The 69539-nt window shown below is 39.4% G+C and overlaps 3 protein-coding genes across 15 annotated transcripts in view; 1 reads left to right on the top strand and 2 right to left on the bottom strand.

Annotated features, from left to right (window-relative positions):
- Positions 1 to 5361, top strand: part of golga1 (golgin A1) — a 51871-nt gene extending 46510 nt beyond the window's left edge. For 2 of the 3 annotated variants that reach the window (XM_005169081.6, XM_005169080.6), the window contains 2 exons: positions 1810 to 1896; positions 3968 to 5361. In XM_005169081.6, coding sequence (XP_005169138.1) covers positions 1810 to 1896; positions 3968 to 4045 — 165 coding nt within the window. In that variant the 3' untranslated portion in view covers positions 4046 to 5361. 3 annotated transcript variants of the gene reach the window in all.
- A 5186-nt stretch (positions 5362 to 10547) lies between these two features.
- Positions 10548 to 19575, bottom strand: arpc5la (actin related protein 2/3 complex, subunit 5-like, a). The gene is given in 4 exon segments (NM_200578.2): positions 10548 to 11337; positions 11430 to 11606; positions 15758 to 15830; positions 19250 to 19575. Coding segments are annotated over 4 exon segments (453 nt in total). The 5' UTR covers positions 19390 to 19575; the 3' UTR covers positions 10548 to 11274.
- Positions 19576 to 30607: 11032 nt separating this feature from the next.
- LOC101884065 (uncharacterized) lies at positions 30608 to 59888 on the bottom strand. 11 transcript variants are annotated; one of them, XM_005169086.6, is made up of 6 exons: positions 59793 to 59888; positions 59235 to 59379; positions 48297 to 48648; positions 45136 to 45423; positions 42835 to 43000; positions 31027 to 32699 (listed from the first exon to the last, which is right to left on the bottom strand). In XM_005169086.6, exons 3-6 carry the CDS (start codon positions 48610 to 48612, stop codon positions 31910 to 31912), a joined length of 1560 nt encoding a protein of 519 aa, XP_005169143.1. In that variant the 5' UTR covers positions 48613 to 48648; positions 59235 to 59379; positions 59793 to 59888; the 3' UTR covers positions 31027 to 31909. The 11 variants fall into 11 exon arrangements, with proteins under 11 accessions (XP_073767106.1, XP_005169143.1, XP_073767105.1 ...); XM_073911004.1 differs by lacking the exons at positions 59235 to 59379; positions 59793 to 59888 and adding exons at positions 56043 to 56254; positions 56783 to 57870; XM_073911011.1 differs by adding an exon at positions 37173 to 37276 and having other exon boundaries at positions 31033 to 32699; positions 59235 to 59888.
- Between the last annotated feature and the right edge of the window lie 9651 nt (positions 59889 to 69539).

The raw sequence follows: 69539 nt of genomic DNA, 5'->3' as shown, positions 1-69539 counted from the left end.
AAGACTAAAAAATGTTCATCCAATAAAAGATTATCTTGCTGATAATTCCCCTAATTCTGATAAGTAGCTCAACAAATGTTGATTTGTACATCTGTGCACCCGTTCACTAGGCATAGGCCAGTATAAGATACTGAAGGTATGATAACCTTGGATAAAAATATCAGAGTACTGTGCTCTAAAATATATTCTTTTTCAGTGTCTGGGTAAAAAACTAAAGTTCTTTTCCTTTTGAAAATAATATATTTTATATTTTGAAGCTATCATATGTTTTGGAGCAGTAAACATGTCAGGCTAAATAATTCAAATGAATTATTGACTAGTTATTGACTAAAAACACAGATTTCTTCACAATTTAAAACGGCATCTTTGGATATCTTATCTGCTGAAGATAGTGTTGTCCTAAATGACTTAAAACAAATTTTAAATAAAAAATCTTACACATACCTTAGGAACGGTATAGGGGAAAATGTTTGCAGATTTAAAACCTTAACTTTTCCCAGGTTCACATGCACACCAGAGAGAGACAGCAGTAAAAACAAACGCTGAATCAATACTTTTTAAAATCCTGAATCAATATTGGAGTTACTTTTGTAGATTGGAGGAAGGATGACACTATGGCTGAAGTATTTCTTTTAGACAGTTAATGTTATGTTTTAAAACTATTTTAGTCACGCAAACCTTATGTAGATTGTGTTGTGTTATGAATAGGTTATATGCACAGAGGTGTTGTTCAGCCACAGAAATCTTCTAGTGAAAGATTGATGTGCCTATTTTCAGTTTCATTAGGTAAATTTTACAGCACCAATAATATAGGTTTTTATTTAGTTTAACAACAAAACCTAAGTAAATATTGCTATTCCTGCTTTACTGGGGTGAACAATGACAAACTGTGACGCTCTCTCTATATTGTTTACCATGCTACTCTGAATGTATGGTTTGAAATGGCACGTAAGTATAGTTTAGCCCTGCACTCAGCCAGCCAAGCAACACAGGGACTGTGTTTTCAAAGCTATTATGCTAACGCATAGCATTTTGACCAATCACTTTCTGCAACTTTAAATAACCACCGTAAACTAATTGCAAACAACTAATTTACGAATATTTGTTTAAAAAAAATTTCTCACTTGAGTAATGAAATATTTTGCATGTGTAAACAATTCGATTGTGTGTGTGTGTACATTTATGTTTTATAGCCAATATAAGGAACGTCACATACATTTATCATAGAATAGTTCACAGGTAACATCAGTTTCACTTTCTCCTCAATACAACATCAAGTTTCTTGCTGAATATAAGATCGATTTGTCAACCATTTATGACCATCAGTTTCTCAATAATAATGGGATAAATTCAGAAACATTATGGAAGAAAAGATTGATTGGAGTAGCCTGATTTCTCTCAGAAAGCATAAAGCGAGTGTGGACATCTTTATTGGTAAAGGTATTTAAAGTTCTCAAATGTTGTTTCATTTTTACCCTGAGGAAGGCAAGTTTTGCTGAAATGAATAGGTGCTGTTTTTAAATAATAGCCATGTTAATAAATGCTTTTTATTTTTTTTTTACTTATTTTTCAACTTATAATTTCATTGTTTAAATCTTGTTTCAATGATCTATGGTAAGCTAAGCTAAATGTGCTCCGGCTAGACCCAGAGACCAGCTTAATGGATTAAAAAATGGTAAAACTCGTCTAGTTAACTCTAGGGGAGTTGTAAAATTTGCCTATTTCTTTAACAAGCACATAGCAGTGATTTGATTGCTACTTGAATGAATGCTCCCATGAGTGCTCGCCTCTTTCTGCTTCTCTCTTCAGGCTTTCCAGCTCATCAGAGCCGTTTCTGTGCTCCTGCATTTCTCAAAAGAAGAGGAGGACATGCTCAAACAGACACTGGAGTACAAGGTGTGTAACAGAGAGTCTGTAAGTATGATGGAGGATCAACATTTAGAAAGGTGTTCTTCTCTAGCCTCATCTCCTCCGCACCCTAACTAGGCCATACTGCCGAGGCAGAGAACAATGTGGGTCAGGATATGTGGCTCAACGCTCTGAATCAAACCATTAGCACTCAGTGTCATGGTCAGGAAAAGCATCTGCCAGGTATTTATAGATCAGGCCGGCAGCAGTGCTGGAAAGCAAGGAAATCGCTGCACATCACTGTGCTACATTACAACACCGCTCCAGTCCCTGCTGCTATCAGCAGGCTTAAGTGGAAGATTTGTGGTGGAGTTATTATTATGTTATGTTATGTTTTATCTTAAATTTCGATTGGAGATGTACCAAGTGTAATATTATTTTTTAAAAGCACACACACATCATAAATCTGTTTATATAAAATAGCTAAAAAAAAAATAATTAGTTGATTAGATATCAGGTTAAAACAATGAAACCTGTTCAGCAATTCACCACTGGGCTGCAGTCTGAATAAAGCTGCATTTTTCATGTGAATGTTAGAGATTGCTGCCAAATGATTTATATTTTCAAAAGGGTGAAAGAAAAATTTTAAATTACTTAAATTTATAGATTTTTATTTTTGTATAGTAGTGTTTGTTATAAACAATGTATGTGTACTTCGCTACTTTGTAAAAATTTTAAACAAATACCATAACGAAGCAATTTTTCTTCACTACTGGTCACATGGAATGCCTTTAGGGCGGGGCTAAGGGGCTATGCCTTTAGGACTTGTCTCGTTTCTGCTCTCTCTTTCATCTGTTCGTCAATGAAAGATTATTTTGTTAGCAACACCCATCTTCCAATAATCCAATCGGTTCCCGAAGGACAAACTCATGTGCCACCCTACTTTTTTTTCTCATTTCAGGACAGTTTTAAGTTGATTTATGTCATGATAGAGAAAAAAAGGACAATTTTAACTTCTGTTTCATTCATTCATTCATTTTCTTTTTGGCTTAGTCCCTTTATTAATCCGGGGTCGCCACAGCGGAATGAACAGCCAACTTCACACACTCATTTACAATCATACACTACGGACATTTTAACTAATCCCAATTCACCTTTACCGCATGTCTTTGGACTGTGGGGGAAACCAGAGCACCCTGAGGAAACTCACGTGAATGCAGGGAGAACATGCAAACTCCACACAGAAACGGCAACTGACCCAGCCAAGGAGCGAACCAGCGACCTTTTTGCTGAGACGACAGCACTACTTACTGCGCCGCCCACTTCTGTTTCATGACTAGTTTAAATTATTGAGACATTTTAAAAATGTTTTGGCATGAAAAAAAGCCTCGTTTACTGAAATCACATCACCTTGCTAATTTGGTATGAACTCCGAAACCACCCTACTTTTTTCACATTTTAGGACAGTTTCAAGTTGATGTACTCTACATCACGATAGTGTGAAAAAAGGACTATATTAACTTTTCGTTTTATGGCTAGTTTAAATTTGAGATATTTTGCAACTGTTATGTGATTATATAAAGCCTTGTTTACTGAAATCACATTACCTTGCTAATTTGGTATGAACTCTGAAACCGCCCTACTTTTTTCTCATTTTAGGACAGTTGCAAGTTGATTTATGTCATGATAGAGGTTAAAAAAGGACAATCTTAACTTCCTTTTAACAATTAGTTAAAATTTTCGAGACTTTTTATTCACACTCAGAGACGTCACAAAGCACGCCCAGGTACAGACAGCCAGTCTACACACTGGAATCCACACAAGGATCTAATCTGCGTGACGCAGCTTCAAAAAATTTGTTTCAAACCGGAAGAACAAATTTGCTCGAAATAACACAAAAACAACCAATTTTCACTTTTTTTTTTTTGGTGAAATTTATGTCCTAATAGTGTTTTAGCAGTGTGGGACACATTTTAAGACTGTCAACAGTTCAAAATATATGTGTTTTTGTGTTTAGTGACCCTTTAAGTTTTCACTTAAAGGAGAACACACACGGAGAAAATGAGGTGTCTTACGTTTTGAAGCACTGGTCGAGACTGATGTTTTGTATGCTTTTCAGATGTCGTGGTTTGGTTCCAAGCCCTCACCCAAAGGTATCATACGACCTTCCATCTCAGGAACATCAAGCTGGAGCTGAGAAACCCAAAACGGCACATCTCTGAGACCAGGTGAAAGAGGGAACAGTAAATGATCTCAGTAGAAAAGGGAACAATTGCTGACTCGGCAGTTTCAGTCTCTGCCTCAACAGTTGCTATGTAGCTCACGCCCTTTAAAAGAACGGGACACACAAACAACTCTGCGTTTTTTCGCTAAAATATTGCAGGGACTTGAAAACCAAGGCTTTATGAACATCGTCTTTTTGTGACTTGGGGAGTTTCGTCGTCTAATGAAATGAACTCAAGTTTCATCTGCTTAAAAAAACAAAACAAAAACAAAAAACAATCATCGCTTTTTCCAACATCCTGTATTGACTCGATTATTTTAACTCTGTGAAATCAAGGCTGGGCCAATCATGAAGAGAATGATCCTCCAAAACGTCAGTGAAAATCAGGAATGGGTGTCATGAAACATTACTTTAAATCTCGTTTTTATGTGTAAATTACAAATCCATACATTCCATACAAGTATTTATATTTGGGAATACTGTATATAAGTGATGATGAGAGGGATTATAAATCGGTGGAGACCTAAAATACGTTTTTGTCATCCTACACAGTCATTACTCTCAAATCTGTGTGTGTATGTGTGTGAGATTCTTCACTGTGGGCTTGAAACTGTAATATAGAGGCATATATGCACAGATTGAGGAAACGAGCATGCATGCCTTATACTGAATGCTTTGATTGTACTTTGGTTTTGAGTGTATACTGAAGCATTTGAGTACACTTGAAGCCTTAAAATACTGTCAGCTGCATTTATTTCTCCGAGAATAAGTCGATAAAATCCTGCGGAAGGGAAAAAGTCAGTGTTTTGCTGTCAGGACTGTGTCATTTTGTGTGTTTTAACACTTCAGCAGCACTAAGGTTTAAACATCGAATGAAAACTTCTGGTGAAAATAGCTGAATTGAGCCTCTACGGGACAAAAACCATGTTTCCTGTTTTTAGAAAAAAAAAGAAACCCAAAGAATTTCTGTTTTATGTATGGACTGATGAAATTCCGAAGCTAACCGTGCTGTAAATGAAGGTTCTCTGGAGTCCTATTGGAGAATGCTGATAAACGCCCTGTGTATGAACATTGTAGGAATAATATTTTTATTTAAACATCCAAAAAATGCACTTTTTTTATTTACAACTGTATTCATATTTCGTTTGTTATGATACTGTAGCCATCATCACAGTATCCCATTGCCTCTGTTTTCAGCAAAATACCACTACAATCCTTACTTTGGTTTCAGTTCATGGTTTGTCAGGAGCATCAAAACTTGATTAAAAAATTAAAATCTTTCTTAGTGACTTTGTCTGGTGAAGCATTTGTGCTTTCGGTGTGTTTAGCAGTGCTGACTGTGGTGTTTTGGGTTTTAATAGTGGATCTGAAAGTGATGGGAGACATTTTTTAATCATTTTAAAACAGAATTAACATTATATCAATAATTGCCAATGGATTTCAATATTGTTTACAAGGTAGCAGAGGTGTAAAGAGTACCTGAAAACCATACTTGAGTACCTTACAGTAAAAATTACTCCAATACAAGTTACAAGTCGCCAATTCCAATAAGACTTAAGTAAAAGTATCCGATTTTAAAAGAACTTAAGTATTTTACTCATACTGAATGTAGGCTCAAAGAACACTAAGAAAGGTTTTATTTCCTGATATTGAAATTAAATTGAACACCTCAATGTTTCAAAATGGCAGAACAAAATAGATTTAAAAAAATAGAACAAAAAGTCTCAACCTCAAATGTTCAAAATGGCACAAACAATAAATAAAAAAGTAGTAAAAAAACGTAGTAAAAAAAATCTGAGCTGACTTTCATGTGATTCATAGTCATGTCGTGTTGCAGTGGTTTTTACCATATCAGTAACTGTATTAAATGCACTTAATTCACATTAAATTAACATTAAATACTCTTACTTCAATGTATTTTCTCAAATTTTACGATAAATTCTTAAAAGCACTTATTTTCGTGGTTTGTGGCAAATGAAGTAGACACTGCATCCTGTAAGAGCCATTCTGCACATCGGCAAATGAAAACATTTCTTTCAGATAAGGCCATGGATCATCAGTGCTGGTACTGCTTGATGTGCCGACTTCGCTAATTAAACACCTGGCAAGCTGCTAATTCACGTGATTTAGCTCATAAATAGCATACAGTACCTTCAGCAGCCTGCAGATGGCGATATTGCCTCATCCGCCCAAGAAATTAGCTGTGGTAGATAGAAATGCTAACTTGTCGCTTACAATCACAATGTAACGAGTAACTATAAGCGTCTGTTCAAATGTAGTGGAGTAAAGAGTACATGTATTCAATCAAAAAATGTAGTCAAGTAAAGAGTAAAGGTTGCTTATATTTTTATTACTCAGTACAAGTACAAAGTAGCCAAAAAAAATACTCAAGTAAGGTAACGAAGTCCATTTACTTAAGTACTTTACACCACTGCTAGGTAGTGACCATATTCTTGGAGATAAACCATTTATTATACACTGATGAGCAGGAGCACATGGAATCTGTAGAAATCACAGAAATTCTCAGACATATTTGTTGAGATTTTTGTAAATGGGATTTTTGATTTATTTTTAGATGTTAAAACATTTTTACATGTTTAGTTTTTTTTTTTTTTTTAATACTCTTCATTACTAAGGCCCAATCGCAATTCTATTTTTGTACCCCTTCCCCTTGGCCCTTGAAACCGAGTGTGAAGTGGAAGGGCTTCAAAATGTACCCCTAAGAAATGGGACATAACTACAGCACCTGCACATGTCATCACGATCTCTGCTTCATATGAGATCTATGATGATGACTGCTGTAGTTATTACAGTTGCTTTATTTTGTGGGATTTATCTTCAGGAAATCACTGAAGGCATGTATTATGTTATCATGATGATATAATGCGGCAATAAGATCGTAACTGTACTGTGCTTTTACACAGTGGCCATATTCATTCATGTAAACACACAAAAACAACATTAACATTATAGCAGACACTTTAAAAAGCTCATTCCCAGCCACTAGACTTTTCTGACAGGGTGTTTCAGTGTCATCGAGTGTCAGAATGTTGTGGGACTGCTATACACAAGTAATTATAAAAAATACGTTTTTTTTATGATGGATAGTAACAGTCCATCATGCTTTGCCATGTTTGGGGATTTGTACTGTAGCTGCAGATCAGAGTGCCAGGTGACCTGTGGGTGGGTGGGTGGTGGTGGTGGGGGGGGGGGGGGGGGGGGGGGGGATTGGAGGGTGGTGGGGGGGGGGGGTGGGGGGGATTGGAGGGTGGTGGTGGTTGGGGGGGGATTGGAGGGTGCTGCAGATCTGCAGAGTGGATGCGCGTGTACTGAAGAGCGGTGTTATTGCGCGCGTACTGATCAGCTGTGTTGTCGTGCGCGTACTCAAGAGCGGTGTTGTCGCGCGCCTACTGAAGGGCGGGACCAAAGGTGTGCCGCGTCGCGGGGGCACTTTTGATCATTTTGGAAGGGCACTTTTTATCCAAGACTAAAAAGGGCATGTGCACTACACAGGTTGAGCCCTATGTGTGCACGTGCCTGCTATCAGTAAAAGACCATCCGCTTGTTAAGTGGTGACGTGTTGGTGACGTATGTAATACTGTTTCCGGGTCCAAGCTGCCATTCATTTGAATTTTATTCCTATGACAAATTTAATTTTATATAAAATCATAGTGTCCCGAGGGCTCGTGTTTTTAGCCTAATGTTAACTTTTTAGTTCTTGCGTTTGCATTTAAATCCAAAAGTACTCAAAGTTGTATTTTCATGTGAGGATTATCCGGCTAGACAAAACGTGTAAGTGTAATGAACAATGTTTTAACACAGAGCTTATTATTTGCAATTTTCAAAAAGCCTATGGGAAAATCCTATAGACCAATTACCATGTTTGTAATCATTCAGGATGCGCGCGCAGGGAGGTGGCAGAAAGCAACCAGGAGCCCTAGCATTTACAGCGAGGGAATGACATCAGATGAGGTGCAGAGTTTGTTGTTGTCTTAGAAATAAGATATATTACTTGCATATTATTTACATAATGCTTACAGCATATTATAACAGCTCGTCACCCAGTGACAAGCACAGTGATTCAGCTAAATTAATGTTAAAGTGAGCGGCGTTTATCTGACAGCTCCATTTGCGATAGCACTCTCCCAATGAATATTGGATAAGACGAAGTGACCAAGCATCCAGCCCGAAATATACAATCTCATTGCGGCTCCGGGTGATTTTACAAGAGAAGTTAAAGGTCTACAAGTCTTTAGATGCCAACAATTTTGTTCTTTGTGGTCATGTGCAAGAAATAATGCTCCATGATGGCCAGATTCAAGAGCTAAACACCGAGATTCCGCCTAGCCAAAGACAAGGAAACAAGACGGAGCTAACGTTATACAAGGCCTGGGTAATTAATCACCAACACGCAAAACAACTGCATTCTGACAGTGAACTTCACCTGTACAGCTGGGTATGTGAATCTACACATAAAGGTAAAGTTGGTTTTATATTTGCACATTCAGACTTTATCCTTAATAATATAATTTCATAAGAATATTATTTGCAAACTCTAAATAGCGAAATAATATTAGCAGCAGCCAATGACTATCAAAGTACAACATTGTTCACAGTCATATAAACAGTGCTATTGTTTTCAAGTCACACTTGCAGGTTATTTCAGGCCAAATATTCATAGTGTCGTGGTAAACAATATAGGGAATGTGTCACAAGTTGTTACTGAATCAATGTGTGAATATAAAACCAAGTTTACCTTAATCAACGTAACTTTCACGTTTCATTTTTAGCATTCAGTGTCCGCAGTTTAATTCACCATATGTAACTGTTTTTGCTGAAATCATTTCTGTAATCAAAAACGAGTGATGTGTATGATTCAGCATAGCGTGAACTGACCTGATATGACATGAGAACTGCAGAGCATTTCTAATTAGCTCCTCACTTCATTCAGCTCCCATTGAGCCGAAGACGTCTGCAGTTGGTATTAAAGCAGTGTGTGGTGTATGGTAAAAGTTAAGTTTTCCATTTTTGGACTCGGAATTCGGCATCCTACCGCAAAACACGACATCTTTCCCATTGCAGCATGTCTGTTTTTTGCAACCAGGGACCCGTGTGACGTAGGTTGGTAATTGGTCTATAGGGATTTTATCAAGGAAACCAGTTTTATGCTAGCAGCCGATTAGCCTACAACAGGGGTGTCAAACTAAGTTCCAAAAGGGCCGAAGCCCTGCACAGTTTAGTTCCAACACACTTTCCTGTAGGTTTCAAACAAGCCTGAAGGACTCAATTAGTTTGATCAGGTGTGTTTAATTAGGGTTGGAACTAAACTGTGCAGAGCTGCGGCCCTTTTGGAACTGAGTTTGACACCTGTGGCCTACAAGATTGTTCCTTCACTCTATTGACATACAATAGCATGTGCTTTTAGGAACTGGATCCAGGAGCAATAAAAGATGGATGGCTGGTCTGGCGACTCCTGTCTTATTTCACATCACATGAACATCTGTGTAAAAGTGTGTAATTTACATGGAGTGTTCTGCAGGGATACACTGGGTTCAATTATAAGCTATGTTTCCTTGCACCTGGTTTTATGGGCATTTTGGATTATTGCATAAAAATTGCTTAATAGAAACACCAAGATGTGCATAAAGATTGCAAATGTGCATTACCTATGAAGGAAACACATTTACCAAATAAATTCCATGATATGTGTGACGGAGACCAGCTACTAAGTGCTGTGCAGGTAAACGACAAATACTGGAGGCCATGGTCTTTAGCCTCCTTGGTAGAGCAACCGACTCCCATGTGGAAGGTCGCTGGTTCGATACCAGCTCGGAGCGGGTTGGGTGGCGTAGGACCAGCAGGGTTACATTGGTGCCGTGACCCGGATGGGAGTGAGGCTTAGGGGGGTGAGTGTAGCGGAGGCCAGCTAGTGAGTGCTGTGCAGGTAAACCTCACTCCTCTGACCTCTAAAGGTGCTCTAGTGTCAGATGCTAGAGGCCATGGTCTTTAGCCTCCTTTTTAGAGCAACCGACTCCCATACGGAATGTCGTCGGTTCGATACCATCTCGGATCGAGTTGGGTAGGACCGGCGGGGTTACATATGCATTAATAAAAATAAAAAATTCCATGTTAGCCATTAAGCAACAAAGCTACAGTCACCGGGCAGACAGAAGTACTGCCCATGATGCAAATCAGCATCTATTGCTCAGTGAATTTTGACGCACAAATAAAGCAAACTTAGTGTTCACGCGGCTCTTTACAGAAGAATATCGCAAATCACCACGCGTACCGCGTTTGGTGTGAAAACAGCATAAAAGTTTGTTTTAGCTAGACCTGAAGATCTTTAACTGGCTTTTTTGGTCAGTTTAATTAGGGTGGGAGCTATGCTCTGTAAGACAGTCTTGATGTAAACTGAGGCTGTGTAAACAAAGTGTATCTATGAGTATATGTTGATCTGTAAAAAAACAAAAAAAAATACACTCTTAAATGTCCTTTATTGCACCAGGCACTTCACAATAACCCGACTCAACCCCACACTACGAGTTGAACCAAAATTTCACCACCTAAATCAGGGGTCACCAACCCTGTTCCTGGAGAGCTATCTTCCTGCAGAGTTCAGTCCCAACCCTGATCAAACACACCTGAACCAATTAATAGAACCTAAAGCAGAACTTGATAATTACAAACAGGTGTGTTTGGTCAGGGCTGCAACTGAAATGTGCAGGAAGGTAGCTCTCCATGAACAGGGTTGGTGACCCCTGACCTAAATACTATATATATTAAACATTATCCTCTTTCTGTACAATAAGAAAAAAAATGAGAGTTGGAACTGAAAAAAATGAGAACTACACATCCGAGAGTGCCAACTAAGAACAAGCAAATACAACTTTCATATTAATCACAGTATTTAATGTCCTGAAACTGCAGCTCAAGGCTTATAAAGCCAAGTCTCATCACCGTCCTTCTGTTGCAGTTCACAGACTGTCGCACAATCGTTCACCTTCATAAGTCGAGTAGTGTCTTCCATAATAACATATTGAAGAATCAATAATTTACATTAAATATCATACAGTATTTTTTCGTGAAATAGGCGGTTGGGCATGAGTGGTTTTCCCCCAGATAAGGTTAAATTGTGAGAGAGGAGAAGTTGTCCATGTCTAAGAAATCCCGTGGCTGGTTAACACTCCCATTCGTCCAGCTTCTCAGACAGATTTTCTTGCAGTTAACACTCGTACAATGGACCCCAGGCCCCCCACAGCGAAAGCCTGAGTGAGAATATGAAGACAAAAAGAGAGATAAATGTTTTAAATGAAAAAAAAAAGAAGAAGAAAAGAATCAGACCTCTTCCAAGACTGACCTTTTCATGCCACTGCAGCAGGATGGCACTGCTGTTGTCTGTGGGCTTCTCGAAGCCTCTGTAGATGTACTTCATCAGCAGATCCACTCCGTTCTTGTCCAGAGACTTTACCGCTGGCTCAATATCGCTGCTTTTAAATGCAGTCAGCACTCGTAACACCACCGCCTGTGCCCGCTCCTGAGAGAAGAGGAGGCGCACAACACTAATTAAAAGGGGAATCTATACTAAGCTGTCTTAGGATGTCCACACATTATTTTTCCTCCATTAAACAAAAAAATCTTGTCCACACATCCATTGTTAAATTTTGTCCACATGAAAATGCAAAAACGGGCACATTGTGAAGCACCGTCAAGAGCTAGTCAAAGCAACTTGCGGTGATAAACTCTTAATTGTAAAGTCATGTTGAGAAATCAGAACTTGACCCTTGACCCAACATGACCCATCCGCCATTGCACAGATGCACATCTTGTAAACCAGGGTTTTTCAAAGTCTAAGACAGTGGGCCTCCCTTTTGACACAACTTATCCATTGGCGCCCCCCTCCTCCCAAACACGCACGCACACACATGCACACACACACACACACACACACACACACACACACAAAATTCTGGAGGTTTTCCTGCTACCTCATCATGCTTGGTTTCAAGGTGTCGCCGAAGTTTAGCGGGTCTCATGCTGTCATTAGCCAAAATATCTTGACAAACCACACAAAAAGGTTGTGGTTCATCAGTTGGTCCTGTCCACGTAAATCCTAAACTCAAATACTGATCATCAGACCGTCGTCTTTTGGGTTTAAGCCCTGAACTTGAAGGCTTTGAATCGGGGGGTCTCAGAAACCAATCCATTGTATTAGCAGGCATATACCTGTCTTGGCGGGCTTGCCAAACAGAAGCGAATTCACAGCTATGGCCTTCTGGGTAAAAAAGGTTTTCTTATTTTTGACGTATTTTTTTAGCTTTGTTTAATTAAAACGTTTAATTATAATAAAATATACATATAATAATATATTATTATATATAATATAACTTAATAATTATATTTTTATTATATAATATTTTTTTCCCGCGCCTCCCCTGACATACTCTGGCGCCCCCCAGGGGAGGCGCGCCTCACACTTTGAAAACCCCTGTTGTAAACAATGGAGATTGCGGTGCACTCTGCCACCACACAAAAGAAATGATGGTGCGGATGAGCATAAACATTTTGATAGATACAAGAATACACAGACCACCGTGTTTTTTTTTTTTTAATCTTCATTCTGACAGGAGTTTTCAAAAAGTTTCGATTTCAGAGACCCCATTTTGCAATTGTGTGTGGACGAACAACCAAAACTCATAGAAAAAGCCGCCATTTTAAAATGATCCCTGTTCGTGTGGACGGGGCCTAAAACCATTCACACACAAATTGAACTGATGCTGTAGAGCAGGGGTGACCAAACTTGGTCCTGGAGGGCCGGTGTCCTGCATAGCTGACCTCCAACTTCCTGGAAATTTCTAGTATACCTAGTAAGAGCTTGATTAGCTGGTTCAGGTGTGTTTAATTGTGGTTGGAACTAAAATATGCTCCAGGACCAAGTTTGGACACCCCTGCTGTAAAGAATAAAGTCTATATGTATATATATATTTTTTTTTATTTTTTTTTTTCTTTTTTTTTACACACAAAAGCATATAAGTATTCATGGACTATTTTGCCAACGTTGTTGGTACCTTTCTGACCCAACTCGTCATGACCCTTACTTTCTAATGCCTCATTCACACTAGCAGCGACTTTGTAGCTGCCTGTCGCTCTGGGTGGCAATCTGCTGCAAATGTAGGTCTGTGTAGGTTTGAAGACTACAACTGGCCTCTGAGTGAGTTAAGAGAAGATTACATGAGGTCTACTGGTGCTCCTATTGGCTGTCGCTCAAGAAAGTTGCTCTTCATTTGCATAAATCTGAAGGATTCTCAACTCTGTTGCGTTGCTAGACACGCCCCCCTGCTCAACAAAGGTTGCTGTCGGTCACGTAGGTAACCGGAAGTCGCTCACTCTTCATTAAAATGAACGGTCGCTTGACGATTTGCCACTGTGAGTTGCTCGTAGTGTGAATGAGGCTTGATGTAGGTCAAGCCTATGCATGGGCCGGTATAATATTCCGACAGTATGATAACCTTGGATAAAAATATCACGGTTTCACGATATTGTAATTTCTGCTCTAAAATAAGGTATTTTTGAACTTTTTTTTCCAATTTGAACACAATGTATTTTACTCTGAGAAACTTTTAAAATATTTTGGAGCAGTAAACATGTCAGGCTAAATAGTTCAAGTGAATCATTAGTTTTAGAAACAGATTTATTCACAGTTAAAAAAGCTTCTTTGGATTTATTTTCTATAAACTATAAAAATGGAAATAAAAAATCTTTCATATATCTTAGGATTGGTATAGCAGAAAATTTTGGCGGTTTTAAAACCCTGACTTTTCCAAACCGCAGTATACAAAACGCAGAAAACTGTTATTGTCCCATGCCTAGTCAAGCCTCCTTTCCACTGCACATGACAAATGAGACAAGAAGTCATTCATTTCCAATGGAGAGTAGTCTGGGAGCTGTGTGAAGTTTCGATCATCTCCGTATGCTGACAATTTGGATCCGAATTGAGCTGTGGATCAGTTGAAATACTCCTGCGACTAGACCAGGGATGGGCAAACTTGATACTTGAGGGCCGGTGTCCCTGCAGAGTTTTGTTCCAACACTAGTCAAACACACCTGAACATGCTAATCAGTGTCTTTAAGATCACAAGAAATCTATAAGCAGGTGTGTTTGATTAGGGTTGGAGCTAAACTGTGCAGGACACCGGCCCTCCAGGACCGAGTTTGCCCACCCCTGGACTAGACCGTATGCAACCAGCCGACCGGATGTGATGTATTTCAATGTTGTCCAAGCAGGTCTGTGCGCGCGAGATGAAAACTAGAGGAGTGTTTTTCTGTATTTTTTGAATGAAAAAAAAGTCTTTATTAAAAAACATTTCTATTCATAAATAATCCAGTATTTTTTAGCGGTATATGAGTTTCTAGTATTTAGTCATTCAACCATGTTGAATGCACAGTGAATAGTGGCTCTTGCTTTTGCACTGCTTTATTTCGGACACTGCAAGAACGGCTTCTCTACCATGGTGCATATCAGAACTGAAAATTCTGTGCGACTGCCACATGGGGGCATGTTCCGACAGTCATGTTCAAACGTTGTGTGCAATGGAAAGCCGGCTTCAGAGAATTCTCAGATTTTATCAAAAATTATGAATGACATTCATCATAATTATTTGAATAGCACAACAATGAGTAATCAATACCAATTTTAACTAAGTCAATCTAAGCATACTTAACAATCTTGCTGGAGTTAGTGGGTCATCTAGCTACTTGTCACCTACTATTTTATAAATACTAGAAGTGTAACGATCTTTTTCAATATTCACATGAACTCAATGGGACTGCAACTATTTATGCTGCACTTAAGCCTGGTTTATACTTCTGCGTCAAGTGACCGGCGTAACCCACGGCGCATGCAACGCGCGTAGCTGTGCATTTATACTTCTGCGCGCTGTCTCTGTTGGTCTGCATTAACACTTCCAAAACACTAGTTGGCAGTGAGGTGTAAATGTTCCTCTGTGTCGAGTTTCTTCGCTGCTTTTTTGCTTTTCCTGAGCACTTCCTGGATGTACAAGTGGCTCAAATTCGCTCATTTTGAGGCAGGAACCGGCGGACGTGCAACAACTTTAACTATGAGGTAAACACAAAACAAAACTTTTCATCTGGAGCTCCTTCACGGGACTCAACACTTGTAAACAATCGCTCCATCAGGCTCGCACCATTCGCGCGGCTCTCGGTCCCGCCCAGACTCGTCAGCGCTACCAAGCCGACCAATCACAGAGCTTACGCTATGCGTCGTTGCGACGTGTAGTTACATTTTTTGAGAGGTGCACGTCAGCGACGCCGACGGCAAAGGGCTATGCGTCAGCGCCATAGCATACGCCGGCGTTTGACGCAGAAGTAAAAAACAGCCTTTAATCGACAGACAGACAGACAGTTAGATACTGCCGTCAAATACAATTTTTTTTTAGAGTGTATAGTATAGAATCAGCCATATTTGAACACTGGGATGGGCATGACCTAAAACTCATAAAGCACAGTTTTGTGAGGCTTCCAGGAATCCAGAGACCTAAACTTAACAAATTTCTAGGTAAATAGTGAAATACCTGCTATGATGGTCTATTTTGCAATAAGAGGGCACCAAATATAGTGTTCTTAAACATCGAAGCAATAAATCAAACTGTCTGAGAAACGGGCTCTTACTTTCACTGCTGGATTCTTGGAGTTGATTGGTGGATTCCTCAAGGCGATGTGAAATGCTGTCATCATGTCCCCTGTGCATCACAGTTAGTTAAGAAAAGCTGACCAATCAGACAGTCACTTTTAAAAAAAAGCCAGAAGAGCATTCTGAAATCTAGAGTAAATGTTTCTTGCATAGTTCAAATAGTTTGGAAAGAAATGCTGGAGATCAGTTTGAACATATCTGATCTTGATCTCACTGCTCACTGGGTTTGGCTGTTATTTTCTTGAGGGTTTTGCGTGCCCGTAAACAAACCTAGGGGAAAATGATTTCAAAGAACACATTTTTGTGAAGAAAAAAAGAAGATATTGTCAAAACAATGACATTACAGGACCATATGCAGGACTGAACAACAAGGACTGCCCGGGGCCAGAGTGCAAGATGCCCGGGACAGTAGACAGGATTGTTACTGGCCCGATTGGTGCTGCTTTGTCTCTAAAGTTGAATCTGTCTGCAGCTATTTGTCAATTTTCATAGATTTTCATTGTCTTAGAATCGAAATACAGTTTGTGCTTTTACGCAATTAAATGCTGCTGTCTCTGTGATGTCATAAACACCAATCTTATCTGATTGGATGTTATGAGCAAGTTGTTTTTTTTCGTAACCTGGTAAAAAGCAGTACAACGAAGAGACAGCAACATCAAATTATAAGGATAAAAGAAATGTTTGTTTCTAACATCCTGGAAGCAGACATTTACATGGGTACAACATGACAAAAATAATGAAGTGAAGTTTTGCACAGTTTGCCATCAGTTTGGCAGGTCAGCCACCTTTTGTTATTTGCAATAAAATACCTGCAGATTTTCCATACTGCTCTTTTTGTTTGCAGAACACTTTGAATTTTGTACATTATACATTCATTAGTGTTATAAAAATATTTTAATTCTAGATTCACACAGATTTTTGACACATTTTAAATATATGTGGCTAAGAAATAGCTATTAACTTTTTTTTTTTTTTTTTTTTTTTTTTTTTTTAAAGTGAAAATATTGGCAGGGCAAGTGAAAATTTGAGCCACTGGCCCAATCGGGCCAATAGAAAAAATCCATAGCGGTAAACCCTAATATGTGCGCAGCAACTGATTCTTCACAAAATGACATCGCCCCTTGGTGGCCTGGAATGTAAATTATAGCATTTAGTTGTTCGAAGGTCATTGTAAATGGCAATCGTTTTGACAAAAATTTCTGCAAAACTTTTCAAAACTGCATAAGGAAAAAGTTACCCCAAACGTATGACAACAAAAGTGAAAAGAACTTTTAATGCAGAGTCAACTATAAACAAATCAATTGTGGGTTAAATTCTCGGAAAAGTGCTAACTTTGATTATCTGTAGAAGCATCATTCTTTTTGTGTAAACATCCTGATCATCTGCACAATAATTCAAATGAAAAAGTCACAAATATTAAAAAAAATTGCCAAAACAAACCTTTAAAATGGAGTAGTTCATTTACTGATGACCCAAATAGACAGTTCATATCTTTAATATTAGTGAGGAGGAAGACATCACGCTCAGACCTCTTTAAAGCACCAAAAATGGATCATTCAAGTCACAAACGCTGATGACCTGATTAAATAAATGACATCATATACACAGTTAAAGGGAAAGAGAGTTTCTCTTCAGTTTCTCTTTCTCAGAAACTAAATTGTTTACTTTCTGATTTAGAAACTTTGACATTTTATTTAAAAACATAACAAAACTGAATGACCCTGTCATCTTCAAGGTTATTTAAAAATCTAATGTAAATAGAAAAACGTAACATTTCAAGCCACCAATTTACTGTACTAAATGATGTGCATTCAATACTGAAATCAACTAAATGAGTCTTTGCTAAACATTATGGAAGGACCAAAGACAATAGGTCAATAACTAACTAATAAGAATATATTACCTATAATTATTTATTATTATTATAAATATTTTTTCATCATAATAACAAAGTAATCAGTGGTCAACCAAATAAATGGTAGCTAAAAACTCTACAGAAGAAAACGTAAAAAAATAAATAAATATTGAAACATACAAATATACAACTTAATATTATTTTAACAACTATATATGAGCAATTCCATGCAAATGTAGACCTTGCCATGAAACAAAAAAAAAATTAGGTTTTCATTAAAATACACCAAAAGTTTTTTTTTTTTTTTTTAAGCAAGTATTTTACAATACATTAAAAATACTTAAAACTGTCTCTGTCAGTGTTTTCAAACTATTAGAATTTGATTTACCAAAGTCACACAAGTGGACATTTTACATGTCACTTCCATAGCAGAGAGACATCACATCCATAAAGGCACTTTTTCCTCATAAATGCAAAAATGTAAAAAATAAATAAATAAATAAATAAATTTAAACCAATCATGGTTGCTCTGTAGTGAGCCAACTCTTCTCCTTTTGATTAACATTACTTCTTTTGGGTTGTGCAGTTTAATTCAATAGAATTTCTTCTTCTACAAAGTATGTTGTATACTGTAAACTTGCTGAATTTTTTGGTCACATCCTCAACGCATGTTTATTTTCCTCATTTAAAGTACAAAACATGTTTACAGATTGATATCTTTCTGATCTCATCACTCTGTGGTTAGCTGCTCTGGAAAATATAATAAGATGTTTCAATATAATGTTAACATGTACTTTCTCTTTGAATTTATGTGTTGAGTTTTTACTGCAAATGTCACATCCATAATGCTGGAAATGCTCATAAATTAACATAACAACAAAATAAACAAAATAGAAGCAAACCAAACTGAAACTAGCAAAATATCCTAATAAAAAAATAAAACCTATAAACCATTTTTAAAAATATATATTTAATTTACTACTATAAAGATTCAGTGCATGCAAGAAAAACTTATTGTATGGCAAAATAGGTAAATGCACTTTAAAACTAAATATTTTTATTGTGTGTGTGTATATATATATATATATATATATATATATATATATATATATATATATATATATATATATATATATATATATATAAATATTAAAGCAGCACTTAAGTATAAAACAAATCATGCAACATTATACTTTAGTTTGTTTAATTTAACCATTAATTAATTTATATTACATCTTTGTATTTAAGTAAGAATTGATATATCATTTGGAGTGAACTAAACCGAAAATAAAAACAAACCTAAATATTACTGAAAATATTTAAACAAACAATAATATAAGTATACACTTTATAATATTTAACAGCAAAAAATTGTATTATTCTACTTCTTAATAGGAACAGCACAAAACAAAATAACTAACGATACACCTGTCAAATAAATGTCTATTCCTCAATTTCTCCAAACCTAAAGCGTCAATAATGTACGAGGAACATCTAAATCAGGACAGTGTTGTTTATGGATGACCCAATAAGAGATAACCTCCCCCAGACTAATTTTCTACATATTTTTCCATCAGCATAAGGAGTAAATAAGCACAAATATTCTGAAGGATATTGCCTGATGAGATCGTCCACCTCACACGCGTCCGGTCCCTGCTGCTCGGCCGCCTCGTCTTGGTCGTCCACGAATTTATTCTCGTCGTACTCGTCGATATCGACTCCCCGGAACCGTGAGGACAGGGTGTTTTTCGCCATGAGGAGGAGCCGCTTTAATCAGTCGATCTATCGGTTGGGGGAGTCCGGGAAAGCGCGGTGGCGGGACGGGTGGGGTGCGCGCGTGTGTCCGCTTCCCTCAGGCACGGGCCGCCGCCGGTCGAAGGTTCATCTGTCAGCAGGAAGGTGCGGCTGTTCCTTCTCCACCGGCCCGAGCATCTCCACCACACATTCCTGCAGAGCGGACGAAAATCCCGACTGGGGCGGAAGCGGAATTACACAGCATAGTTACGCTTGGGACACGGAGTTTCCGTTTCCTGTGATGCAGCGATGGGAGTTCGATGGCTTTGCTGAAATATTCCACCCTCCACATACAGTTGAAGTCAGAACTATTAGCCCCCCTAACCTCCCCCCACCTTTGATTTTCTTTTTCTTTTTGAAATAATTCCCAAATGATGTTTAACAGAGCAAGGAAATTTTCACAGAATGTCTGAAAATATATAAATTATATATATATATATATATATATATATATATATATATATATATATATATATATATATATATATATATATATATATATATATATATAATTCAGGGGGGCTAATAATTCTGACTTCAATTGTAAATCAGTAATATGGAACAACGGAACAACAAATTATAACCTTTAAAAATAAATTATTATTTTATAGAAATTGGTACAATAATGATATTATATTGGTGAGACAGTTAACGTTATTCAAAAGTAATGGACACCTTTTTACTTATTGCGAATGTCTCAATTATTACATGATCCCCATAACTGCTAAATAATTTGCAATAATATTTTGCAAATAAGAACCACATTGTTGCCTAAATGCTAATCTTTTTGGAATTCCTTATTTGAGCAGATTTAGTGGAAAAAAGTTTAGAACCTAGTAAATACTGTCTCACCAATAAAGTTAAAGAAGTAACAAATAAACTAATTTAATTTATCCAGTGAAACAAGTTGTTAAAATATTTTTTAGAGACATGGAATCTACGTGCACGTTTTGTAAATTAGAGGAGGAATCGATAAAACACCTGTTTTTTTGAATGCACATATACCCAAATGTTTTCGTTCGATGTTGAATATCTTATATTCAAACTTACAAAATTAAAAATTCAGTTTTCTTGTAAAGATGCTGTTTTGATATACAATAATAAGAGCAAAACTTTGGAGCAAAATTAGTTTATTATTTAATGATAATTTATGGGAAGTACCATGTACACAAACAAAAATGGTCCAATGTTAAGCCTAAAATATTTTTTTTTGTTCACAATTAATCTTAAGCATTATATCGAAACCCTGAAAGACACATAAAAAAATTAATTTGAAATCTTTTTCTTATGTGACTCATTTGTCATTTATTTATCCCCTTTAATTGTATTTATTTATTTATTTATTTTTTCTACTGATTTTTTCATTTGATGTGAAAAAAAATGTAAGCATTATATTCCTCATTTATTGTATGCTATTATTTTTGTTGTGCAAAAATAACAGCCACAATAATTATTCTACCCTTGTAACCCCAACTGTTCATCCTGTGTTAATAGAAGTCTGGGATTTTGAAGAAAGTAAATTTTCATACAAAAAGATTAGAAATCTATTTAACAACATTATATGCCTCTAGCGGTTTATAGAAACCCAACTTCACATCAATTCTCTAAAGATAGCATTCACATGTACTGTAGAACTAAATATTTAAAGTTTCCTCTCTCTCCAAAAGCTAAAGAAGTTCATTTAAAAAATTTAAGAGGGACATATCCATCAAATGAATATTCAAGAATTAGAATTGGATTTGGGTCTAATAAATGTATGTTTTGGGATGATATTGAAACAACAGATCATTTGTTTTTTCAATGTTTGTGATGCAGTATGGTCAGATGTTTATGACTGGCTTTACCCAACGATTCCACACCTCAGGATCTTTGACTTGTAATGGACAGTAAGGAAGATGCCGTTCCAATCAACAACATCCTTATGCTTTTAGAATTTTACATACATAAATCAAAATATTTGAAGGTGAAACCAATGTTTTGAGCTTTTTATAATAACATTCTTTCATATATAAAATCACATATAATGAAAACAAAAAAAATCTTTAGTATGAATTACAGGATAACCCACAGTCCTTATTTCCCATTATTTATAAGATTTAGTTATGTATATTATTTTACCTAAAATTATTTTATGTAACATATTATTTGTTCTTTATTTGCACCTGTGTGTACATTACTGTATGTTCAATTACAAAAATTAGCATTGTTCATTTTTAGCTTGAAAGTACATAAATACTGTGTAGCAATCACAAGAAAAAAGTTAATACAATTCCAAAACGTCCAAATAGCATCAGGAAGAAAAAAAAAACAAAAAAACAATTATAACAACATACCCTGATAAACAAATTAAAATATGATTAAAAATAAATGAATAAATAAAACAATCATAATAAAATTAAAACAAAGTACAAAATAAAATCAGGGAAACTTTTAATTTGTAATAAAGAAAAAAATTTCACCATTTAATAGATTGAAGTGCATATATTATTCATTCATTCATTTTCTTTTTGGCTTAGTCCCTTTATTAATCAGGGGTCACCACAGCGGAATGAACCACCAACTTATCCAGCACATGTTTTACACAGCGGATGCCCTTCCAGCTGCTACCCATCTCTAGGAAACCCATCCATACACAGTCATTATCATCACATACACTATGGACAATTTAGCCTATCCAATTCACCTGTACCGCATATTTTTGGACTGTGGGGGAAACCGGAGCACCCGGAGGAAACCCACGCAAACGCAGGGAGAACATGCAAACTCCACACAGAAACGCCAACTGACCCAGCCGAGGCTCGAACCAGCGACCTTCTTGCTGTGAGGCGACAGCACTACCTACAGCGCCCGTGCGTCACCTGATTGAATAAATTAAAATATACAATTATATCATTTTTTGTTGCCCAAATATTAATAGCATAAACAACACCATGAATTTTATAATATTGCATCTATTTACAGCTACTGTACAGTATATGGCAATGCTATTCAAATGATGTTGCTCAAATAGATATTTTAAAATTGAACTTGCTGAAATCTTTTGCAGTGTCACTTTTAAAGGCAATTCGCAAATTGAAACAATTAAATTGTGTTCATGAATTCAAATTTGACACCCAAATTGTAGTCCAATAAATAAAGCAAATAAAGTCAACTATTAAACATGATTTTCTAAAAGACTGCCAATAATATCCATAATTAATTAATGAAGTGCTTTAGCCTATTCTTCTGTCTGCATTTTTTTTGTAAAACGGTTGAAAATATATGAATAAACAATTCTGTTTTAACATTAGAAATTACTACAGAGCGTTACACATGCTGCCATTGGCTGCCATAGTATTTATTTGACTAAAATGAATGTCTGTGGCTCTCTAGTCTACATTCTTCAAATTATCTTTTTTTTTGTTCAACAGAAAAATAACTTCACGCAACAGCACTGACCGACCACTAGAGGTCAGCAGATATTTTCTTTTTAATTGATGTTTTTCAAGTAAACGCGTGTCTATTCATTTTTTATTTTGACAGGCGAATCAAAAGTACATCATCTTAAACAGATAAATTAATTTATTAAACAAATAATCACTCTGTATAACATGCAGCACTGCCACATTATGTAGTTAAAGGGATAGTTCTGTAAATTATTCTGTCATTTAAAAATTCTGTCATTTTTAAGCCCAGCCTAATGCCATACGGAGGTCAGTGGTTGCAGGTTTCCAGCAGCATCTCTTTTTTGTTTCCCAAATTATTACTTCTTTTGAGTTCAACAGAAAAAAATAAAAATAAACTCAAACAGATTTGGAACAAGTGAAAGGTGAGGAAAATAAATTTCTATTTGATTCTAGTCATAATCAGTTAATTTAAATCAAAGTTAATGTAAAGGCCTGTAACAGAATTGTAAAGTAGACATTGGCGTACAGAGAAATGAAACAAAGCTGAATTGGCGTCTGCCCAACATTTAGTGATTTGACTTATAATGTTTTTTATTTTTGGTTGTTCTGGTGTCTTGCTGCTTAGAACTAATGTGTAAGTTCAGGCTTTATCAATACTCGGCTTACATCCTCTCTTTCATTTTCTGAAGGCAATACAAATATTTACACAGTGCAGTGGAATGCTGGGAGACACAGACCTCTGGGTTTTCCACACAACTGTGCTGCTTACTGTTCATTTAATCAGATTGTGTATGGCACTGATGCCGGTCTTATGTTACAGAGACTCTTTGAACATATTCAGAATCTGAATATTTCAACATGTTCAGCCTATATTACAGTACTGTATATGAATACAAATAAGCAGACTATAAAGATGGATTTAGAGAACTCTTATTTAATGTTTGGTGGGGTATTCTATGGCCTCTCTTTTATTTTTTAAAGAAACAAAATGGAGTAGTATATGTAATCACAGGTTGTAATTGACAGGTAAAACATATACTAGATGTTTACAATTGTAAAATGCTCATGAGAAAAAAAGTAAGATGTTATTAGTTATTATTTTTTAGACATTATTAGTTATTATTTACCCTCATGATTGAGGCAGGAGTGTTCCCCTTCGGGGGGAACTTCAGCACTATAAGTGGATTTGATTGTAAAATCCACGCATTGGGAGGTTCGGTTCAGAAGCTACTCGTCTGAAAGAGTATTGAACGGGCCAATTAAGAATGAATTGGCAGCGCAAGCCTGCGCAGGTGAGCGGCATGAGCAATCAACTGAGTATATAAGCTCACCTGGCGCCAGCAGACGCTATCCTTTTCGCTTCAGAGACTTTCTGATCGAGTCGATGAGGGTTCCTCCAGCTGTGACCAGCGATTCTGAGCGAACGAGAGCATTCTCCCGGTCCAGAGTGTGTACACGCAGTGGCAGACGGTCGAGCTGGGTTTCTCCCTTGCCTGGCGTTCTTTGGGTCCGGTCCTCCAGAGCGGTGCGTATAAAGTTGCAAACTTCACAGAAAGAGCAACACAGTCGTGCAGCACGTCCTTATCAGGACGGCGCTCCGACTGTGCGTTTCTGGATGCGGTGGTTTCCTGTCCTCGGATGATGGGCGCGGGCACTGCGTTACATGTCTGGGGGTCCAGCATGTTAATGCGCTGCTCGCTGGCAGTTCATGTCGTCTTTGCGATGCCATGACTGTTGCGCAAGATCGCGGTTAGCCTTTGCAGAAGGGCGAACCACCCCAGTTGTCCCCTGCTCTGCAGCGGGCACTCGGGCAGATCTGAGGGTTTCAGCGAGAGATAATCCGTCGCCCACGGGCCCGCGGACCTCCCGCTCCTCTAAGCGCTCCATCCAAGCTTCGGGCGGGGGAAGCGATCCGTCTAACAGATGGTAGCCCTTACGCCCGATGACACCGGAGACCAGATGTCCATCGCGGCATCGGAGGGTGGGCTTTCATTGTCCGATGATGATCCAGACCCGCTCGCCCCCTTCGGGCTGGTGAGCGCTGTCACTACGGATCCTGAAACGGACATGTTAGCCGTGCTTTCCCGGGCTGCTTCGGCCGTGGGTTGGAGATGGTTTATCCCCCAGCTCCGCGGCCGGACCGACTAGAGGGGCGTTCCCTTCTTCCCGGAGGTGCACAGTAGGCTCACGCGGTCTTGTAAAGCACTTTTTTCTGCTCGTGCTGCGTGTTCCTCCACCCTAACCACTCTTGACGGTGAAACAGCCAGGGGGTATGTGGCGATTCCTCAGGTTGAGTGCGCGATGGCGGTAAATCCGCGCGGCGCCTCTTCTTGGCGGAGCCGCCTCGTCTCCCATCCAAAGCCTGTAAGTTATCTACCTCCCTCGGAGCTAGAGCTTACATAGCTGCGGGCCAGGCTGCTTCCGCCTTGCATGCGATAGCCACCTACCAGCGCTACCAAGCGCAGGCGCTGGCCGAGCTGCACGAGGGTGGGTCCAACCCAGGCTTACGAGCTTCGCACCGCCGCCGACTTAGCTCTTCGGACTACTGAGTCCGCTGCGTGTGCGTTGGGGAGGACGATGTCCACATTAGTGGTCCAGGAGCGCCACCCCTGGCTGATATGCGCAAAGTCGACAAAGTCCGCTTTCTTGACTTCCCCATATCCCCAGCCAGGTTCGGCGACACTGTCTGTGAATTCACCCAGGAATTCAAGGCGGTGAGAGAGCAGTTGGTGGGTGATGTCTTATCGGCGGTCCGTAGCCCGCTCCGCCCGCCGTGCCATTCATACCTGCTCCTCGCCGAAGGCGCCCGCCTACGAGAGCTGCTCCGCCCCCGCACACGCCTTCGGCGAAGCGAGCGCGTCGGGCACCTCGGAAGCAGGCAGCCCCCCTGCCCAGAACGCCGCTAAGTCCGGCAACGGACCGCGAAGCGCCCCTGGGACAGGCCATCTGGAGAAGAGGAAACTTGCTCTTTCCCCGCTGGAGGGCGGGGCCCTATTTCCAACGGCACTTTTTACTGCCATGAAAACATTATGAAAGGGCACTTTTCACTTCCCCAGATGTGACAGCCCGAAATCTGCCAGTCTGGGACGCTATGCTTTCTAGCTTGCAGATTCGGTGCGTTTCGCCAGTGGCTCACGAGCGCTGGGAGGACGGTCTCCTTTCTCCCACCCCTCGAGCCTCCCCTCCGGAGCTCGGGTTTGGAGTGAGAGCAAATATCTCACCTCCAGCTTTTCCGTGGGACCCGCGAGCTTCCCGGATCAGCACACCCACTCCGCGCTGCCCCACTGCTGGTACGTCAGCGATTGTAGCGATGAGTCCATTAGCGAGAGCTCTGCCTGCCTGGTTAGCGCGGTCCAGCTCTTCGCGGTGGCTCATACGCACAATCAGACTCGGCTATGCGATTCAGTTCGCGAAACGGCCCCCCCAAGTCACGGGTGTGTATTCACCAGGGTCAGCCCCCTGTCCGCCCCTGTCTTGCGAGAGGAGATTGCTGTCCTCCTGGCGAAGGATGCAATCGAGCCGCTCCCTCCAGCCGAGATGGAGAGCGGGTTTTACAGCCCACGCTTCATCGTGCCCAAAAAGAGCGGTGGGTCACGGCCAATCCTAGATCTGCGCGTTTTGAACCGCTGCCTGCACAAGCTGCCGTTCAGAATGCTCACGCAGAAGCGCATCCTCCGGTGCGTTCGTCCTCTGGGTTGGTCTGCAGCATTAGACCTGATGGACGCGTATTTCCATGTCTCCACTCTTCCTCGCCACCGACAGTTTCTGCGGTTTGCGTTTGAAGGTCGAGCTTGGCAATACAAAGCCCTCCCCTTCGGGCTCTCTCTGTCTCCGCGGGTCCTCACCAAGCCCGCGGAGGGTGCCTCAGCGCCCCTTCGGCTCGCGGGCATCTGCATACTCAATTCTTTACGACTGGCTGATTTTTGCCCTCTCTCGGAGCAGTTGATTATGCACAGAGACAAAGTGCTCTGGCACTTCCACCTGTGGGGGTTTCAGGTCAACCGAGAAAAGAGCAAACTCGCCTCCGTGCAGAGGATCTCTTCTCTCGGGCTGGAGCTGGACTCGGTCACCATGGCAGCGCGCCTCTCCGGAGAGCGCGCTCAGCTGATGCTGTACTGTCTGAGAGAGCTCGACAGTAAAATAGTGGTCCCACTGAAACTATTTCAGAGGCTCCTGGGGCATATGGCATCCGCAGCCGCTTCATGCCGCTCGGATTATTCTATATGAGACCACTTCAGCACTGGCTTCACGATCGAGTCCCCAGACGCGCATGGCACGCGCGCGCACACCGAGTCTCTGTTACTGCGCTGTGTCGCCGCGCCCTCAGCCCTTGGAGCGACCCCTCGTTCCTACAGGCCTGGGTGTCTCTAGAACAGGCGTCCAGTCTTGTTGTCGTTTCAGCAGACACTTCCAACACGGGCTGGGGGGCTGTGCGTTGCGGGCATGCGGCTGCGGACCTGTGGAAAGGTACCCAGTTGCATTGGCATATAGCCTGGAGCTTTTGGCAGTGTTCCTCGCTCTCCACCGTTTTTTTCCGGTGCTGGAGCGGCAACACGTGCTGGTCAGGACGGACAGTACGGTGGCGGTGGCGTATATCAGCCGTATAGGGGGTATGCGCTCTCGCCGCATGTCTCAGCTCGCCCGCCGTCTGCTCCTCTGGAGTCATCCGCGGCTGAAATCGCTGCACGCCATTCATATTCAGGCAAGCTCAACCGTGCAGCCGATGCGCTCTCACGGCAGCCTTGCGTCCTGGAGAATGGAGACTCCACCCCGAGTCTGTTCAGCTGATATGGGCGCGATTCGGGGAAGCCCAGATCGATCTGTTGCTTCCCCCGAGATCGCTCATTGCCAGTTGTTCTTTCCCTGACCGAGTGCTCTCGGCACGGATGCACTGGCTTACAGCTGGCCTCGGGGCACGCGCAAATACGCGTTTCCCCCAGTGAGCCTGCTCGCGCAGTTACTGTGCAAGGTCAGGAAGAGGACGAGGAACAGGTTGCTGGTTGCGCCTCTCTGGCTCAACCGGACCTGGATGTCAGAGCTCTCCCTCGCGATAGCCCTCCCCTGGCAGTCCCTTCGAGAGAGCACCTACTCTCTCAGGGACAGGGCACCACCTGGCACCCTCGCCGATCTTTGATGAGATTTTAGACGCGAGGAAGACTTAGGTAACCTCCGATCGCGGTGGCTAATACCGTCACTCGGGCTAGAGCCCCCTCCCCGAGCGCGCCTATGCCCTGACGTGGAGTCTATTCACTGAATGGCGTGTCTCTCGCTGAGAAGACCCCCGTAATTTGCCAGATCAGCGTTGTGCTTTCTTTACGCCGAGAGAAGTTGGAGAGCAGGCTGTCGCCCTCCACACTCAAGGTTACGTGGCTGCCATCTCCGCTCTCATAACGCGGTGGCTGGCAGCACCGTGGGAACGCATAACCTCATCATCCGGTTCCTCAGGGGCGTTAAGCGAATTAATCCACCCCGCCCCCTCTCATGCCCTCTTAGGATCTCGCCCTCGCTACACAAGCCGCGTCAGATCCCTTCGATCCTCGACTCAGTATCTTTCTGTCCCTGAAGACAGCTCTGCTGGTCGCGTTGATATCGATTAGAGGGTCGGGGACCCGGAGGCATTTTTCGGTCAGTGACTCGTGCCTGTAATTGGGCTGGCTTCTCTCACGTCCTGAGACCCCGCCCGCGATATGTGCCCAAGGTTCCTACCACTCCGTTTTAATACGAGGTAGTGAGCCTGCAAGCGCTGCCCTCGGAGGAGGCAGACCCAGCCCTTCTTATGGTCCAGTTCGCGTTTTGCGTATTATCCGGACCGCACTCAGAGTTTAGATCATCTGAGCAGCTCTTCGTCTGTTATAGCGGTCGGCAGCAGGGAAGTGCCGTACCGAAATAAGTTCCCACTAGATTGTGGATGCCTTTCTTTCACTATCAGAGCCGAGATAAGCCGCGTCCCCCGAGAGCGCGTGCGCACTCCACTCGGAGCTTCGCATCCTCTCGAGCGCGCGCACGCGGCGCCCCTCTAACAGACTTCTGTAGAGCTGCGGGCTGGGTGACACCCAACACATTTGCAAGGTTTTACAATCTGCGAGTGGAGCCGGTTTTCCTCAAGGGTATTAGGTAACCCTTGGTGATTGAGGAAACAATTCGGTAGGGTGTTGAAACACGCTTGCTGCGCCATTTTCCCTAACACGGAGATACGTGCGCCTTTTTATCTGTCAGTAAAGTTCCCCGTCAGGTGAGCCCTGCAGATTCCTCCGTGGCCCCCAGCACTGACTCAGCGGAGGAGTCACTTGCTGGCCCACTACGTTGTAGGTCTGCCCGCTGGTCAGCCCGCGTTTTGGGTAAAGGTGCCTGCTATGCGCGATCCCCACTAGGCGATCCCATATGCTTATTCCGCCACGGTTAAGTCCCCCCCCTGGGCGGACCTGTGTCTTCCCTCCCCGCTAACCACTCTTTTGCTATGCGAACTCCCCCTTTTTTAGGGCTAGTCCATATGTAAATTCTGCCATCTATCCCCCCTTGGGTAACGGATGGCCTCCGCAGCGTCCTCCCTATCGGGATTGCACGCTTCCCAACGTACTGTCGTATTTCCTAGAATTATCTAGATGCTCACGACTTCCCAAAAAATATATATAAATCCGTAAAACTTCTGTTGAAGTAGGATAAATTAGGGCCAGGGACACGTTGGAGGACCGCGCCCCCCATGATGTGGGTGCGTCACGCTTGCTTGACTATCTCCTCATCGGGGGTGTTGGTAAGGTGCAGTCATTATGGCGCTTTCAATGGGCTCCCAATGCGTGGATTTTACAATCAAATCCACTTATAGTGCTGAAGTTCCCCCCGAAGGGGAACGTTCGAGGTTACTAAGTAACCCTTCGTTCCCCGAGGAGGGGAACGGAAGCACTATACTCCGTCGCCATAATGACTGTCCCTTAGCTGTTGAAAGTCTCTTCAGCTTAAAAAGGATAGCGTCTGCTGGCGCCAGGTGAGCTTATATACTCAGTTGATTGCTTATGCCGCTCACCTGCGCAGGCTTGCGCTGCCAATTCATTCTTAATTGGCCCGTTCAATACTCTTTCAGACGAGTAGCTTCTGAACCGAACCTCCCAATGCGTGGATTTTACAATCAAATCCACTTATAGTGCTTCCGTTCCCCTCCTCGGGGAACGAAGGGTTACTTAGTAACCTCGAACGATATGGGGGCTGCTTTGGATTTTTTTTCATGCCCTGACATTGGTGCTTATTTAAAAAAAAAAAAAAATGCAGCATTTCTGATACAAATTTTACCAAACTTTTAAACAGTTAATATAAGAAAAAAAAGAAACTTATGTTTTATTTTAGAAATAAGTCTAATTTTACTTTAAATTCTAAAAAGAAACTTGTAGAAGCTTTTTTTTTTTATCTATGCTTGATTATGGGGATATATTATGCATGCATACGGCATCTTCTTTTCTAACAAGACTTGATTCTGTATGTCATGCTTCTCTACGTTTTATTACTGCAAAATCCCGTACTCATCAATGCATTTTAGATGAGATGGTGGGCTGGACATCACTAGCTGTACACAGAAAACTAGCTATGTTACACTGTTAAAAAATCTGCTATTTTACTTTTAAAATAAGATTTCATAAAATAAAGACCATTAAATTACAGAAATTTACTGTAAAACAACGACAGCTAAGTTACATAAATTTACAGTAAAACAACAACCGTTAAATTACAGATGTTTACTGTATAACGGCCATTAAGTTACAAAAATGTACTGTGGAACAACGGGCATTAAGTTACTTAAATTTACTGTAAAACAGCAGCCGTAAAATTACAGAAATTTACTGTAAAATAACAGCTTTTAAATGACATAAATTTACTGTAAAACAACAGCTGTTAAATTACAGAAATTTACTGTAAAACAACACTGTTAGATTACATAAATTTACTAAATAAGTTACCTTAAAACAACGGCCGTTAAATTACAGAAATTTACTGTAAAACAATAATGGTTAAATTTCAGAAATTTCATAAAATAAAAATTTTCGGTAAATTTCTGTAATTTAACGTCTGTTGTTTTAGAGTAAATTTCAGACAGTCGTTATATCACTTTTTTTCTGGCACCCCACCTGCCAAAAATAAATAAATAAATAAATAAAATAAAATAACGGATCTTTTTTACAGTGTAGGTAAACTTGCAGCTTATCTTAATTTTTTTTATTTTCTTGTGTCTTAGCTCTGGGAATTACCAGCTATCCTCTTCCAAGTGTTTGCTTTTCAATATACCTCGAGAGCTGGGTAAAACTGCATTTTCTTATTGCACACCTTGGGCATGGAATAATTTGCAAAAATACTTTTTTGTGTCTTTCAGTGACTTTAAAGCCATTATAAAAAGCGGTATTGAAAGAATGTAATTGTTTTTGTTGAGAGGACTGATGAAATGCTGTTTTTATGTTATGTTATGTTATGTTATGTTATGTTATGTTATGTTGTAGCGTTTATGTATTTTATTTATTTACTTTTTATTTTATTTATTTTTGTGTTGTAAAAGAGATTTTAAATCTCAGTGAGACTTCCTGGTTAAATAACGGTAAAATAAATATGCAAGAGTTTAGCTGATCTTTTATTTTGCACTTTATCTCATTATAATGTGTCTGTTATTTTCAAAATCACATGCTGTATGGCTTAAAAATCACTTTTAACCTTCATAAACTCGTCAATCCCTATTGCTAAAAAACAGTCACCAGACATGGTTTTTGGATGTTACATAATTTAGATGATCTATTACTTTTGCATAAAGTCAGAGAAACAGAAAAATGCACCAAAATTCTGCAAGGATTGAATCATGAAATATTTATAATCATCTACGTCAACATACCTAAACCAACACTCAATGAGAAAGACCAGATGGGAGTCAAAAACATAAAAAGTCTACTATTCCTCTTTGCTGGCCTTTAATTGAACAAGAAAATGTTCCAGCTGGTGCCAAAACCCTTGTTCCCAAAGCCATAACACGTCTGAGTGGTCTAACATGCCTGTGTGAACTGCTTTAATTCAGTCAATCTCTAATGAAAAGGCATAAAAGGCCACACACAATTGTGCCGTCAGACTTAATCCTGGCCTCTCCACCTGTTCTCAGGACTGTGCTGCTCACACACTGTCTTAGTCTCTTGGGGCCCCTTTGGCCCCGACAAAAACGTCTTGGTGGTTTTCATTTTACGAGTTCGGGACCCCCTCTCTATGCTCATTATTTCAGGGTGGGGGCCGACTGCCAGTCCTGCCCTTGTTTTTAATAAGCAGGGATTTCCTTTTATTTCAATGGAATGTCGCATGTCATTCGTCGACTGTGCAAGTCGGTTGTCATCGCGGGGTTTTCTGGTCCTTGTTTTGGAGTTTTCAGACATCGTTCTGATGCGATAGCCAAACGAAGTGCCATAAAATGACGGCAGGAGGCTAACGGTCGGAGAGGGATATCTGTCTGTCAGGATTGATGGGAATGTTAGCGCTGTAGCTGTGGCTGGATAACGTGTTTTGCTTGTTAGCCTGGAAAACGAACTTCTGTTGGATTTGGTTCTTCTAAATATGCCTTCGGTTTTCTCTGTGATGTCATATTCCTGCTTGTCATCTACGATGTTAAAAAATCTTTCAATGTGACAATGCATTTCTTGTTGATTGTTGTCATCTTGTTGGCGAATTTCTCGCATCGTGTCATTCTCGAAGGTTTCTTCTGGTTTTTGTTTGTCATTCAGACCGGTATCCGTGATATCATATTGTGTGACATCTGTGAACTCAGTTTGTCTTTCATCTTGAGTTTTGTTGATGGTTACGTCTTGTTTTTGGCTCTCCATGGTGATGTCATGCTCCTTGAGATCCACCATGGTGTCTTGCTCCTTTGAGTCGCTTTTAAGAAAAACGAATTGTCAACACTTGAAGGATGGAATAAAGGTAGGATAAAGCAACAAGTCCCAGGAAGCTGTGGTTTACAGTAGATTGCCTGTCAACCATGGCTTCATGGGTGATTGTTAATTTTTTCTCAAAATATTACCAAACAATAAACAATTCCCAAGGAAAAATATATGTATTAATATGTTTTCATCATAACATTTTATCATTAAATGCCACCATTCTGCATAAAAAATAGTTACTGACAGCAATACTATAATAACAGACGCCATTTCGTAACACGACACTCCATTGTGATTTTGTTTATTTCAGTGGTTCTTAAACTTTTTTCAAGTACCACCTCAGAAAAAAATTGTCTCTCCAAGTACCACCAAAATGAGCAGTATTGAAATACAATAGCGTAGTTGGCCTAGTAAAGCAGCTACAAATCTGCACAGTTAAAAAAACGTGGCAGATTCCCTCAGAAATATAGGCTTTATGTCATATATGGCATATTATATACATCCTTTTTGATACATTTTTAAATGTGTGTAGCATGTACATGACATACACCATTCCTTCGTGTACCACTAGAAGGAAGCCTGCGTACCACTAGTGGTACACGTACCACAGTTTGAGAACCACTGGTTTATTTAGTTTGTATATGGTGGATAAATAGTGGATTCACCTTTAGCATGCAGTAAATTAGTACTAAATACTTCATACAGTTGAAACAAGAAGTTTGCATACACTAAAAAAAAGGAACATAGGCATTTAAAAAAAAAATGTCTGATGGTAAATCATACTAACGTTTACTATTTTAGGTTCATTAGGATTACCTAAATGATTTATATTTGCTAAATGCCAGAATAATGAGAATTGTTTTTATTTTTTTGAGAATTTTTTATTAATTTCTAGACAGTCAAAAGTTTACATCTATTTCTTTGGAATTTTTTAGCTTTGCTTTTAAACTGTATAACTTTGGTCAAATGTTTTGGGTGTCCTTCCACAAGCTTCTCAAAATAGTTTGAAGGAATTTTGAACCATTCCTCCAGACAGAATTGGTGTAACGGAGTCAGATTTGCTCGCACAGGCTTTTTCAACTCTACCTACAAATTTTCTATTGGATTGATGTCAGGGCTTTGTGATGGCCACTCCAAAACATTCACTCTGTTGACCTTAAAGCAAATTTTAACTAATTTGGCAGTATGATTAGGGTCATGGTCTGTTTGGAAGACCCATTTGTGGCCAAGTTTTTATTTCCTGGCTGATGTCTTTAGAGTTAATGTTCTTTCTTCATGATGCCATCTATGCTGTGAAGTGGACCAGTCCCTCCTGCAGCAAAACAGCCCCACAACATGATGCTGCCACCCCCATACTTCACAGTTGGGATAGTGTTCCTAGGCTTGTAAGCTTTCCCCTTTGTCCTCCAAATGTAACACTGGTCATTATGGCCAGCTCAATCTTAGTTCCATCAGACCACAGTACATGTCTCCAAAAATTAGTCTTTTTTTTTCAGTGTAATTTAGCTAATTTTAATCTGGCTTTTTTGTTGATTCTGGCTTGTTGTTGTCACACAATGAAGCAGTATGTTTGAGGTTTTCCTTGAAAACTATTCTACAGATGTGCCTCCAATCAGAAACTTCCAAAACCTTGACACCATCATCTGAGCTTTTTCAGAGGCATAATAATCTTATAGTATGTAAACTTGACTTTCAAATAAGGTTAAAACAATTTCTCAAAACAATATCTCAATATTCTGCTATTAAGCATAACAGGAACAAATTTGATAATCCTAACTTGTACACATACAACATATTTGGCCGGCTTTTATTAAAGTGTCGGTCAGTTTTTTCTGCTTGACAATCCAATTTTGCATTGCAGAAATAAAATTAAAGTGTGATAAACAAACTGAAAAATGTTGTTGAAGTTTTCCTTTGGTAACATAACTTGTAAGGTTAAAAATAAAAAAAGTAATCAATTGCAATATATCACAGAATTTATTTTGCAACATTATTGTATTGTGACACAAACGTCATATATCATGGTGACTCTTTAAATTTTCACCCCAGAATTTGAATATTCAAAATATAGTTAGTCATTAATATTGCTGTTTAGTGTGTGTGTGTGTTATGCTTGCCATAACAGCAAGCCAAAAAATGACATGAGAAATGATGTCAAAGAGCCCTGTAAAGGAACCACTGTATTATATTAAATTTGAAATATAAAATACTATTTTCAATGAATTTCAGTAGACGTCTGACAAAAGAAAAACCTCAAGAAAGTTAGTAATAATTGAAGCTTTTGATACAGTTTGTCTAGTTATTTAATCATCCTCTGCTGAAATTTTGAGAGACTGAATGTGCAGTTATGTTTCTCTTCAGTCTCTTTATTACTTCAACCTCAAATGGTTTGACTTACCTTAAAGAGCCCCTATTATGGGTTTTTGAAAATGACCTCCTATGCAGTGTGTAACAGCTCTAAGTGAAGTGAAATATCCAGCTAAGGCTTAAATCTAAAAGTGTGTTATGTTTAAAACTGTTGATTCTTCTATAAAAAAGTCCAATTAGAGTAGTTTAAAGCAATCATCAGGGTAACAAATCTTTATCCATGTCGGTGTGATGTTGATATGGAACTTAAGCCCCGCCCATTTGTTGCAGGCGCAGACCCGGGAAAATTGAAACCCCCGCCCACAAACACTGTAACACTGGAAAAACACTGGATTTAAATGCGCACGTGATCATGACCCTCTGTCGTTTGTCATTGCTATGGCCATCATCAGCTGTTCCAACACAATCTCACGGCAATTCGTAACTTTTTCATTTAGTGGCTAATTCGTATGAATTCGTACGATCTAATTCGTACAATTTAGTACGATTTGCACATCCCCCAATGACGGTTGGGGTTAGGGGTGGGGTAAGGTGCCACGCCTCCTTTTTAAAATCGTATCATTTCGTACGACTGAACTCGTACAAATTCGTACGAATTAGCAATATAGAGCAATATGCTGGTGTTTAACTGCATTGCTTTAATGCACTCCTGCATTGGGCTCACACATATACACTTTGACTTCTTCAAAACTGTTAATAAGCTGTGGTGGGCAATTCTCTCTTGCTGCGTCCCAATCTGCATACTATGCATCCTAAATAATATTTGAAACTAGAATTAGTATGTCCCAAACCATAGTATGTTGAAAAGAGTATGCAAGAGGTTCCTGAATCGTTTGCTATTTCCGGTAAATAATTTAAGTGTAGAAGTGTCCATACTCTAACTGCTGATATTGCCCACAATACATTGCGCAATGGAATGTGATTAGAACTACAAGCACGTGTGAAAAGTGTAAATAAACTACAAACATGATGGATGCGCGAGACCAACTGTCAAGTAGAGAGGCTTCATAAAAGATGTTTGAATGACTGTTAGTCAATATCTAGCCCACTGGAGAATATTTAAATCACATTATATATGTTATATTGCATCTGCAACAACAATACTGAACTTGTAAAAAAATGTGTTTGGATTTCTGAACGTCTGAATGAGAATTACCCAAAGGCCTGAGGAGATTTCTCTGCATGAAAGACTCATACATGGGAGATTAACCTGCTGCTGCTTCTCCCGTAAGGTAGGAAATTAAATATGACAGAAATGTGGATGGTGTGTGGATGATTGACAGGGGGCATAACTAAGCAACACAACGATCTGTTAAAGAGGAAGTAATATGTCCCAAAGATTGCATACTCTTCTGTTGCACACTCGAAAGTATAAACTTTTCCTTCACAAAAAAAAGTATATACTTTAAGGGTGTAGTATAAGTATGCAAATTGGGATGTAGTATCTGTCTCGCGCTGAATGCAGTCAACCTATTGCAACTGACTGGGTCATCGGACCAATCAGCACAGATTAGCATTAGGCTAAGGAGGGATTTGGGAACAAATGAATCGCTGAACGAATCATATGGAAGTCGCTGGGATAATTATGTAAAAATAAACGCATATTATAAGCCAGGGAAAGTGTTTGCATATCAGACTGTTGTTGGAGACCCCCAAAATCAAAATATGACCTTCTATAATGCAATATAGGGGCTCTTTAACTTATTGGGTTTTACAGTGTATGGCATGTGAAACATTAAGGCAAACTGGATGTCATGACCCTTTTAAAGATGAAAGAAGGATGCCTAACACCATTAAACTAGTAATAAACTATTGATCTTGCTGTATTAAATAATATAACAAACTGCAGTAGCACAAATGTAATATACTGAGGATCAGTGTCTCTGTTGAGCTGGCTTTGAACATAGTTTAACCAATCAGAATAAGGGACCGAAACTATTCGTTTTATAACATTGTGGTTTACATCATATCTTTTTATGTAACCTAAAACAAACTTTTAGCCAAGTAACATGCAACACATGTGGGCTATAAAGTTTACATATTTGTTTGCAGATTAAAGGACTGTTTGCCTGTAGGGCGAAATAATGTTACAGCATATTACCTTTAAAAGTACGTGGTTTCAGATGTCCAAAAGTCATAAAGAGTGACCACATCCTAAGGCTAAGTAAACCAGAAATCCCTTCTTGATTGTTAGACCCCAGAGACCTATGTTCAGAGAACAGAGTTTTGCTAGTCTGGAACATAAGCGAAACCTGCAAATACCAAATGTGAAATGATATTTGCAGCCTGACCTACAGCTGGATTACAGCTGCTATGATACTAAGATATTGAAACGCATGCAGTGATCTGGGTAGCCATGGGAAACTGAAAACTTTGTAGTTGTCAAAATGAAAATAATTGTAACATGAGTAGATTAGAGATTAGCTGTATTACAGTTCATGGACTTAATTCAAACCAAAAAAAAAATGGCTTAAATGCTTCTCTTTGTTGGCTCTGTTTCCACCTGGTATTAACAAACATTCAAATGTGTCTCTTGTGACCACTTGTGTTCAGATTGTCAAGACCCTTTCCTCCAATTTTGTCATGTACTACATCACTTTTGCAGGCGTGTAAACAATACTGCAACCTAACTACCACAGTACTATGTTTTTGTTTTAGAACCGATCTAGCCTGTCATCACTGTTCCTCAAAAATGTTGGAACATTGTTGCACATGCATTGTTTAACCACATAAGCATTTATGCTATGAATCTGATCTAATGCGTTTTCAACTATGTCTGGAAGTGGTCAATCTTTGACAAGATCAAAAAGTTTTAGACCCTGAGGCCAGCTGCATAAACATAGCATTGTCTTAAGTACTAGTTTGATCAACTAGTTGTTAACCAAGAGGCAATCAGTCTTTCTTTATGGATTCAAATTGAGAGTAAAAAAAGGTAATTTTTAGATACATTTTATCTGTGCATCAAATGTTAGTCAGAGAACAAAGATGACACCAATGTTCTGTAGCTGTGAAGTGGGGAGTAGCAAAATTAAAACCGACAACCTAGCTAATATACTGTACACTCACCAGCCACTTTATTAGGTACACATTACTAAACCCACTTTTGCCTTCAGAACCACCTTAATCATTCATTGCATAGATTTAACAAGGTTCTGGAAATATTCCTGAGAGATTTTGCTCCATATTGACATGCAAGCATCACACAGTTGCTGCAGATTTGTCGGCTGCACATCCATGATGCGAATCTTCCATTCCACCACATTCCAAAGGTGCTCTGTTGGAATGAGATTTGGTGACTGTGATGTCCATTCGAGTACAGCGAATTCATGGTCATGTTCAAGAAACCAGTCTGAGATGATTCGCGCTTTATGACATGGCGTATTATTCTGCTGGAAGTAGCCAACAGAAGATAGGTACATGTGGTCATAAAGGAATAGATATGGTCAGCAACAATACTCAGGTAGGTTGTGGTGTTACCTGATGCTAACGATGCACCACCACTAACCTGAAGTGTTGATACAAGGCAGGATTGATCCATGCTTTCATGTTGTTGACTCTAAATTCTGACCCTACCATTCGAATGTCGCAGCAGAAATTGAGACTCATCAGACCAGTCTACATTTTCCAATCTTCTATTGTGCAATTTTGGTGAGCCTGTGTTAATTGTAGTCTCAGTTTCCTGTTCCTAGCTGACAGGAGAGGCACCTGGTGTGGTTTTCTGCTGTTGTAGCCCATCCGCCTTAAGGTTGGACATGTTGTACATTCCGAGATGCTATTTTGCATACCTCGGTTGTAACAAGTGGTTACTCAAGTTACTGTTGCCTTTCTATCAACTTGAACCAGTCTGGCCATTCTCTTGTGACCTCTGGAATCAACAAGGCATTTGCGGCCACAGAACTGCCACTTAATGGATATTTCCTCTTTTCAGACCATTCTCTGTAAACCCTAGAGATGGTTGTGCGTGAAAATCCCAGTAGATCAGCAGTTTCTGAAATACTCAGACCACCCCTTCTGGCACAAGCAACCATGTCACGTTCAAAGTCACTTAAATCCCCTTTCTTCCCCATACTGATGCTTGATTTGATCTGCAGAAGATCGTATTGACCATGTCTATATGCCTAAATGCATTGAGTTGCTCCCATATGATTGGCTGATTAGAAATTTGCGTTAATGAGCAGTTAAACAGGTGTATCTAATAAAGTCGTTGTTGAGTGTAATTGGCCTTTTGAGTTGCAGCATTTGCACAAAAAAGCATAAGCTCAGTTTTAGTTTTAGTGCTATTCAGTTTCAGATAGGTCATCATAAGTTATGTAAACTCCATAATGTTTACTTAAGTTAAGTTTACTTAAAAGTTGAGGTCTTATCTATATAAAATGTGTAATGGTTCATGAGAGTAGATGGAGCCAAAGATATTTTTGTCACGCTTTGCCTTTTGCGACTGTCTTATTGGCAAAACGTCTGTAGAGCATTATGGGTAATGCAACTGTTCTGTACATTTTAACTATTCGGAATTCGATTGTTTTAGAAATTTGAAAAAAGTAAAAAAAACATTTTTAAATAAAATAAAATTTTGAAGATTTTATGACTTTTCAATAAAGTCACTGTGTATGGTTCTTTACTAGATAAATGGTTGATGCAAACTGCTGGGTTCAACAAAAAGGATATTGAATCATTCCCAACAGTTCTGTCTTTTAACTGACTTTTTGCAGCAGGCCTCAAATACACACCCAAATTGACCAAAATCAGATTTAGGAATATGTCCTAGAATGCTCTTGAGTGGCCTGTTCAGTCTCCTTATTTAAATATGATTGAAAAGCTGGCGGGACTGGAGTGGAAACAAAGATCATCAGTTATATTATGCTTCTGGTCTGACATGCTCTTGGATAAACACTGTTTGTGGGTCTGTTTAGGGCAGCCATAATGCTTAGAGATCCAACATTTGCAGGTTCAAGCCTTATAGAGATTGTTGAGATTATAGGGGAGTAAATAACCAGCAATCTATTCCACCCTCAATAACAAAGCTGAGGTGAGATTGTTAAGCAAGGCATTTTTTTGGGCATTTTGGTGCCTTGGAAATGATTGAATGGCTGCTCCCTGCTCGAGTCGTGTGTTCACACTGTATGTGTGTTCACTGCTGTTTGAGTGCACATAGATGAGTTAAACGCAGAGCCCAAATTCTAAGTATGGGTCATCAAATTTAGCCACATGTCACGACTTTGCTTTTCTTACTGATCCAGGTACAACATTTATGTCCAAAATATTTTCTTGACCTTATTCCCTATCTATTCCTACTATAAATATAACTTGTGCCTAAAATCTGAGGGAGAATAAAGTAAATAAAAATTATGCAGAAGCCCCTACTTGCTGTTGTTTTAGGCGTAAACTTGACATTACATGTAAACATATCTCTCAAATCTGATTGATTGATTGGAATGTTGTTCCATGATCAACAAGAAGTAGATCCAGGAACATGTTCTACTTTGTGAAATCATATTAAACTAACTTTCACACTCAAGATATGGGCTCAGATTTTAAAAAGAGAGATGACAGATGGACCTTTTGGTGGACTCTCTACAAAACTAATCATTTTGCACATAGATTTACTATAACATTCCCAGAATCATTCAAATGCAAATTAATACATCAATATATTAGAAGTGTTTTCAGTATGTTGAGATTTGTCTGAAATTTACCACAGCTCATGATGGGACCGGGGTGCATTAAGACTGCCCCCCTTCTAAGTGAATAAGCTTATCATATTGGACCCTCTCACCACTGGGGCTGAGACAATGTTCCTACCTTAACAACAACCTTGTAGCTTAGTAATGTCTTTGAGTGCAGTCATGTAGATAAATTTACTTCATCTGTGAGCATCAGGTTAAGGCCATGTCTAGCATGAGTTCAATAAGTCTGGCCTGCTCTACTGTGAGTTTCCATGGAAGTGAGAACATCATACTTTCGCCAGCTGAATGCCAGATACAAACCACACAGGCCAGAATGTCACTTAACGCTGCCTCAGTGGCACAGAGGACTCGTGATATCACTCAAGTATCCTCATTAACCGTTCAAGAGGATGGATGAATGAGTCCGTTACTTTTGGCATCCAAATATGTAAGCCATCTATTTCATTTTAAGTAGCTTTTACTGTGCAATGGCTTTACCCTCAGCCCATTCTCACCCTTCCATATTGCTGCATGTTCAAGAGAGCAGGGGCCGGTTGCATATACTACTATATTATTAAAGCTAGTATTAACATGGTGTCTGCTCCATTTGGAAGGGCTCATCCCTGTGCCCCAATCCAGTGTTTCACAACCACGTTCCTGGAGGAAGAAGATGCCACCCTGGGTGAATGCCCATATTGCCCATGACTAAACCCGCCACTGAGTGTGTCAAATGTACCATTTTTGAGCCCTTCAAAGTGTCCAGTACTTCGGTTTGGAATGACACTATACAATATGGTGGCCATGATTGTTTTCAATTTGAAATACAAGCTATATGTGGGTAATAACAAATTACATTCATTTAAGTATAATTTTGGGTGCTTTTATTCTTACTAAACTAAATTTTAGGGAAAAAAACTTTACTTTTAAAAAGAGATTTTTAAGTCTAATAAGTTCATATGACTTGTTCACAAATCTTGCCGCACTGGAGAGTTTGTTTTGCGAGAGGCTGCTATAGAAGTGGATCTCCTTCTGTCATTTAGAGCATGCATGGGTCACGCCTGTAGTTTGAAGATGATGGCAGAAGCCAAGCAAGATCTGAGCAAGTTAACAAGGACAGATAAACAGTGTTAATGTAAATGACAGGTTTTGTGAGGTTATTGTGGTCATCACACAGGAAAGAGATGTGTGAAAGCTAAGTCAAGTAGATTAAAACATGCGGTTTTAAGTAACTAGAAACTAGCTACATGAGTAGTTTTTTTTTGTTTTTTTTTTGCTCTCACTGTTTTTTAGACTTTTACTTTTACCCCCTGCCCTTTTTTAACAATGGTGTTATGGGGCGCACTCACACTGGCTATCCAAATCGTGCCAAGGCCCGTTTCCCGAATCGTTTGAGAAGTGCGAGTGCTCTGAATCATGCTTGTAATATCTCAGCACTTTATCACATCCTCCAAGCCATCAGGGGGCGCAGCAATATTGCCCTATACTCCTCAACATTGGACGGCGGCAGTGACTCTTGTTCCTTTAAACTCCCCTCTAATCAACCTAAGCACCACCACCTGTTCTTTGCTCTATATAAGACTGCTTTGTATCCTGCTCTGTGTTCAGTCCTGAACCCTACCTCTTATGCCTCGTCCAATGTACAGTTAAGTTGTTCTCTAGGTTTTTTGCTTGATGTTCTTATTTAATTGTTCTGAGACCCTCATGTCTATTTAGTTTTGTATGTATTTTGAGAAGCTCGGCTTTCCTATTTTGTTCTACTTTTTCAATCCTGGCTGTAGAGAGATTTTGTCTCTCCTTTATGTCAATTTTTCTTCAGTAAAGACGTATTATTTTTGGAATTCATACGTTGTGGAATAACTTTTTTTGTTCCTTTTCTGCTCTTGGGCCAGAAGTCGCTGACTTAGCTCATGTAGTAAGAACTACTGCTAACCACACCGTAGACCCTGGTTCGATTACCACTCAGACCATTACAGGGCTCAGGCACGGTTCAGGCAAGTGTCCTTCTGCCCAGTTCAAGGCAACTGTACATAGTGCGAGTACGCCCATATAGTCTTCTTGGAATGTGACATGATCTATCAGTGAGGTTTTAGATAGTCTTACCTATTATCCTCTACAGCTCCTCCGTCTTCTCCCTGCTCATGGGGCTGGTAGGATGAGGGCAGATAGAGATGTAATGTTGGAGTTAGACTAAGGTCCTCTGTACAATGTTGAGATGTTTCTTTGTAGTCATCTTTTCTTCTCCAGATAATCTCGCACATTGGAGTTTCTTCATAAAGAATGAAATTATTGAAAATTAGTTTGTGAGAAAGGGACTGTGAGAGTGATCCTTAAAATCTGCATGAACCAGAAGTTACAGAGACTTTTATTTGAGTATTGATGTACGCCCAATTGAAACTAATTTTTCAGTGGGAGACGGGGCTTTCTTTTTGTGCATCATTCCCTCATAGCAAACTGCAAACAGGAAGTGAGATGTGGTCAAGAATGTTTTGGCTGAAGCCATCAAACTAATATCAACAGAGAAGGACCACCACTCAAGACACAAAAGCATATGGTCAGACTGTGATTTGAAGATCACCAAAACTTTTTTCAGGTAATTAACTTGCACAGATTCATTGTTCACCCTAAAACAAAGTAAACACTGTACATTTTCATTTCACACAAACTTTAAATTTGCTGTCTTGCTGTTTTGTGTCTTGTCAGCCTTTGACACTATTTACTCTACACTACACTATTAACATTGCAGCAACATTCTTCTGCTAGCTTATAACCAAGACTTAAGCTGACATAAACAATTTATTCAATCCATGTTACCATGTCAATAATTACACTTGTTTCACACGGTGTACTTATTGAACTCTCAGTATGTCTTGGCTCAATGAAAAACATTTGAATCTTACTAGTAATTCATTTCTGTTGGTGTTTTTGGAGCATTATCTTCTCATTTGTGGTCAGATATTCAGATATCTGATGGGTATCTGATATTCAGGTCAGATACTATTACCTTTTATTTAATAGGTTACATAATTTAAATGTAATGAACATTTTTTTAAGGGTCAGATCTACACTATAAAAAATCTGTGATATTTTTTATCCCAATTTTTGTTTTAACTGTCACATCAACCTCAACATTGCTTTGTCACTTTTAACACTCTGCTATTGGTTCCCATAGTCACAGGGGCTATTATCACAACTTATTTTTCTTGTTATCTTGACAAAACGATTATTTTATTATATTGATAAAGAACAAAACATTTCTTGAGTTTACAATCTACCTTTTTCTGCTTATTCTAAGAAGATGTCCTAGACACGCATACAGTAACTTCATATTCTGTTATTTCCAGGGATTTGCTCATATATTCATTCATTTTTAGTCAGCTTAGTCCCTTTATTAATCAGGGGTCGCCACAGCGGAATGAATTGCCAACTTAACCAGCAAGTTTTATGCAGCGGATGCCCTTCTAGCTGCAACCCATCTCTGGGAAACATCCATACACACTCATACACTTCTTACACAATTCACCTGTACCACATGTCTTTGAACTGTGGGGTAAACTGGAGCACCCTGAAGAAACTCATGCAAATGCAGGAAGAACATGCAAACTTTACACAGAAATGCCAACTGACCCTGCCAAGGCTCGAACCAGCAACCTTCAGCACTACCTACTGCACCACTGCATCGCCCAGGGATTTACTTTTTCAAAGTAATTTTAAATAACCTGCGGAAAGGACATGTTATCCCATTCATACATTCAGCAACTTATTTTGTGCCATCTAGAACTTATTTTGTGTCATCTAAAACTTGCTCTCTAAAATGGTAACAGTTGTGGTATATTATTGTAAATAATGATATATAATCATATGAATGCACAATAATTATGAGCATGTGTGTTTGTGCTCATATTATGGTTTTTCTGAACACTATTAATGTGTTGCATGAATGCACGTCTCGAAATACAGACTTAACTGCTGCTCTTAGCAAAACACTTGTGTTTCACCTTTATCATACACAATCATTAGGTTACATGAGGAAGATTCTGTTTAAAAGGCTTGAGTGTTCATTTCACATGTTTCAATGATACACTGGGCAGGTATTAAATTTAAACTTATAAAAATAATGAATACATAAATAAATAAAAGCAAAAAAGTTAAGTTGTGATAATGAGAAAACTATTTTTTGTTATGTCTCGATCACGAGAAAATTAAGTAGTGATCACTAGAAAACATGAGAGAAAAATATTTGCATGCATGGCCTCTTAGGACTTCCGTAAATGTTAGATGTCAATTTGATGTTGTTTTGACAAAGGTAGTCAATAGACATCAAATCAATTAGTATTTTTGACATTTGACGTTTTTTTGATATCATTTTTAATGTCAAGGTGCCAGCTGGGTTTATAGCAGTACCTGGTGCTCGTCGCCCCATTCCCAGAGGGGCAGTGGAAGGCCTGGGGGTTAAATCCAGAGGGACTCTCTGTCTGTATACACTGCTTCTTGCCCTCTCTCTCTTCTCTGTTCTTTTTATCCCTACGTATGTTTCCAATACCTTCAGCTCACTCTCTGTTTTAGCACAGTCTCTACTGAGCTGCTGTCCTCGAGCAGAAGTGGAATGAGGCCTGTCTTTCTCATCTTTATGGGGTGATGATGTGGAGCAGTTGGAGGGTCGTGGTGACAGGACACATCGCACTCCACATGCTGTGAAAACACAAACGCTGATCTTGATTAATAGGGTTTAAACGGCTTTAACTGCAGCCGCTGCCAGCAACAGCTGAATCTCAGTAAAGTATGAGGTAAATTACTGTTAAGCAGATGGATAATAAGCAGGATAAATAGTATCGCTGTCATAGAGTTTGATGTTTCATGAGTTTTTTTCTTCAATAACTTTGTTTAAAACCTTAATAAGAGAGTAAAAAAGCACATCTATTTTCATATATTATTTAGTAGACACATATGTGCTAGCATTACGAAATCTCAGACACTGGTTTGGATAAAGAAAGCTCAGAGTACAGAGACTTTAAGGAAACATGAAATAGATGATTTTTCAAGCTATCCCATTCTTAGAAAAGAATAGAATAGAATAGAATAGAATAGAATAGAATAGAATAGAATAGAATAGAATAGAATAGAATAGAATAGAATAGGTTTCCCAGAGATGGGTCGCGGCTGCAAGTGCATCCGCTGCGTAAAAACTTGCTGGATAAGTTGGCTGTTTATTCCGCTGTGGCGACCCCAGATTAATAAAGGGACTAAGCCGACGAGAAAATGAGTGAATGAATAATAGAATAGAATAGAATAGAATAGAATAGAATAGAATAGAATAGAATAGAATAGACATTTTTTCCAGTATTGGGTTTTGGCTGGCAGGCATCCGTTGTGTTAAACTTAAGCCGGAATAGTTGGTGGTTGATTCCACTTTGACGACCCCTTAACTGAAGAAAAATTAATGAATGATGGACATTTAGTTTGCCCTTTGTTATTTTGACCTATTTTACATGCTGTTCCATTTGTTCCTACTTTTAGTTTATTCCCTTGGCTACTACTTGTTTCATTGATTGTGTTCACCTGTGTCTTGTTTGGTTACCCATGTGTTAAATGAAAATGATTGAATGAATTGGAGTTTTGTTTGAGTCTGTTTGGTTCCATTCGCTCCCATTTTATTTCGGCTACTCGTTGTTTCATTGATTGTGTTCACCTGTGTCTTGTTTAGTAACCCATGTGTTTATATCCCTTATGTCCTTGAATTATTTGGCTATATCTGATATCAACCCTTATACTCTCACACCCTAATAGTGAATGAAAATGAGTGAGTGAAACAAATTGGGTTTTGTTTTGGTCTTTTGGCTTTTGCTTTGCTGGTCTTATTTTTATATATTAATTTATGTAAAATAAGGTATTTCTGCATTTAGATCCTACTCCCTTATCCTGACCTTGCTGTGAATATAATATAATATAATTTAATATAATAAAATATAATATAATATAATATAATATAATATAATATAATATAATATAATAATTTTTTTTTCCAGTACTGGGTTGTGGTTGAAAAGGCATCTGCTGTGTAAAACATATGAATGAATAATGGACATTTAGTATGCCCTTTGTTATTTGAACTATATTAAATGCTATTCCATTTGTTCCCATTTTTTAATTGATACCTTGGCTACTACTTGTTTCATTAATTGTGTTTACCTGTGTCTTATTTATTATCCATCTGTTTATACCCCCTCATTTCCTTCTATTCTTTGGCTGTTGTTCTGTCTCAATTTCCATACTATCCATCCTAAATAGTATTCGAAAATAGAATTATTATGTCCCAAACCATAGTATGTAAAAAAAAAGTATGCCAAGGTTCCTGGATGGTTTTCTATTTCCAGTTAAAATTCGAAGCGTAGAAGCATCCATACTCTAACCGCTAATATTGCCCACAATATATTGCTCAATACATACCCATGTGTTTATATCCCCTCATGTCCATCAATTCTTTGACTGTATCTAAAATCACTCCTATATATTTTCTCACTATACCATACATTAGTCTACTAATGTGGTCTAATTAATAGAGGGAATGAAAATAATTGAATAAATTGCAGTTTTGTTTGAGTTCGTCTGGTTCCACTTGCTTCCATTTTATTTCGGCTACTCCTTGTTTCATTGATTGTGTTCACCTGTGTCTTGTTTATTTACCCATGTGTTTATATTCCCTTATGTCCATCAATTCTTTGACAATATCTGAAATCAACCCTTATACTCTAACACACTATTCTCTACATTAGTCCACTAATGTAGTCTACTTGAAGAGTGAATGAAAATGAGTGAGTGAATTGGAGTTTTATTTTGGTCTTTTGATTTTTGCATAGCTGTTGATGAATCCATCTTATTTTCATTTATTAATTTATGTAAAAGAAGTTATTTCTGCATTTAGATCATAATCTAATAACCTGACCTTGCTGTGAATAATATAATATAATATAATATAATATAATATAATATAATATAATATAATATAATGCTGTGTAAAACATATGCCAGAATAGTTGGCAGTTCATTCTGCCGTGGTGACCCTCTGATAAATTAGGGACTAAAATGAATGAATAATCAACATTTAGTTTGCCCTTTGTTATTTGACCTATATTACATGCTGTTCCATTTGTTCCCATTTTTAGTTTATTCCCTTGGCTACTACTTGTTTCATTGATTGTGTTCACCTTTGTCTTGTTTAGTTATCCATGTATTTATATACTCTCATTTTCTTCAATTCCTTGGCTGTTGCTCTGTCTTAATTTGCACACTTTCCATCCTAAATAGTATTTAAAATAGAACTAATATGTCTTAAACCATAGTATGTTAAACAGAGTATGCCAAGGTTCCTGGATGGTTTACTATTTCCGGTAAAAATTCAAAGTGTAGAAGTGTCCATCTGGAACATATTTTTATCCACATTTTCCATCTTCAATTTCATCTGCAATTTAACCTGTTATGAGTATAATATAATCTACTGTGTACATTATATTTCATATTTATAATTTTATGCACATTTTAGATGAGATAATTAGACAATGAGTTACCTATGAGCAGAGCTTTTTTGGCTGCGAATGACTTCCTGGAATTTATTTCCGAGGGGTTTCTCGAGTCTTTTAAGACCTTCCCCTGAAGCATGCCGTTACTATAGGCACCAGTGTTTGGAGAGGATGATCCATGTTGATGTATTGGAAATGTTTTAGGAGCGGGGACTCCTGTCTGGTTTGTGACCTGGAGCTGCAGTCTTTGTTTCAGTACGGAGTTCCATGCCATTGAGCCTGTTGTTCTGACGGATCCTGTGTGGTCTATAAAACTTCTCACGGGACAGAAATGCATCGCGTGGCTGTGCCCGTTTTTGTTCATGGGTCAACATTTGACGTCATTGCTTATAAGTTACACCTAGAGAATGTTAGAGAAAAAACAAACAGTCATTTATGAACATAAATCTTACTCTAATGTGCTGTTATGTTTTGCCTTTTGAATGAACAAGATACTTATGCCTTTAAGGGCATATTCCTATAAAAGGGTAAACCAGAGTTGAAGTAATATGTTCTGCTTAAACTCAGCTTTATTAATGATGACTTGATTATTTGTACAATAGAAAAAAATAAAGATGATGCAACCAAACAGTATGAAAATACATCAAATTTTAACCATGATTTTATCATTAACATACAATTTATCCAGTTTATAAGTGATTTGTTTTCAATTTATAAGTGAACACACCGCTGTGGTGAAAAGAAATTGAATAAGATTTTTTGTTTTGTTTTAGAGTAGAAAAAACTTTAAGCAAAACTGGAAATGAAAAAAAAAACATGAGATAGGAGAAAAAAATTATCAGGTTTTCTGTGTTCATTCACAAAAAAAAATTGCAAGCAAAATTTTAAGAGATGTTATGGAGGGAAAACATAAGAAATGTTTTAATGCTATTGTTAACAAGTGCAAGTTTCTCAGTGGATAACAAATGAATTGAATCCAAGAACCCTTTGAAATAATTAGTACATCAAAATATTCCCAAGATCATTTCAGAAAACAATACAAAAAAATTAAATACTAAAAATGTGTACACTGTAAAACCAAAAAAGTTAATGTAACTCAAACCATTTGAGGAAATCGATTGCTCATTCCATTTGAGTAAACAAAACAATTTAAGCACAGTAAAACACAATAAATGAGGAGAACTCAAACCAACTGAGTACTGTAAAACTCAATAAGTTAAGGCAACTCAAACTGTTTGAGGAAACCGATTGCAACAAACCATTGGAGTTAAAAAACGAATTTATATGAGTACTGTGAACTTACTCCATTTAAGTTGAAGTAATGAGGTATTTAATTAACTCATTACCTTCAACACTGAGTTCAAAACTCTTATCAAATTAGTAGAATTAACTTTCAGTCAATTCTGAGTTAACTACACTTATTTCATTTCATAAAGTTGACTGTTGGGTTTTGCAGTGTATAAAAATATATTAAAAAAATTATTTTAATGCAAGAATTCATGTTCTGTGAAGTAAAATATCCATTTGTGTCATCGTTAATGCACCATGATGCACCGAGATATCAAATTGAACTGAAGAGATGGCATGATAATCATAACTGAACTGAACTGAACCGAACTGTGAGGCCAATGTTCACACCTCTACGAAGAAATGCTTAATATACAAAGGAAATTGCAATTGCAAATTAATAATTGTTACGAAATATTACAGATTATTCTTCATTTGTAACCTTTGAACCAAAAAATGTTCAAACGTAATCATCTTACTGTGATAATGAAAAATTAAATGATTTCCATATTTCACAATTGCGGCTTTAACATTTTATCCAATATATTAAGACATTAAATGAGATCGTGAAAATGTACTAGAATGAGAAATGACCCTCCTAAAACCTGGATTATCTGTAATTCTGTGCCAGTATGGCTTATTTAAAGAATGTACGTTACAGCTGCTGTCTGCATGTGCTCAGCGTTTTGATGTTTTATGATTTGGACAGTGAGCTCAGCTATAATCCAATGATGAAAAGACTTCTGGATCGCATATGGAATGTGAGGTCAACAGTAACACCAATCAGGCCCTCATTATTAGTCTTTAATTAGCTCATCATTCTAAAGATGTTCTGGCTTGTTTTGCTCTTCGTGCCACATGTTGTAGAAAGATGTTTGGGCAGTTAAGTCTATTTTTGTGCTTTATATGATGTTAAAGGGTTCATGAATATTGTTTTGAGAACCTCATACAGTGTTGACAAGAAGTTTTTTTTTTTTTTTGAAGTTATAAACAGCTTGGAATTATGCATTTAAAAATTAAAAGAAGCAAACAAATATACAGTCAGTATCACTCATTAATAATTGTGTCACCGACTCGGTCCCAGTCATTCCCCTCGCTGACCAGCAGAGGTCACCATCTCCGGACTTCTAACCATTACGTCATCCATTTCACCTGATCCCTGCACTCCTGTTCTCCATTCCACTAATGACCCACGTACCACATATAAGCAGCTCACACACACACTTCAGTGCGAAGTCTTGTTTAGCCCCGGCCAGCATTTCTGAGCGTTCTATCCTGCCTGATGTCCCGTTTACCACTTCAGCCCGTTTCACGACTCTGCTCTGTCTTCTGCCTGCCCTCGACCAAAGCCTGTTTCCTCGGACTCTGATTCTCGCTGCCTGCCCCTGACCAAAGCCTGTTACACGGACTCTGAATCACGCTGCCTGCCTCTGACCCAAGCCTGGTAATCACACTGCGTCTGTTATCTGCTAAGTCTCCTTTGATGTGTATGTTGTATGTCCGCACAGCCGTGCGTGTTGTTGATGTTTAAGTGTGACTTAATAAATACTGCAAAATGGATCCCTCCGTGTCAGTCTCCCCGTTACAGAAGACTTCGCCCAACACTGATCCCGCAGCCATCCAGGTTTTGTCTCACGAAGTCACAACACAAGCTCAGGTATTGTCCACACACCAACAACAACTAACACATCTAACTCAGTTAACAGACGAACTGGTGAAATCCCTACAAAACCTGCAAGCTGCTGCCACTGCGCAACCCACCGCCAACTACTCTCCAAGTCCACTTGTTGTTGCACAACCCCCGATGACTCCCGGAGTTCGATTGGCATTCCCTGACAAGTTCTCAGGTAACCCAGCAAAATGTAAAGGCTTCCTACTGCAATGTAAACTGTTTATCGCCCAACAGCCCCATCTGTTTAAGGACGAGAATGGGAAAATTGCTTTTGTGTGCTCACTGCTCACTGGGAAAGCGCTAGACTGGGCTACTGCAGTTTGGCCAGACAGTACCCCGATATTTCCCTCGTTTAATGACTTTCTCAAACGTTTCTGCACTGTGTTTGATCATCCGGAGGGTGGTTGTAACGCTGGCGAGGAGCTACTGTGCATCCAACAGGGAGATCGCTCCGCAGCTGGCTGGGCTGATGATCCGCTTACCACGCTCTACAGAAAAGCTTTAAGACCAGAATTGCAGAAAGAGATGGCATGTCGTGACGAGGGAAAAACACTGGATCAACTAATCGAACTTTCCATAAGGTTAGACACTCTCCTCCGCACTCGCAATCCACTGTGATCAATTGCTTCCAGTCCTGTATCCCCTGAGACCTCCGCTGAACCCATGCAATTGGGTAGAACCCGCCTGAACCCAGAGGAGCAAGAACGACGGAGAAGAAATCACCTGTGCATTTATTGCGGACTTCCAGGTCATACGAAGGTTTTATGTCCCAACAAGCCTCTCCCTAAAACCCTCTCGGTGAGTGCAACCACTATGTTCACTACCACTAATAATGTTATGAATTTGCCTGTCATTCTGAGAAACAATGGAGATGAAATTGAGACTATGGCCATGATCGATTCAGGAGCCGCTGGCAACTTTATTGATTACACGTTTGCCACCACTCACTCCATTCCTTTAACCTCCTGTGATTCCTCCATAGCCATCACTGCTGTAGACGGGCGCCCTTTGGGAGAGGGACACATAAAATTCCAGACTCAACCAATCTCTCTTCAAACAGGCTCTCTCCATGAAGAGGAGATTTCCCTTCTTGCCATCGACTCCCCCAAGCACTCTGTAATTCTTGGGTTACCATGGCTACAACAACATGACCCTCAAGTTTCCTGGAGAACTGGTGAGATCACAAAATGGAGCAATCAATGCTTTACCCAATGTCTGCATTCTGTTTCCCCTGTCCAGATCAACACAATTACCAACACCGAAGACCCTGAACTCTGTCATGTTCCTGATGCTTATCATGATTTAACTGAGGCATTTAATAAACAGAAGGCTACCAAGCTCCCTCCACATCGTGAAAATGACTGCCATCGAACTACTACCAGGCACCACGCCCCCTCGTGGTCGCATTTTCCCCCTCTCTCAACCTGAAACTGAAGCTATGAAGAATTACATCTCTGAGGAGCTGGAAAAGGGCTTTATCCGACCATCTACCTCACCCGCTTCAGCAGGCTTTTTCTTCGTCAAGAAGAAGGATGGCAGCTTACTCCCATGCATTGATTACCGAGGCTTAAATGAGATCACAGTCAAATACCGCTACCCCTTGCCATTGGTTCCAGCCGCCCTTGAGCAACTCCGATCCGCCCAGTATTTCACTAAGTTGGACCTCCGTAGTGCATATAACCTCATCCGCATACGACAGGGAGACGAGTGGAAAACCGGGTTCTCTACAATCGACGGCCACTATGAATACCTCGTTATGCCCTTCGGCCTAGCAAACAGTCCTTCCGTGTTCCAGGCTTTTGTAAATGAGGTATTTAGAGACATGCTCAACAAATGGGTCATAGTGTATATTGACGACATCCTGGTCTACTCAAATTCGCTATCTGAGCATATTCAGCACGTCAGGGCAGTGCTCGAACGCCTCATTCAAAACCAGCTATATGCAAAGATCTCCAAGTGCGAATTCCATCAGACCTGTATTTCGTTCTTGGGTTACATCATCAGTCCCGAAGGCGTGGCCATGGACCAGCAAAAGGTCGACTCCGTGACACAATGGCCACAACCCGAAACCCTAAGACAACTGCAACGATTCCTGGGCTTTGCTAACTTCTACAGGCGCTTCATAAGAAACTTCAGTTCAGTCGCTGCTCCACTTACCGCCATGGTAAAAGCTAATAACGCTCGCCTCAAATGGAACCCAGACGCTGTTCGAGCGTTTACTCAGCTCAAAACCCGCTTCTCCAGTGCACCCATTCTGCGTCATCCTGATCCCGAGCAACCCTTTGTAGTTGAAATTGACGCATCCAACACTGGAATTGGAGCCATCCTGTCCCAGAGATCACTAGTTACGAAGAAGCTCCATCCCTGTGCCTTCTATTCTCGCAAGCTCAACTCCGCTGAACGGAACTACGATGTGGGAAACCGAGAACTCCTCGCCATGAAAGCCGCGCTAGAAGAATGGAGACACTGGCTTGAAGGCGCCAAACATCCCTTCACTGTGATCACCGATCACAAAAACCTGGAATATATCCGCTCCTGTAAACGTCTGAATCCTAGACAGGCTCGATGGGCTCTGTTTTTCACTAGATTCGACTTCCAAGTCACCTACATCCCTGGCTCAAAAAACATCAAAGCAGATGCTCTTTCCCGCCTCTCAGACGATGAAACCTCCGAATACAATGATGAACCCATAATCAAAGATCCTCTCATTGTCGCTCCTATCCAGTGGGACATCGAACATGAAATCCTTCAAGCCGCCGAAACCAGTCCCACACCACAATCCTGTCCTGAAGACAAGATCTTTGTTTTTCCGTCACTTCGAGAAAAGCTCATCTCCGAGGTACATGACCACCCCAGTTCCGGTCATCCAGGCAGCACAGCCACTGTACAATTGATTCAATCCCGCTATTGGTGGTCATCCATAAACAAAGACGTCATCAACTTCATCAATAAATGCTCACCCTGCCAAATGTCTAAACACTCCCGTCACCGTCCAGCTGGATTACTCCAACCCCTGGAGGTGCCACACCGTCCCTGGTCACACATCGCCATCGACTTCGTCACCGACCTACCCATATCACAAGGCAAAACCACCATCCTCACAGTAATAGATCGATTTTCTAAATCCTGCCGTCTCATTCCCATACCCAAACTGCCTACAGCCATGGAAACAGCCGAGTTACTCTGTGAGTATGTGTTCCGGTACTATGGTCTCCCCGAAGACATCGTGTCGGATAGAGGTCCCCAGTTTACATCCCGACTCTGGTCAGCATTCTTCAAAAATCTCCAGGTTAATATTAGCCTAACATCCGGCTATCATCCCCAATCCAACGGGCAGACAGAGCGCTTGAACCAGGAAATTGGCAGATTCCTCCGCACATATTGTCACTCTAACCAGAGTGAATGGGCTAAATTTCTCATGTGGGCAGAATATGCTCAAAATTCCCTAAGAAAGGCATCTACTGGATTAACTCCATTTCAATGCGTACTGGGCTTCCAACCTCCTCTCTTTCCCTGGTCCGGCGAGACCTCTGAACTCCCCGCTGTGGATACCTGGTTTAAAAACTGCGAAGAGGTCTGGAACGCAGCTCACACTCACCTCTCTCATGCCGTACGGCGTTTCAAGGAACAAGCCGATCGACACCGAAGTTCTGGTCCCATGTATTCCCCAGGACAATGGGTATGGCTTTCCACCCGTGACTTACGCCTCAAACTGCCCTGCAAGAAGCTCAGTCCCAGGTACGTGGGTCCATTCCAAATTGAAAGACAAATATCTCCTGTTTCGTTCAGACTGACACTCCCTAATCATTTTCGTATTTCTCCCACTTTCCATGTCTCTCTGCTCAAGCCTGCTGCTGGTCCAGCCGAGGCGGATAGGGAGGTGGCAGCCGGTGAACAGGGTCCCTTTCGTTGGGGGGGGGCTCTGTCACCGACTCGGTCCCAGTCATTCCCCTCGCTGACCAGCAGAGGTCACCATCTCCGGACTTCTAACCATTACGTCATCCATTTCACCTGATCCCTGCACTCCTGTTATCCATTCCACTAATGACCCACGTACCACATATAAGCAGCTCACACACACACTTCAGTGCGAAGTCTTGTTTAGCCCCGGCCAGCATTTCTGAGCGTTCTATCCTGCCTGATGTCCCGTTTACCACTTCAGCCCGTTTCACGACTCTGCTCTGTCTTCTGCCTGCCCTCGACCAAAGCCTGTTTCCTCGGACTCTGAATCACGCTGCCTGCCTCTGACCCAAGCCTGGTAATCACACTGCGTCTGTTATCTGCTAAGTCTCCTTTGATGTGTATGTTGTATGTCCGCACAGCCGTGCGTGTTGTTGATGTTTGAGTGTGACTTAATAAATACTGCAAAATGGATCCCTCCGTGTCAGTCTCCCCGTTACAAATTGTAAAGAGGATTCACATTGATGAACTTGATAAAATATTAACAAATTATTATTAATTAATTAATTTTAAGCTAATTAAAAAGAGTTTTATAAAGGAGTTTTTACATATATTGTGTTCGTCATTTGCATAAATTGTGCCCAAACTATATATATACTAATATGCGGTGGGGGAAAGAGTGCTGAAAAATCAAACTCAAATACTATTACTTGCAAGAAGAGTAATAATAATAATAGTAATTCCTTACATTTATATAGCTCTTTTCTGGACACACAAAGTGCTTTACACATTGCGGTGAATTTCCCCCTGGCACGCATCCAGATTTGGCCAGAATGCCAGGGTTAAACCCCTACTCTTATTCGAAGGCCATTCTGCCAACAACCACAGAGAGTCAGGACCTTGGTTTAACATCTCATTCGAAAGACACCACTCACCAGGTAATCTATAGAGTCGCTGTCACTATACTGGGGCATTAGAACCCACACAGACCACCGGTTGAGCGCTCCCTGCTGGTTTCACTAACACCACTTCCAGCAGCAACCTAGCTTTCCCATGTGGTCTCCCATCCAGGTACTGACCAGCCCTGCTTAGCTTCAGTGGGCAACCATGTGAGAGTTGCAGAGAGCTAGCGGCCGAGTAAAAGTATCTGTTGTGAATATTAATCAAAGTATGAGTAAAAAGTAGCCCTTTTAAAACTACTTAAGAGTAGTGAGTAGTGAATATTTTGCTGTGAAAAGCTGATGCATTTAAATGTAATTTGTAGATGTGTGTGTGCGTAAACTATTGACTGTAAAATATATGGACGTAGTATCCGTGACGTCATCCATAGGTTTCTGAAGAGAACAAAAGAAGCCACAAATAGGCGCGGCCAACAGTCACCATTTTGTTCGCGCGTCAACGCACCCACGGCGGGATACCAAACTAGAGCAAAGAGGCGGAGAGTGAGCGGAGTGCTGGTGGAGTGTGTGTGTGTGTGTGTGTGTGTGTGTGTGTGTGTGTGTGTGTGTGCGTGTGCGTGTGTGTTTACAGCAGTTTGACTGATAAATATGAATTTGTAGCTCAATCATTTGCCCGCAAAGCAGCATTTCGCATTGTTTACATCATTGCTACGGCATACCGTTAACGCTAGACACTGTACATGTAATGATCAATTTAAACAAATAAAAACACTTACTTGTAGCTTACAACTTCTGCTTTGAGGAGAATTTACCCAATTCCAGCACTGAACTGGGAGAGATTCTGGAGCTATTTTGTCAAATCATGCTTGCTGTGTGTTTCATAATTCTCTGGAACATAATTAATATTGAACTAAAGGCGCTTCTGTCGTTGTGTCGTGTCCTTTGGAAGCCCAAATACAGAAACAGACGAAGCTCTGTGGAAACAGCTGTGTTTAGACGCATTTTTAGCTTCATCTCTGCTGTAATGTTACAGTGCCTCTGGCCACGGCCCTTACCTGTGCAGTGTGGGATGCGCAGTAAACGAACTTGTGATCTCACAGGAGGTGGAAGTATTTTTTGTAGTCCCCAAAATTTGTTAATTGTAGGCTTTGCTATGCTAACTCTGTAAAAACCAAGGTGTCCCTTTGCATTGAACTTAGAACATTTTACATTCAGAGATGTTGTTTATGTTCACACAACTACATTACACATCAACTAAAGTTTAAAATATGAGATCGTAGTGGACCACCCCTTTAAGGCCATTCCGGTCCTCATACAGTAAACATCCTTCATTTTCTTATCAGTGACATGAACAGTCTCTGGATTAATGCGTGTAAAGATTTTGGACATCTTCCTAGACACCTTTAATGCTTCCAAACAGTTTTCTGCAATTATAAATTGCATGTCTTGAGGTAGTTTAATAATTTAATTGCATAATAAAACTTTATAATTTGCAGGAGTAAGGTGACGTAGTAACGCAGTGGCGTTTCTGTGTGAAGTTTGCATGTTCTCTCTGCGTTCGCGTGGGTTTCCTCCGGGTGCTCCGGTTTTCCCCACAGTCCAAGACATGCGGTACAGGTGAATTTGGTAGGCTAAATTGTCCATGGTGTATAAGCGTGTGTGTGAATGAGTGTGTGGATGTTTCCCAGAGATGGATTATGTCTGGAAGGGCATCCGCTGCGTAAAAACGTGCTGGCATTTCATTCTGCAGTGGCGACCCCGGATTAATAAAGGGACCAAGCCGACAAAAAAATTAATGAACGAAGGAATTTGCTGGAGCATTCCTATCATTATCTTTTTTATGTTTTTATATTTAGCATAATCTACTTTCATTATTCACCAGATGTAATTCCTCTATTAATTGGATTATTTCTATTTCATAAGCTTATTAATTATTATTTGTATGATAAATAATGATCTCGTCCATTTAAACTCATGACTTTTGAGAAGTCTATGCACATAGACATATGAAATCCCTTGCATGTTCAAAACTAATTGCATATACAATCGTGAATTTTATTGTGTATGTTTGCATGAGTGTTATTTGGCACGCATCGAGGTTAAATTCATATGCAAGAGTTTTATGGCGCATATGCACAGATCTAGTTTGTATGTGCGCATGTATGTGGGTGAATGCATGCATCAAGTTTATGTATACGCAAGATTCAGATATTGTTTTGAACATTCAATAGTGTAGGTGTAAATGCGAGCAATTTATAGATGTATACGTACCTGTTTTATGTATGAGTTGATAAGCAAAGTTTGATTTAAATCCTACAGCCTCATAGCTATTGATCAATCGGCAGAAAAAGGGCGTCTCCGTCTCGTGCACGCCCACACGTTGAAATCTCGTTTTTTTGGTGTTCATTTTTTGATCAAACGAATAAATGCCTCGTTATTTTGTTTTTGTTTTATCTTTCTTTTAAGTCTCCGTTTTGAGTTAAAAACAGGATAACAGATGAGCTTTTGTTTTGTTTTTGTGCCTACAGAATAAACAGAAATACAAAATGTAAACTGTTTTTCTGGTGTTTCGTTTTCCAAAATAAAAGGGATAATCAAATTAACGGATGGTACATGGACCCAACAGGGTTCATTTCTGCAATGTTGCCTGTAAATAAACCTTAAAAAACGGAAAGCAAAACCAATATTGTGTGAGTGTATCCTAAGATTTGGGTTCTAAAATGTCAAAAGGAAATTCTGATTATTAATTCAAGACCCTTTTAAACATTATAAAGAATGTTAAGCAATACCTCCCCAAGACAACTGAATTGTAGCTGTTTTTATGCTTTGCACGCATCCATATGCTCACCATATATTGTCAAAATATTTGCCTTGATTTGACAAAATACAGAGAATTGCTTTGACATCATACTACACTGAATTACATTCAGAGTTCAATCAGAAGCTTTTTTTTTTTTTAGAAAGTCTGGCAATGTATCATGTGATCTTGAGAATAGGGGAAAATACATAGAGAAGGGCCCTCATTAGACCATTCCCATGCTCCTACCGAACACACACCATCTGTAAATCCTTAAATTATCCATCAAACAAAGAGATGCATACATTGTCTTTCATCTGGCCCAACCCTAAGAAAGGATTGTTCCTGAAAACCCCTCTGGTTCCTATGAGAAGCTTGTAGGAAGATTTCCTCACAGGCTTCAAATTTGTTGAATAAGTTTGCACTCTTACCTGCCAATAAGTCGCGGTCAAAAGTGGTTCTGTATAAAACACCAGGTTAAAAGAAGTAAAGATGTGTCATTGTTGAAGGCTTGGCCATCTTTGGAGTCTCCTTGGGAACTTTCAGCTTTAGTGTGTGATTTGTTTGGCGTCAAGTCTGGTGGCAAAGGTGAACGAGCAAGACCCATTATGTCACCAATGGATACAACAACAAAACCTTATATGTGCTCGATGTAATTATGAGTTTCAGTGTTAAACCAGGGCAGCGTTTCAGATCAGAATGTTCTGCATTTCCATGAGTTCACAAATGAACCTGTTCCAGAAAAATGTGTTGCGTGATTGATCCATGCATCTGTACTCCACATTCTGTGCATGCTGTCATTCGAAAGTTTCAGCAAACACCATTTAAACATTGTGAAACACAACGCATATGGATTAACATTCTGCCCGCTCTCCCTCCCAGCCTCCCACCCATTGTTAAACTGTCAGGGCATGATGATGATGGCTGCTTGCAAAAGAAAAGCATGTTTTAGATTTATAAGCATGTGTGTTCATTCCAACAGCATGTACCTTCTATTCCAATAACAATATACTGCTTTATCCATCTGTTACAATTACATGTAAGTGGCCTGATTTTGAATGTTTGCAGAGTCACATCTATTCACCAACTGTTAGCTTATCTGTCTGTCTTTTATAAAATTGGCCAGTGCATGCTCCGCCCCCTCCCCCATGATCCTTTGCTGACATAAGTCAAATCTACAAACATGCATCATCTTCAGGGCTCGACATTAAGGATTGCTCGTTGCCCATTGTTCGAGATGCCCGAGACAGTAGACAGGATTGTTACTGGCCCGCCTAAAGTTTAATTTGGCTGCAACTGTTTGTCAGTTGCATGCAAATAGGGTGCTTTCACACCTAGATGTTTGTTTCGGAACGCTTTCTTGTCTCGTTTGCCTAGTTAGCATGGTTCACTTGGCAAACGTGAATCCCACAATCATACTCGGATCCGCACCAAAGCAATCTGTCTGAGATCGCCTGAATCTTGGCTGGATTGAACTCTGAAGCAGAATCGATTGTAGTAAGAAAGCAAAGCGATATCACAGTGTATTATGGTTGTGTAATAGCCATATATATGGCTATCTGAAGAGAGAATCATGAGTAGGACGGGACGTCATCATTCCTATTGGTTAAAGATGGGTTTCATTTCGAATATGAAAGTGAAACTATGCTTAAATATACTAAGTGCTGTTTGTATTAGGCCTATTGTTTTTTCAGGTCATTTCTGCACATTAGCCTCTTTCACACATACAGACATTTCCGGAAAATTACTGGCAATTTTCGGGAAAGGTGTGTATGTGTGAACAGGCCCTTTTTGAAAATACCGGTAAATTCGTTCTGGCTATTTTCCGGAAAGAAAAGTTGTAACATTACTGGTAATTTGCCGGAATGCTGCGCTGTGTGAACGTAGAAGGAAGATTGCCGGAAAGAGCGCGTGCATGTCTAGAACCTGCTGACGTGAGACGTCTGCTTTAGCCAATCAGAACAGTCAGACGCATTCAAGTCTGCGCGGTTTATGAGAATAAAAGCCTTTGAATATTTTTCCAGACACATTTAGCTGCTAGAAATTAGTCAGGTAACGTTTAAATGCTCATCTTAATGCCATCCGTGTAAATAATTATCGATAAGATGCTTATGATAAACCGTTATTTGTTTACCTTCAAGCTTTGTGTGTGCCCGAGAAACAGCCCGTGAGCGCCAGCACACACACACATATCATGTACATCTCGACATGCGAAAGTGTTTCTCTATATGTTTTCATCGAAGTTGTTCACAATACTGATCCATCCACAGAGTTTGTGATTGTAGTCAAATGTTTACAAATACAAGCGCAGCCGTTTAGTGCTCCTTTCTGGTTAATGATGTCAGAATTTACCGTATTTTGGAGTGGATGTGTGCACTTTTTTGAATTTACCGGTAAAGTCGTTCCGGAAATTTTCCATATATTTACCGGTATCACTGTGTGAAAGGGACCACTGACACCTGGAAAGAAAGATCAACATTGATCTGCTTCATGATCAGACTGAAGTCTCGGTTCATCTGCTATAACTCTCTATAATTAAAGCCTATAATGCATAATTCTAGCCAACATTATTTTTAATAGATTGATTAATTTAACTGATTTTTACAAAACTTGACAACTGAAATGAGGCTATGTATGAGAAAGTCTTACCTCTGATTTATTTTTGTTGACGATGTGTGTGGGTGTCAAAAATTAAAGTAAACATTTTCGCTTATAATATATTTATGTGTTCAATTATGTTTTAGAGGCTTTTGACATATAATTTAAAATATGTGACTAAAGCCCCTTTCACACAGTGATACCGGTAAATATCTGGAAAATTTCCGGAACGACTTTACCGGTATATTCAAAAAAGCGCTGTTCACACAGGCGAGGACGTTACGGAAATTTTCCGGAAAAGAGCATTCACACATCCATTCCAAAATACCGGTAAATTCTGACATCATTCACCACAAATGAGCTTTAAACGGCTGCGCTTGTATTTGTAAACATTTGACTAAATTACAAACTCTGCGGATGATCAATATTGTGAACAACTTTCGCAGGATCACTTTCTCATGTCGAGATGTTCATAATATGTGCGTGTGCAGGCGCTCACAGGCTGTTTCACAGGCACACGCAAAGCTTGAAGGTAAACAAACAACGGCTTATCATAAGCATCTCATCGATGATTATTTACACAGTTGACATAAAGAAGAACATATAAACGTGATCTGACTAACTTCTAGCAGCTAAATGTGTCTGGAAAAATATTCAAAGGTTTTTATTCTCACAAACCGCGCGCACGTAAATGCGTCTGACTGTTGTGATTGACTAAAGCAGACGTCTCACGTCAGCACGTTCTAGACGTGCACGCGCTTATTACGGTAATCTTCCTTCTGCATTCACACAGCGCAGCATTCCGGCAAATTGCCGGTAATGTTACAACTTCTCTTTCCGGAAAATAGCCAGAACGAATTTAGCGGTATTTTCAAAAAGGACCTGTTCACACATATAACCTTTCCGGAAAATTACCGGCAATTTTCCGGAAAGGTCTGTATGTGTGAAAGGGGCTTAAGAAATATCTATTAACTTCTTTTTTGAAAGGGCCAGTAGGAATAAATCCTTAGCGTTGAACCCTGACTTTGCAGTACAGCTAATGTAAATTCCTTTGAGAGTATACAAAACAACCCAACAAAATTCATGTGGCTCAAATCCGGCCCACACCAGACACTTACATCTGGCTCACATGCCCTAACCCTAACCGCATGGAATGATGGCTCTTGTGCTGTCTGCTTCTGTTTGCCAGATCTGAGCCACAATTAAGCCTTAGCAATATCACATATCAGCCAGAATTGAACCAAATGAACCAGAACTGACCCTATTCTGGGCCACAGTTTGCGCTTATTCTGGCCCAGATCTGGCCTACACATTAGAATATACAATATTTAAAAAAGAAAAAAAATTAAAGAGATGCTAATAATTCTGACTTCAACTGTGTTTTAAGACAACTGGGACACATTTTCCATATCGTCTCTGGGCCACTAAGAACTAACGGCTGCATTAGCCAGAATTTACTGTGCCAAATATTTGCCAAAAGTGGTCCACATATGTTTTAAAATAACTGGGCTACATTTGCTATATTTCTCTGGGCCACATTAGGCTCAGAGCCGCAATAGCCAGAGCTTACTGTGCCAAATATTTGCCAAAAGTGGCACACATATTTCTTAAGATAACTGGGCCATATTTGCACTACACATGTGAACCACTTTAGGTTTAGACTCAGATTACCCTTAAATGACTATGCCACATTTTTGCCAACTGTGGCCCACATTTGTACTCCATCATTTAGGCCAAATTCATCATTTTCCCACATGGGCCACATTAGGCTCACATTCAGATTACATTTTGCCAAAAGTGCCAAGTGCAAAGTACAAGTGCCAAATCTTTGCCTTAAATGGCCCATATATTAATTAAAATTTTTGCACCCTCTTTGCCATTGTAAATTTTCTATTTTCATGTCATTTTGTCTGGGCCTGTGCTGCAGTGCTGCATAACTGCCTAAAGTGGCCCACATTCTTATGCTATCTAGGAAGTTTGTTATAGCTATGCAATATGACTTTAAATTTTGGCTTTTCAACATGCAGGCATGATATAATCACTCTGCCTGATGGGTTGTAGAGTGAGGAAAATGTGTTTTTATTATTTGAACCTTTCTCGAAATAGATGTTTTTTTTTTGTTTTTTTACCACTCAAATGAAAATACAAGCCAAATATATATCATTTAAACTAGATGTTGACTTAAGAAAGTCAGACCGGAAAGTTTACATGAAGTTTAGAACTTTGTTGGTAGCTAATAAGTAGCTGTTTTAAGAGTTTTTATATTGTATTTTTTATATTGTATTTAGCATTGCTAGCTTGTTAAGCACATTGTTAGTTTGTTACTAATGTTCATCACACATTGCTAAAACATGCTGCTAGTATGAAGTACGTACATATTGCTAGCACGTTTTAGCAATATGCATGTTGCATGTGTAGCAGAGGCCAGCTAGTAAGTGCCGTGCAGGTAAACCTCACTCCTCTGACCTCTAAAGGTGCTCTAGAGACAGACGCTAGAGACCATGGTCTTTAGCCTCCTTGGTAGAGCAAACAACTCCCATGCGGAAGGTCACCGGTTCAAGACCAGGTTGGGTGGCGTAGGCCCGGCGGGGTTACACATGTTGCAAGGGTGTTTATGTAAAATGTTGCTATGTGAGCAACAATTGGCATGTTGTAGCATTTTCTCACATGTTTACTGGTACCAATATCCCAGATGGCAAGCACTTTTGATCCAATTCTGACTAAAATGTGGCACTGTGGGCTCATTCTCTGCATTGGTGAGAAAATAACGGGCCAAAGCTTTGCCAACTTTTTACAAAACCCTTCTGTTTGACTGGCACATTTTCCTTGATGAGCTAGTCCCAGCTCAAAGGTATTTTATGTTGTTGGTGCCAATAGCCTAGTGCAGTGGTTCTCAAACTGTGGTACGTGTACCGCTAGTGGTACGCAGGCTTCCTTCTAGTGGTACGCGGAGGAATGAAATATGTCATGTATATGCTACACACATTTTAAAATTGATCAAAAAATGATGTATATAATGTGCCATATATGACATTTAGCCTATATTTCTGAGGTAATCTGCCACGTTTTTTAACTTTGCAGAGTTGTAGCTGCTTTACTGGGCCTACTACGCTACTCTATTTCAATACTGCTCATTTTGGTGGTACTTGAAGAGACAATTTTTTTCTGAGGTGGTACTTGATGAAAAAAAGTTTGAGAACCACTGGCCTAGTGGTTACGGTGACCTGAGTTTGATTCCCAGCACGAGGTCTTTAGCCAAGCCTTCCCCTCTCTCTGCTCCCAATACTTTCCTGTCTGTAACCTCCACTGTCCTATCCCAACTAAAGGTGAAAAACCCTTAAAAATAATTACCAAAAAAGAAAAGCAGTTTGTTCAGCAGGTCCGTACTCGGTTTAGTCATTGCTGTGATGTGTCCGCTATCGGTGTAATTGTGTGTCTCCACCTTTGGCCCAAGATCTGTGACAGGTCCACTTTGGATTTAGTTGCTACATTCCCCCCAAGTTTGTACTGTCAAAGATGGGCCCCTGTCAGAATGAAGGTGGCAGCTAAATTGTGATTTGTGTCAGGAGTTTGATTAGGCATGCTCCCTTTCCCAACTACAAAGAAGGATTCACTGACCCAAAATAGCTGTTCTACTTTGGTTAAAGTTAAATATTTTGCTTGTGCCTAAAAATGGTTGATGATTACTTGCAGGTATCGTAATGTTTGTCTAAAACTTCTGAAATGATGTGCACATCTGATATTCTTACACCTGAAAGAATGGGTTTTAACCACAGAGGTTCCAACTTCTGCCGAGTGACTAAAAAGTAATCAGCATGATGGTAAATTTCTGGACATTTCTGGTCAAACCATTCTTTTGCAATCTTACACCAAAAACTGTAGTAAGTGCAGAATTAATAGCTTAAAATGTGGGAGAGCGTTGATTTTATGTGATTGGATTGTATTGCAATATGGAGCAATTAAGTGTTGTTAAATCAAAAATAATTCACAAATACTTGAAAATAAAAATTATTTATTGACAATAATTCTCTATGGTTACAACTGAATTAGTTATAAAATAACTGTAAAATGGTAAAATATGAAATGAAAAAAAAAATGATAATAATTGTACCCAGCTTAAATGTAAAACTTAAGTTGCCAGATATAGATGAAGAGACAGGGGGAGGGAGAGACAAAGTAAGTAAGTTGGCCCCAAAAAGCCTGAGAGCAGTAGAGCCAGAGAAGATAGCCTCCAGAGCAGGAGAGGAGCAGAGCAGGAGAGACGCAGACCAGGGAAAAGGCAGACAAGGAAAAGAGACAGAGGCAAAATAGCTGGTAAACTTTGCTCTTTCTTGACTATGTGACTAAAGCCCAAATACTGAGACATTCAAACTGACTAATCAACATGTGACCACGTCGTAAAAACCCCCAAAGTTCACACACCAGGCCCTGATCTAATCAGTATCTGCCTTTGGAATTTGTGTAAGCCTTTTTTGGTGAAAAAGACATATAAACAAATGCTATGATAATTTAGACTGTTACACACATATTAGGCCTTTGATGATGAGTTTTAGTACGTGTAAAACTAGGTCGTCACCTTGGAATTATAAGGTTCTATCTGCGTTCTGAATAATTTTGAGATATTGAGCTTCATAGTTTTTGCTTTCTATATCATATGTGTGTAACATTTATTATTATTATTTTTAAATAAAACATCTTAAAATGTAAACAATTAAAAAAAAACATCCCATAATGTAAATAAGACGTCATTAAAAATATGTCTATAACTCAATTATGACAAAACTGTCGGATAGAACTTTATAATTCTAAGGTGACGAGGTGTTTGTGTTTGTTATGGCAAAACTTCACAGCTAGTATTCGCTTGACCATTATATTAGGAACAGCACACACATACACTTACCCTTGGATTTATTCGATCTTATGTTTTTCTTTTCTCTTCTTAATGCACTGTCAATACATTTATAAATGTCGATAGTGTAATGTAATCACCTAGATGAAGGCAAGGGGCTATTAAATCTGTCTGATAGTGCTTGCACCAGATCTGGCTCAAAGACCAAGCTGGATCTCAGCCAGATCTGTCTGATATTGTCTGGACAAGACTTGGACCACAAAAAAAACATTATTTTACTAAAGGAGTGGGACAGATCTGGGCCGGATCTAAATGTATGTGTCAGTTTTCAGTGTGTGCTGGTTTTGGGTAGAGGAAAAAGATGTATAGAGGGCCATAACATATGACCCATATGTGCGCCAGGATTTTGCTATGTCAAATGTTGCTGTATTAGAAATTTTTAGAATAGAAATGTCTTATTACTCATTAATAAGTAGGCTACATGTTTTGATTTTTTTAAATAAAACATTTGTGTTTTATTTGACCTTGACTTCAAAATTTCGAAATAAGAATATTACAGTTTAAAGAGCCCCTATTATGCATTATTAAAGGTCATGGTTTGGTTTTGGGGTTTCCAACAACAGACTGATATGCATGTAACGTCAAAAATCACTGTTATTGTCTTAAGGCAATTGGTTTCCTCAAATTGTTTAAGTTCCCTTTATGGGTTTTACAGTGTAAATGAAAGTTAAAAAAGCATTACATAAAGAGAAATACTGTATATTTTTCTTTCAAACGTCTCTCTCACTATGCTCTTTGTTTAATGACAACATTCCCACCATTAGCCAACTATAACATTAGCATTATAAATTGAATGTCTCAGCACATTATGCACTTACACTTCATCCAGCGACAGACGGGGGTCAAGTTTTGGCTTTACATCCAAGAACCAATTCTTTTCTTCAAACTTCTGTTGATTTTCACATATGGAGACAGGCTTGCTGCTTTATAAACAAGCTATCGTGTGTATCATCAGTACCATGTTGCACTGAAACTGCCCACTGGCAGCAAAAACAGATAACAGCTCCCTAAGTCCTTAAGCGATCTTCTTTATTATTTTTTTAGCAGTAAAACATGATAACACTCATCCTCTTGTTATGTGATTTGCTTGGTGCTGTGCTTGTGTTGGATAATATCAATAAGAGCCCAGTATTTTGCAGTTTATGCACACTGTGTCTCTTTCTTCCTATACATTTCAGGTGGATCAAAGAAGACAGCTGGCGATGGAAGTCTCAGGGTGAGGAATGCAGCGAACACTCACTTTATCGACTTAAATATCATCTAAAACAAACAGTTCAGTGGTGTTGAAATTTAAGCAGCTCGTGTTACAGCCCGAGGCTTAAGATATACATAACTTATGAATGTCCGTTTCATTTTTTAACACTCAGTTTGAGGTCCAAAGCATATCAGCTGGTGTCCTGGAAGAGAACAACCGGTATTTTCAAGCTCAGAAAGGAGCTCGCAACATAAACAGGAAACACTGCCCTATACAATTTGAAACATGCTTATTAAAGGATTAAAGTATCCTGAATGGGTCATAACAGGCCACCGCTGAGGTTAATTTCAAGCCAAGACAGTTCTGTGAAATTACTCACTTTGTTATACAGTAATATAACAAAATATTTTTACAAACATAATTATACATTTTCATATTTTTTTACTGATTTAATTTTTTCTTAGTTGATTATGTAATAATATTTAGTTGATTTGGTATTGTTATGTTTATAAATATTATATGTGACCCTGGATCATAAAAAAGTATTGTGGTGGGTCGGATAGATTTGTGATCTATGTTATCACTAGGGGTGGGACTTTTTAGGGACTTAACGATATGATCCAATTCCAATTCTGGGGGTTGCATAGCAATTCTTAACTTACATTTTTCCTATTTATTCTTCTGTACATTTACATCTTTACAGCTTTACATTTTAATCAGAATGACAGTTTCTTTGCTTTTGTTTAATAATTTAAACCTCTGTATGACATGACTGTCATTTTCAGGAATTAGTTTTAAATGAACAAGCTCTGAATGTAAAAAAGCCTATTACAATATGTAATTATTTAAACAAATATATTTCGTAAATATTTATTACAGAAATTAAAACACAGGCATGTTAGTGCCATTTGAATTTCAAAACAGTCAATGCCAATAAAGAAAACATTAATTTCCATGTTGGATTCTATGTGGACTGCAAAAAAATGCCAAAATACAGGCATTGCAGATATGGAAAATTATAATAATAAAGTATTAAAAATCTGTGCATGCCCTTGAATAGGTTTACCAACTCCCATTCTATAAAAGCACAAAAGCCATATGTAGGAAATAACGAGAGTTGACAAATTAAAAAACTACATTTTTTTATTTATTATTAAAATAAAATTATAATCCACACTGGAAATGTGGGTGCCTGTGTGTTTTGAGGGAGCCTAATAAATAATGAACATAAAAACTGCCTGCTGACGCACACAGTTAATGTTGATTAATAAAATAAAGATAAATTATAAAAGCAATGTGTCAGAGACCCTTAAATAACATGTGTAACTCAACAATGAAACATCAAACGTAGCTAACAGCTTTTACATTGTCAATCAAATGAACTCAAACAATTGAAGAATGCAACAAATATTTGTTTCGGCCCCAACTACAAAACTAAATGTAAAAAAAAAGTTGCTTAAGTAGCACACTAGTTTGGTCATGTATAAATATCATTATAACCATATTGTATAAATATTATTGTCACTATAAGCCTACATCATGCTAAGGATCAAAAACACAATGTCATGATATCTCCTGTGCTTGTCTTCTGACCGAGTGCATCTTAAAATACATGACTGACACTCCTCATAGGGCTTGAGAAGCGGACATTGTTTATAATTTGTAAAATAAAGACTTGCAGGTTAAGGAAACAGCAGGAGGAAGTTGCCGCGGGCCGTGGTGCAGTTTAAAAGTTAAAAAAAAGTATATTTATATGGACAGATAGGTAACTAGATAAAATAGTCAGGAATATATTGATCTGTGCAGAATGCAGATGCAAAAGCCTGCTCTCCCCCTTACCCGCGCGTAAGAAACAAGCGGGAATATTGGCTATTTTGACAAATACACACCTACATTACACAGAGCCCAACAATTTGTGAGTGGGTCAGCCAAACGTCAATAAAGAAAAGAAGCAATGGGCTGCAGATTATGTCACAGATCTTCTTATGATCAGTTCATAAGAAGATGATTAGCCCGGCCCAAAAACTATGTCGA

Source organism: Danio rerio, chromosome 8 (genome assembly GCF_049306965.1).
Source record: "Danio rerio strain Tuebingen ecotype United States chromosome 8, GRCz12tu, whole genome shotgun sequence".
NCBI classification, from domain to species: domain Eukaryota; kingdom Metazoa; phylum Chordata; class Actinopteri; order Cypriniformes; family Danionidae; genus Danio; species Danio rerio.
Note: the sequence above shows the minus strand (reverse complement) of the source record. Positions and strands in the feature narration are given on the sequence as shown.

Bases quoted from the DNA above. Each gene is read 5' to 3' on its own strand.
- LOC101884065 (XM_005169086.6), bottom strand. From the start codon at position 48,612: ATGAACAAAAACGGGCACAGCCACGCGATGCATTTCTGTCCCGTGAGA. The intron at 45,424-48,296 runs GTAACTCATTGT...GTGTTTTCACAG, and splicing joins CAAAAAAGCTCTGCTCATAG to CATGTGGAGTGCGATGTGTC. The intron at 32,700-42,834 runs GTAAGACTATCT...TTTTCTTAAAAG, and splicing joins GGAGCTGTAGAGGATAATAG to CGACTCAAAGGAGCAAGACA.